Here is a 72,089-nt window from a genome sequence, read left to right as displayed (position 1 = left end):
AATACATATATACACATACATACATATACACATACATATGCACACATACAAATACACGCATACATATGGATACATTTATATGCATACATGCACACATATAAACATATATATACATACATATATACACACATATACATATACATGCATATATACACATACATGCATATATACACGTACATATATATTTATACATATGATTAACATGTAGAGGAACCAACGAGAGAGCAGGCTATTTTAGACTGGGTATTGAGTAATGAGGAAGGGTTAGTTAGCAATCTTGTTGTACGTGCCCCCTTGGGCAAGAGTGACCATAATATGGTTGAGTTCTTCATTAGGATGGTGAGTGACATTGGTAATTCAGAAACATTGGTTCTGAACTTAAAGAAAGGTAACTTTGAGGGTATGAGACGTGAATTGGCCAAGATTGACTGGCAATTAATTCTAAAGGGGTTGACGGTGGATATACAATGGAAGACATTTAAAGACTGCATGGATGAACTACAAAAATTGTTCATCCCAGTTTGGCAAAAGAATAAATCAGGGAAGGTAGTACATCCATGGATAACAAGGGAAATCAGGGATAGTATCGAAGCGAAGGATGATGCGTACAAATTAGCCAGAAAAAGCAGCATACTGGAGGACTGGGAGAAATTCAAAGACCAGCAGAGGAGGACAAAGGGCTTAATTAGGAAAGGAAAAATAGATTATGAAAGAAAACTGGCAGGGAACATAAAAACTGACTGCAAAATTTTTTATAGATATGTGAAAAGAAAGAGATTAGTTAAAACAAATGTAGGTCCCTTGCAGTCAGAAACAGGTGAGTTGATCATAGGGAACAAGGATATGGCGGACCAATTGAATAACTACTTTGGTTCCGTCTTCACTAAGGAAGACATAAATAATTTGCCGGAAATAGCAGGGTACCGCGGGTCAAAGGAGTTGGAGGAATTGAGTGAAATCCAGGTTAGCCGGGAAGTGGTGTTGGGTAAATTGAATGGATTAAATGCCATTAAATCCCCAGGGCCAGATAGGCTGCATCCCAGAGTACTTAAGGAAGTAGCTCCAAAAATAGTGGATGCATTAGTAATAATCTTTCAAAACTCTTTAGATTCTGGAGTAGTTCCTGAAGATTGGCGGGTAGCAAACGTAACCCCACTTTTTAAGAAGGGAGGGAGAGAGAAAATGGGGAATAACAGACCAGTTAGTCTAACATCGGTAGTGGGTAAACTGCTAGAGTCAGTTATTAAAGATGGGATAGCAGCACATTTGGAAAGTGGTGAAATTATTGGACAAAGTCAGCATGGATTTACGAAAGGTAAATCATGTCTGACGAATCTTATAGAATTTTTCGAGGATGTAACTAGTAGCGTGGATAGGGGAGAACCAGTGGATGTGGTGTATCTGGACTTTCAGAAGGCTTTCGACAAGGTCCCACATAAGAGATTAGTATACACACTTAAAGTACACAGCATTGGGGGTTCAGAATTGATGTGGATAGAGAACTGGCTGGATTTATGATTTTACAATGCATTTAAGCCTCTCCCATTTTTATGAGATGCATTCCTGGAATATGTAGGAAGTTTATTGTAACCTAGTGCTACTTGCCTGAACAATGGATGATATATCACTTAAATGCAATTGTTTTCAGTTATGTGGAGAGACCTGTATATTGAAAATGCGTTTTGCCTCTAATATGTCAATTTACCTTAAATGTAGAAGAGCTTATTAAAATCTTCTTACAAAGACCATTAAGTATTTTCTTTCTATCCTCTTTTGGACCCAAGGCATAGCAGAGCTGCCAACTCTCACGAAGAGGTAAGGGAGGGAGAGATGGAAGGGAGGGAGAGAGGGAAGGGAGGGACATCGAGAAGAGAGGGGGTGAGTGAGAGAGAGAGAGATCGAGAGAAGAGAGGGGAGCGAGAGATCGAGAGGAGGGGGAGAGAGAGATCGAGAGAGAAGAGGGGGGGGGGAGAAGGGGGGGAGGGAGAAGGGGGAGAGGGAGAAGGGGAAAACGGGGGGACAGGGAGAAGGGGGGAGGGAGAAGGGGGACAGGGAGGAGGGGGAGAGGGAGAGTGGAACGATAGCACATTATAACGCGCAGCCGTCCCATTCCAACCAAAGATTATAGAGCAGAGCTCCACTAGTATCTTTGATGGTGGCCGCCGCCTCCGAACCCCCCGACCCACCATTGCACCCAAAGATGATAGAGCAGAGTTGTATAATATTTGATTGAACCCTTTTTCACGGCGGGCTTGTGATCTTTGCTTGTGATGTCTTGACAATTCAAGGAATATAATGGGTAACAGCCGCCCATTCTCGGACTTGAATCTGAGCTCGAAAAATCTCCTGGTCACTGGACCTGATGTGTCCGCGGGCCATATTGTGGAGACCAATCCCTTACAAGAACAAAACCAAAAACGTACAGAAGTGTTAAAATTGTCTTTATTATTATGGTAAGTAAAGATCTATTAAAAATAAGTCTAATAACTTTCTAATGTACCGACAAACCCAGTTTCCCAATGGCCGTTGATGGGAGAACAGAAAATAACATTTTCACGACAGAATATCGACTGAAAATAATAAAAATATTTTCTCACCTTTCTTTTTTATTGGGGAACCTAAAGAATGAAAGGTCGGGTCGTTTAGATTTACGATTAGAATACTTGATAGCAGAGCAGTGAGATGAAATTTAGATAAGGACGCCATGACAGTGTGGGGGAAGCCCAATAAATGCCTCAAAAAATGGCGTCGACGATCACACACGTCATACTATGCGTTTTTCGAGGAGTGGTCTAACTTGCTCCTCTATAATCTTTGGTCTTCAGTCTCCGGGAAGTGGGTTTAAAGGCAAAACAGGTCAGTATAAGACAAATAAAAACAATTGCTCGGTTGTACACAAAAAAAAGGACATAAGTGTTGGATTAACACAGCGGGGCAAGCGTGCATCACTGGAGAACATGGATAGGTGAGGTTTCATGTCGGGACCCTTCTTCAGACCAGTGACGCCTATTTTGAAGAAGTTCTTACCAAAGATACTATCTTTGGTTCTTACTCTAGCTCTGTGTGTCTTAGCCCTGTCTCACGGTGGGAGCAGACCCACGAGGTACCCCGAGTGAAAGACTCGTGGTTGTGTACGAGATTCCAAGTGTATGATCAAGATTTTAACCGAGTTCCCACGTGTGTGTATAAGTTTGCCGTTTACTTCTCATTTCCGCGATGTGTCAAGTTCTAGCTGAGTCTCACGTTGCGAGTTGACACAAGAGGTACCCCGAGTTAAAACTCGTGGTAATAACGTACGATTAATGTACGGAACTCGTGGACGCATCTTAGAGACTCGTGGCGCTAACGGCAGGTACTCGTGAAACTGGTCAACTCTTGCAAAAAATCAAACATGTTTAAAATTTTCCACGAGTCAATTTTACTCTTGTGGTTAAGAATTGAAACATTTTAAATCGATGTAAGAACGTAGTGGCGTTTACCTTAGCGTATCGTGAGTCTACCGTGGGAACTCTTTAACTCAGTGGGCAGACAGCAGCAGATTGTCACTCCCTTCAGTTTCCCAGCGACAATCACCTGCCATAACGCGAGAGAGATCATGCACTGTTGTAGGTCTCCTTTGCACGTCGGTGTTTCTGTCTTTCTCCACTCATTGTTGGCCCTATCTGTCACCACCATCCCCTACACCCCTCTGCTTCCTGGCCATGTGTGTGACCCCTTCCCTCCGCTCACCAGCTCCCCGCCCATTGCGGGGGCTTTGCACTGTCTTCACGTCGGCGATGCCAGCAGGTCAGTGCCAGTCGCCCCAGGGCAGTCGCTCCCTTCAGTTTCCCAGGGGGTCGGGACGGGACTGGAGTTGGGAGGTGGGTAGGTGGGTTAGATGAGCAGGGTTGTTTGCAGTTGCAGAGGGATGGGGCAAGGGCGGTACAATTCCCAGTCTCAGCTCCTGTCCATGGGGGTGGCCGGAGACGTCAAGACCAATGGGACACTAACCCCCAGGGCCACCAGGCCCACTGCAAGCACGGAGAACCCAGAGACCCAGAGCCAACAGCAACTCTATCCCAGCCCTGCTCCAACTCCAGAGGAACCCGCTCCCCGATGGGCCGCTACAACGACAAGTGGCAGTTCGCCCACAGCCCGAGCTGTGCCCCCTCATCCGCCACCCGGGTTCCTCTGGAGTTGGAGCGGGGCTGGGCTGGAGTTGCTGCTGGCTGTAGGTCTCTGGGTTCTCCGTGCTTGCAGTGGGCCTGGAGGTCGGTGTCCCATTGGGACAGGGAGATACAGCGGCTTTTGAGACTGGTGGGCAATCACTTCCAAAGTGTCTGCCCACACAGCCAGTACACCTCTCCTACACTTGTCTCCCGCACTAAGATCATCCCGCAGAGAATGATCCCAGCCTAACCTAAGAGCCATGTCACCCCCAGACAGATTAATGACGCCCCCCCAACCTCTCTCCACCTCAACTCACGCCTGGGCACCAAAGCAGCTCAGGAGGCGAACCCTGAGCTCTGTCTCAGAACAATCTGATGTGCACATCCATCCACATTCAAAGATTTAATCTCCCGGCTCCCCGCAGTATGCAGACATGGCAGTAAATTCAATTAAAATATATCAAACCTGTGTGTTTCAAACAAATCATAAGTATAACTGCTCTGGCACTGGATGGTGCGCATTTTCCCTTTGTAGGTCACATCAATAGATGCGGCCGCGCTGAATTCTATCTTTAAAACAAAGCCACAGGATGGAGAGGTCTTCTTTAACACTGTTGCTTATTAAAACATAACACTGTTTCTTATTAATAATAATAATAATAATAATAATAATAATAATAATAATAATACATTTTATTCATGGGCGCCTTTCAAGACTCTCAAGGACACCTTACAAAATTTAGTAAACAGAATACAAAATATGTAAGCGGAATGAAACAAAACAAAACATAACGACAAAAAAATAAAAATAAATAGTAAAGACATCAACAATACACAATTCAAAGACACAATTCAAAGACACAATTCAAAGAGAGAGCAGCGGCAGCTAATCGCGCCAGTGTTCACTCTCCCTTCCGGCAGCCATCTTGGAAATGGAACAATAAGGATCTTTAACATAGAAACATCCCCCCACAATGGTTACCATTATGGGGGAAGGCACAATGTCCAGTCCCCATCCCCAGTTTACCCATAGTCGGGCCAATTGAGGCCTCCTCAGTTGCCTCTATGGAGGCCCGACGTTCCAGGCCGTTCTCGCAGGGAGATGGTGCCCCGGCGCCGGGAGAGTCCTCTCAGCGGCTAAGGACACCTGGAACGGCCGCTTCCTTACCGGAGACCGCGGCTTCCGAAGCCGACAAGGCCGCGACGGTTGGAGCTCCACCACTGGCGATCTCATCGAGAGATCCCAGGCTCCAGATGTTGAAGTCAGCGCCGCCGCCCGCAGCTGCACGTTCCACAGACCCGCAGGTTCGCGATGTTTTTATCGGCGGTCTTCAGCTCACCGGAGCTCCAGTGCAGCGACCCAGGCAAAGCATCGCCTGCTCCGCTCCGCGATAGCGCTCCAGCGCTGTGCCGCCGCCGAAGCCGAGGTGCTGGGCGGTCCCCTCGGGAAAACGCCGCTCCAGGCCCGCTGGTAGGCCGCGAGGACGGGTCGACGGTGCAGCCCGGAGAAAAGCTGCCTTTCCGACCAGGTAGGGACCTAGAAAGTAGTTTCCCCTTCCCCCTCCCCCTCTCCCCACATAAAAAAGTCTAGACCTCCTAAAAACAAACACTGAAACTCACTAAAAATTAAAGAAAAAAGTGAAAAAGACGGACAGCTGCTAACTAGCAGCCGTATCCCTGGCGCCCCCCCAAAGAGCCCTGTCTCACGGTGCGAGCTGACCCACGAGGTACCCCGAGTGAAAGACTCGTGGTTGTGTACGAGATTCCAAGTGTATGATCAAGATTTTAACCGAGTTCCCACATGTGTGTATAAGTTTGCCGTTTACTTCTCATTTCCGCGATGTGTTAAGTTCCACGCCCGAGTTACCAAGTTCCTCTCCCGAGTTACTCTTGTTTCAAATAAGTTCCCACTTCGGACCCAAACTCATCATTTCATACGGCCTTCCTCCCGTATTAGTGGAGTTGTAAAACAAGTATTAATAATTGTATTACGAAATAGGACATACGGGGTGAATTCAGTAGGTCAGGCAGCGTATGGGGAAAGAGGAATAGTCAGGGTTTCGGCTCTTCTGCTTCCTCGTCAAATTGGGAAACTACTGTTGGAAGGAACTGCAGAGGCTGCTCCCAGTTTGCACAGAGCTTGCCTTCCCAGTAACGAGACTGGGGCTGTTCTAGAGATTATAAAAGTACAGTAAGTGACGCCATATATACGAGCGGGTTCTGATGAAGGTTCTATCATGGGGACGCCGGCAACCCCAATAGTATTAATATTTGACTGAGATGCCCATGGAGGGGAGCACAGATTACATAGCGGCCACTTTATAAGCTTGAGCCTGTTCTCGCTCCCCCTTCTTAGGCTACTTTTCACAGTGGGCCAACCAATTTCCCAGAGCCTGCTGATCATCATTTGCTCTCCAATCTCCATTTTCTCCGTGAGGAACTGCAAACCCATCTTTCAGGGTAGCCCATGAGTTTCCATATGCACATTTCAACAGCGTCTGCACATTTCAGCAGCATCTGCACATCCCCGGGAGAGGGTTTTAAATGCTGCACATCTGATTGCTGCACAGCCAATTAAGAAATGCACTTGTTTTCTTCAAGGGATCTGGAACTTCTGCAACCATGGCTCTAGCTTCAGCTGGGGTCCAGGGTTTCAACACGGGGACTTCTCCTATCATAATACGGGTGACTCTATCAGAGACTCGGGCTTGGACTCTTCCTTAACATTCATCACCTGCAGCTTTGTTTGCACATCCTTCTTGATATCTATTTTATTTCTACTCAATCGTGTACCTGGTCCCCTCCCATTGGTAACATCTGCTTCTTCTGGACTAGCCGGAAGAGCTGTGGCTGCTGTTCACCTAGTACTTCAAACTGACAAAGAGTGGTGGAGATGCCATAGTGTGGGAAACGATTGGTGTCTCCCCTTGTTGCATGACAGTTGGGAGCAATCAGTCCAGTGGAGTTGATTTCACGTGAATGTGGCAGTCATAATTTCCTGTGAGGTTTCTACTTTACAGTTAAGATCCTAAATCATGAAATGTCTCACAGGCAGGGAGATGTGGCAGATTCCACTACATTTATGGCTTCAGCTACATGAAGCCTTGGTTGAATGGCTCATCTATGGCTTGATTTGGTGCTCTCGTGAATGTATTGGTCCCTCCCGGTTTCATGTCATTATGCAATATCTATATAGCAACTGAAGAAGTTAAATGTTCCTGCTAATTCTGCTGTGAACATTGCAAATCCTTTATAGGATTTATAAACAGATTTAAAATGATAAATAAATTGTATGTGTTGTGCTTTTATGTAAGATCCAGTGCATAGCTTACACCAGAGGTCAAGAAGACAATTTGACTGCTTAGTCTTAAATATATTCTGTTTGAGTCTCAAAATGTTTGACCTTGTCCTTGTGCTTCAAACCTGAGGGGTTAAAAACATTACAATGAAAGTTATCAGTCTTGTACCCAGGGCTGTGGAATCGACATCCAAAACACCCAACTCTGACTCTTTGATATCTTGTGTATCCGACTCCGACCCCGACCCCTAGGTATAATAATTCTAAATCTGTTATGATGACATTACACAAGATGGCATTTTATTAGAACTACATGGATCATCAGGATACCTTTTAAACCTATGTCCTTAAAGTTTTGAGTCTAATAGTTGTAGCTATGTTATTGTGGCTTTTTATTGTTTATTCTTGGAAAAAAAACCATAATCCATTATGCTAAAATTAAAAAAAATTACATATAGGAAAATATTCAAAAACAGCAGATCTGGTTAGAGTTTTCTTTGCCATTGAGAAAGGGACTTTAGATTTCAAACTTGCTAACGGGAAATTTTGAATTAACTCAATTTTTTTGCTGAAAAAGAAAAGAATGACATTAGTGAGTGAATAGTGCCTGAAATGGAATTATTAACACCTGTTATATCACAAAATACGGGATTAAAGTACAGTAAATGTATGTGAATGTGAATACTCAGGAAATGACAATAAAGATATACAATACAATACAATAAATAACTGACATACTTCACCTGCCTTTCCTAACTCAGGGGGGCGCTAGTGTACAGCGGATGGAGTAAGACGTGTTTTCAAGAACTCCCCTCCGTTCAGTTTAAATTGTTTAAAATTACCGTCTTTTAGTCAAGGTCGCTCTCAGAACTTTTCACAGTCTGTTTATTCAACTCGGCGTGGTGCAGACCTGCATAAAAAAAAACCCTGCAAATGCCAGGCACACGCAAGGGAAGAGCTAAACAAAAACCGCTAGCAACCTTGGATAACAAAGGTGAAGATAGTGATTCTAATGGAGACGCAAGCGGCCACTCCACACCAACAGGTGCAATGCTGAGAGAGATGTCAGATGCGATTTTAAAGGCCATCAACGACCGCTTTGATCAATTTGAAATCAAGTTTACATCTCTTCACAATATGCCTTGACGGTCCGAATGGATTCCATGGATGAGATAGCTGGAGAGTATGACACCCACCTGACGCTAATGGAGAAAAACATAAGCAAAATACAAAGGGAAAACACACTCCTACAAGCAAAAATCAACGACCTAGAGGGCCGCTCACGTCGAAATAACATTAAAATCGTGGGTATTCCAGAAGGAGAAGAGAAAGGGAAACCAACAGAGTTTATCAGCGCCCTCATCCCAAAACTGCTGGGTGAGGCACACTTCCAAAAACCACCTCATTGATCGTGCACACCGCACCCAACAGCCGAAGCCCACGGAGGGAGCCAGGCCTCGCACACTCATCGCCAGGGTCCATTTCTTTCACGAGAAAGATATGATAATAAGACTTGGTAGACAACAGACTCTGGTGACGGCGAGTCTTTATCTTCCCGGATTACACAGCTGAGGTAATGGAGCAGCGACGTGGGTTCCGTGATGTCATGCAGACCCTGCGGGAGATGGAGGTGAAATACAGCCTGCGCTTCCCAGCCAAACTCCAGCTTCAACACAACGGACAACTGAAGGTTTTCACTTCACCTGGAGAAGCAAATAAATTTGTGGAAGGGCACCTGAGAAGCAACGCTGGAAATGAACAGACAGGATGACCCTGTTGGACAGAGGAAATATTCGCTGAGAGCATTAAAGAACAGTTTGCTTCAACACACCTAAAGACGGTATAATTTGACATTTTCAACATTATTTGAATGAGCGGAGGAGGCCCTTGGCTTGCCTTAGCTGGTTTATTTGTTCATAGACTGGTTAGGTAGTGGGCCTGGGGGGCAATTTTACTTGCCATACGCCCGGCGGCCCTCGCTAAACAATGAGGGGGAAGGTAACGCTTTGTTTGGGGAAGTGTTTTTGGGGAGGGGGTCAGGGTTCGTTAATGTTCAATGTTTTCCAGAGCTGCCAGACCTTTTATTTTTTATATTGTTTCATTTCACCATGGTGTGACTTTTTGTTTTTCTTAGCTGAATATGTCAGGACTTAACAATGTAAAGCAGGACGATATGAGTAAGATAACGTTGGTCTCATGGAATGTACGTGGCCTTGGGCATCCAATTAAGCGGGGTAAAGTGTTTGCGCATTTGAAATCTTTATCTTCAGACATAATATTTCTCCAAGAGACCCATATCAAAGCTACAGAGCAGAGGCGATTAAGAGCTAATTGGATCTCTCAAGTTTATCAGTCACCTTTTACATCCAAGGCTAGAGGTGTAGCTATTCTTTTTCGTAAGAATATCCCATTTCAACTTGTTTCAATGGTTACAGACCCAAATGGCAGATATATTATGATTACTGGAAATATTAATTCATTCCCTATCACACTACTGAATATATACGGTCCAAACATTGATGATCCAAATTATTTCCGCAAAATATTTGATTTAATTCCAGACCTCAACACCACCAATTTGATAATGGGCGGAGATTTTAATTGTTACCTTGACCCACATCTTGACAGGCTCTCCACCCGCAACCCACCTGCAATTGCATCTGTTCAAACATTAAACAACCTGATTAAGTCTAGAAACATTGTTGATATCTGGAGGATACAACATCCAACGGACAAAGACTACTCATTTTTTTCTCATGTCCACAAATCATACACAAGAATTGACTATTTCCTGGTGGATGCAAAATTAATATCTAGCATTGAACATACCAAATATCATAATATATTGATATCAGACCACAGTCCAGTATCTCTAGACCTGAAGCTTGCTCTGCGTAAACAAAGCTATTGTTGGCGCTTTGACCCGTATTTGCTCACAGACCAAGTGTTTATTGACTTTTTGACAGAAAGACTTACAGAGTTCCTTGAGACCAACGATACAGGGGATGTATCAGATTCTATACTCTGGGAGACCCTTAAGGTAGTAATGAGAGGTCATATAATATCATTTGAAGTCTCCAAAAAAAGGGAACAGCGTCATCAATTGGTAGAAATTGAAAATGCACTTCCAAATCTTGAACAGACTTACAGGAACTCTCTCTTATAAGAGGATTACAACAAAATCTTGAATTTAAAATACGAATATAATCGTATTCTTAGTGAAAATGTTGGCAAGCTTCTACTCAAGCTCAGACAGAGACACTTTGAGTTGGGCGATAAACCAGAGAGGCTACTGACCAGACAATTAAAAGGGGAACAGGCAAGTCGTGCGATCCATAAAATCAAATCCAAAACGGGTGATTTGCTTACCAACCCCAAAGAAATAAACAACCGCTTCAAAGTATTTTATTCAGAATTATATACTGCTAAAACGCGGGCCACTAATGTAGATTTTGCAGGATTCTTTGACTCCCTCAGTTTGCCAAAACTAGATGAATCAGCCAGGCTAGAACTGGATTCAAATTTCTTAGAAAGCGAGCTAGTTGAGGCTATTAAATCTTTTCCCTCCAGTAAAGCGGCTGGACCGGATGGATTTGGTTGCGAATTCTATAAGGCATTTCATAAGTCGCTTGTCCCACTCCTAATTAGGATGATCAATGATTCGATTAAGAATAACAGGTTTCCGAAGTCCCTGTACGAGGCAAATATATGTATCCTGTTAAAAAAAGACAAGGATAAAACGGAACCTGGTAGCTACAGGCCTATTGCTCTCCTCAACTTTGATCAAAAGGCTATCACAAAAATACTAGCTAATAGACTGGGGAAGCATGTTTCATCAATTATACACCCTGATCAAACAGGGTTTATTCCAGGTAGATTTTCGTTTTGTAATGTGCGTCGACTCCTGAATAATTTATATAGTTCCACCAAGAGGCGGGATTCTAGAGCGGCCATCTTATCCTTAGACGCCGAAAAAGCGTTCGATCAGATAGAGTGGCCCTATATGTTTGAGGCACAAAAGATTTGGGTTTGGGGATTCCTTTATTGCGTGGGTCAAAATGGTGTATCTTTGTCCGACGTCATCCATCCTCACTACTAATGATAAATCTGGACCTTTTGACTTACAACGTGGGGTCAGACAGGGAGATCCTCTGTCCCCCTTACTCTTTGATATTGCTCTGGAGCCCCTCGCAATAGGTATCAGGAGTCACCCAAACATCAGGGGTATAAAGGTGGGGAATGTGGAAAGTCGTGTGGGGCTTTACACCGATGACACATTACTATATCTCTCCGATCCAGAAGCCTCTGTTCTTCCCTTGTTAGATTTTATTAAATCATTTGGCAAGCTTTCTGGATACAGAGTCAACTGGAGTAAGAGCGAGTTCATGCCTTTATCAGACAATATAGATTCAGATTTTCTTGAGGCTCTACCATTTAAGATAGTATATGACCATTTTACATATCTAGGACTCAAAATACCCCTAAACCCCAAACTTATATTCAAACTCAACTACGCTGATATGATTACAAAGTTAAAACTGAACATAGGGAAATGGAGGATTTTACCCTTGTCTATAGTGGGGCATATTAACGCTATCAAGATGGTGTCTCATCCTAGATTCATATATTTATTCCAAAATCTTCCAATTTTTCTTACTTCATAATTAAAAAAAAAAAAATTGGACTCCATTATCCTTCCATTCATTTGGGGCTATAAAGCCCACCGTATATCAAAGGCACATCTTCAAAAGCCAAAAAATGAGGGAGGCATGGGCCTTCCTATATTTAGGCACTACTATTGGGCAGCCAATGCTAGAGCTCTGATTTACTGGCAATGGGGATTCCCAGATGAACCTTTGGATAATAATAATAATACCCCTTCGTGGCTAAACATTGAAAACACAGCAGTGTAAAATTCCTCCCTCTGTACTTTGCTTTTTTCCAAAACAGAATCCCCACATAAGTTGGTTGGTGAGAACTTCATTTTAAGAAATTCTATTCGAATTTTAAATCAGATAAGAAGTTTCAGTACATTGTCAAATGTCTCTATTTACACCCCGATATGTCACAACCACTCCTTTTTGCCATCACAGACGGATGGGGTGTTTGCTGTCTGGAGGGACAAGGGCCTTGCGACCCTCAGAGATCTATATATTGACAAAAAAGTTTGCTTCGTTTAATCAGCTGAAATCAAAATTTAACCTTTCCAACTCTCATTTTTTTCGCTATCTCCAAATTAGGCACTATCTTAAAGATCAAATTGCAAATTTTCAAACCATGCCTGACAGTTGCCCACTCTATGAGCTCCTGCAGCTTCCTCCAGACTCCAAACATCTAATATCTCGCTTTGTGAGTCTATTCACCACCTCTGTATCCACTACCCATCTGAAAGAAGCCTGGTCTACTGAGCTGAATTTCGAGGTGTCTGACGACACTTGGAATGAAGGTCTGACCAGAATCCAAACTTGTTCGATCAATGTCAGGTATAAACTGATTCAGTTTAAAGTCATCCACAGACTCCATTACTCAAAGACCAAATTACATCGAATCTACCCTGCTATTTCTCCATTATGTGACAGATGCAAAAGTGCAGATGGTTCTTTAACACATATTTTCTGGCTCTGTCCACATATACAAAGATACTGGTCTAAAATATTTAAGTGGTTTTCTGGGGTCTATGGAAAAGATATTCTCCCTGATCCAGAACTGGCACTTTTTGGATGCTCAGAGACTGCTTTGTACTTCACGTCTGAAGAACAACAAGCACTGATGCTTGGTATGGTGGCAGCCAAGAAAATGATTCTAACAGACTGGAAATCATCTACACCCCCTGCTTCGAAAAATGGCTCAATGAAATGATAATAATCATACAGATGGAAAGGATACGCTTCTACAACTCCAAGGTACCAAACAACTTTTTAAGTGTTTGGGGACCATTTATCAACCATCTCAAAGCCCAATAATTTCATATTATCTGCAGTGATGTAGTCCTGTGACTTTTACTTCTGCTTTTGCAATGCATGACTGTGTAGCACCATGTGGATTGTACCAATACTGTTATGTCTGGCTTTGTTTTATTTATTTTTTTTGTTAATTATTATTTTTTTTTTCCTTCCTTTTTTTTTCCTGTTGTCTTTTTCAGTTTTTTTTTTTTTTTGTTTGTTTGTTTTGTTCTGTTTTGTTAAAAAATTGTATAAAATAATAAAATAATATTAAACCAAAACTAACTCAGTTGAGGAATTTCTATTCATTGGTAATAATTAAATAATTTGAGGAAACTTGTTTTAAGGGATTAGGGGGGTCAAGGCGATGCAGCCCCCCCAGTAGTTTAGGTTAGGTTAAAGATAGGGGTCAAGGAAATGCAGCCCCCCCCCATTAGTTTAGGTTAGCCAGTGTTTACTATACTTTAACCTAAATGAGCCCTAACGTTTTTTTTCCTTCATTACTCAACCCCTTACTAACCTTTTAACCTAGAATATTGTGTCAAGCATCCCACCGAAAGTAGAAATTATGGTTTGTATTGACGAAGAATTACCAAATTCGTTGACGCTTTGCCAAGACTAGTGTTTACTGCTGTTGAAAAGGAATTAATCATCACTGACGGTTTATTTTGCAGTAAATTGTGAAAATTCTGTATTCATTTATAATATTTTTCCCCCATAAATTTACCTTTTGAATTCAGAAATTATACAGACACGTTCACTCAGTAGCAAGTGGAGGAAAATCAGCTGGTGATGGCATTTGTTTACGTTTCGTTTCTCGTCGTTCTGCCCCCAGATGGCAGCACCGATTTGATTTCTCATTCTCTCGGGTGGAAATAAAGTGTGCGGTATGTTTAAAAAGTGAGATTTTTTTCTGATTTACGTAGTCTCTGAAATTTATGTTGAGGTCGGAGTTGGGATTTTTTTACTGACTCCGACTCCAGCAGCACCAAATTTGCTCCGACTCGTCAACTCCGATTCCACAGCTCTCCAAGTGGTACCCCACCCATCCATCCAGTTTAACATGTGTTATGTTTCAAATGTTCTGAATTAATTTAAGAATGAAAAGCCAAAGTCATACCACAACCCACATGCACACTTACAAGCTCTCCCTAGAGAAGTGCATTGTATATCTAAAGGCGTCGGTACATTTGGGGTTCCACAGCTACTCCAATACTTCGGTTGCAATAAAGACTGCTAATATACGTGGCCCTTTCACAAGCTCTCAATCCTTACCCAAGTTACTGGTTCTCCTATTTGCTAAAATCAATGCTACGGAAGTAATTTGCAGGCATCAACACAGCATTTTTGAATCATAATCATACTTTATTACCCAAGTATGTTTTGCAACATACGAGGAATTAAACCCCTGTCACACGGTGCGAGTCCACCCACGAGTGATCCCGAGTTAAAAACAAATCAAACTTGTGGTAATCACGTAGAATTAACGTAGCGGGAACGTCGGAACTCGTGGACGTAACTTAGCAACTCGTAACGCTAACGGCAGGTACTCGGGAAACTCGTGAACATTTTTCAGCATGTTGAAAGATTTCCACGAGTCAAATTTACTCTTGAAGGAAAATTGTTGTAATACCGTGGTAGCCCGTGAGTTTACCGTAGTGACTCGTGAGTAACTCGTGGGTTTGGCCTGAGTGCCAGAAGTGAAATGTTGAAGATTAGTCAGATCTTAATGGAAAAATGTACATTGATCTAACAATTCATCATCAACAAATGATCAGCCATGATCACAATGAATGGCGGTGCTGGCTCGAAGGGCCGAATGGCCTCATCCTGCACCTATTTTCTAATTCACTGTTAAGGAGCAAAAAGCGCTCACCGGGGATCTGAGAAACAGTGGCAAAAAGAATGAACCAGGCAGTGTGGAGAAAGCCACATTGCGAGAGTTAATTAGTTCCATTCAGAACTTTAACTTTTCACATTGAAACGGTGCCATGAATCCTTATTAGGTTAATGCACTTTTTATGGAGAAGCAGATATATGGGACAGGCGTCCCGTCTCAGGATTTATATCCGACAAATTAACATCAGTTATTGAAGGCTGATGCGTTTATACAGGGGATTTTCTCAGGCATCACTAATTGCAAACATTGTTTCTATATCCTAATATTTATATTCAAATTTATGTAAAAGATATATATGTAAAAATGTAATGATTCATACCTAAATTGGTACATGTGACAATAAAATACCTTTGAAACCTTTGAAATTTTATTAATGTTTGATGATAAACATAAATTGTCTTTTTTGCCAAACATTAAAGTATGCTGAAAACTCAAATGTTTCAAACATGCTCAAACATGCTGAAAACTCAAATGTTTTCTATCTGATAGATGTATTATTTTAATTTTGGGGGGATGAAATAGTTTTAAAATAGTACGAATATGTCCATAAAACATCTGAATTAGGCTACGATAGATTGCCAATTCTAGTGCCCAGACACCAGAGCTGTTTTCTTAAATATATCTGCGTTTCTTTGCAGAAGTCCAGCTGATGCAAGCCTTTACTGGCAGTTGCATCTTATTTCCATGTCATCATAATTCTTTATGACACAGAGAGAGGTTATTTGAGACTATGCTGGATCACAGCACAATCCCATTCTCTCCAGTAATTCCCCCTATAACCTATTCTTCTCACATTCACATCAGCCACAGAACATTTTGGTCAAATTACAGTAACCAATTAATCTACTACCAATCCACATTGGTAGTAGATTAACAGTAGAGTGTAGGGGAGGAGAGTGAGGGGCGCATGACGCGTAAATAATGTTGCGTCGTGGGTCGTGACGCGTAAATTATGTCACGGAAATGACGCGCAAATAACGCCCAAGTGGGGGACAACCTCTCCTACACTACAGCCATCAGACCTGCTGTAGGACTGGAGTCCATTCATTTGAATGGGGACTCCCAGCCTGGAGCTGAAGAAGAAAATTAGTTTAGTCAATTACGACTTGGTGCAGTGTTACAATTTAAAGAAATTGTAGTTCAGATTTTAATAGTCTCTGAAAATCACAATAATTTTAAACAGTTATGAAGACTTGACATCCTTAGTTGGAGGCATATCTCTGTCCCCAACTTTGCTGGCAGGGCTTTCTGGACCTTTCTGTCCTGGACCTCCTCGGGTCTGCACTTGGTCTAGTTTATTATAAAAGTGTTTTCAAGTCGAGCCAAGTTGAGTTCATTGATATATGCACGTAATGAGAGGAACAGATCCAATGAAAAATAGCTGAGGGGAAGGTGACAAGGGGGCATACAATCAGTAAAATTAATCAGAAGCACAGTGAAACTAGTCAGCGAACAAAGATGGGGGAGGGATTGAGAAGGAGGGAAAGCAAGAATTGAAGTTAGAGAAATCAATATTCATACAGCTGGGTTGTAAGCTGCCCAAGAGAAGTATGAGGTGCTGTTCCTCCAATTTGCGTTGGGCCTCACTCTGACAGTAGAGGAGGCTCTCCTACAGTTATGACTGAACTATAATTTCTTTAAATTGTAACGCTGCACCAAGTTGTAATTGTAAACATTAAAATGAACTAAACTAAATGAATCACGTAACATAATTTTCTTCTCCAGCTGCAGGCTGGGAATCCCCATTCAAATGAACGGGGACTCCAGTCCTACAGCAGGTCTGATGGCTGTAGTGTGGGAGAGGGAGATTCCCCAGTGTAACGTAGGGGAATTCCAACAGGACAGTTGTCCTTTGCTGGAGTCTACAGGGAGATCAGCAAAAGAAGCAAAGTGAAAGATGCATTAGTAAGTATGGTTTGGCCCAAAATGACTTTTATGTCAATGGACCATGCTAACTCTAAACACAGCTGTCACTTCTGTTTTACTTCTGATGTTGGGTATTGAACCATGAACATTTTGAACCCCCTTGAGTCAGTGTAGGCAGGCAAGCAGCAAGGCAGGCACTTCCTGCATATCACCGCCTCTGATGTGTGTGGGTAGGTGAAAAGCATTTTTATAACTAGTTCACAGTGCTTGCTCACGAGCCTTAAGGGGAAATATTACAAGTGTCTGAAAAAGCTGATGTTCATGTAAAAAATAAACAAAATGGAGAACTTGTTGAGATCTTGGAGACACAAAGAACTGCAGATGCTGAAATCTTGAGTAAAGCACAAAGTGTTGGAGTAACTCGGTGGATCGGAAACCTTCCCATCCATTCCTCTTTATGCTTTCTGTGAGTCCACTCCCTTCTCAACTCCTTTGTTCACTCATACTTTCCCACCCAAACCGCCCCTCTTCAGGTAATTTTCTTTGCAACCACAGGAGATGTAACAACTGGCTCTTTACATCCTCCATCACCTCCATCCAGGAACCCCACCAGCCCTTCCAGGTGAGACAGAGGTTCACATGCACCGCCTCTAACCTCGTCTATTGCATTTGGTGATCCTGCCATGACTCCCTTTACATCGGCGAATCTAAGCATAGACTAGAAAAGTAATGTCAAATACTTGCACTCGGCCCAACAGTACCTGTTGATCTACCGTTGCCAGCCATTTTGACTACACTTCTCATATTGACCTTTCTTTTCTGGGACTCCTCTATGGCCAGTCACGTCGCAAACAAAATCGAGAAACATCACCTCCTATTCCGTCTTGACAACTTACAATCCAGCGACATGAACACTGAATTCTCCAATTTAAGTAATAACACCTCATCGTCATCATCATCGGCGGTCACTTGAAATGAGTAACACTGTCCTCTCCTCTCCATAGGGTTGTCTACTTGTGGTTCTGCAGGTGTCTGTGGAGGTCAATCCGCGATCCACACACCTTGGTGCAACGTGGGCAGTGGAGTCATCGAGCCCCCTTCTCTCTCACCTTACAGTGCTGTTGCTTTGTCTGTGACACAGCGTAGTTCGATTTTGTGATGTGCAGCTCCTTCCTCCACAGATTTCCTCCAGGAGCGCCTGTCCAGTGCAAGGTGCTCCCAGTTGCTCGATGCAATGTGGAATTTCTGCAGACTGTTCTTGATGTTGTCCTTGAAGATTTTCTTTGGTCCGCCAGGGGCTCGCCGATCTTCCTTTTTTGAGTGTACAGTATTTGTTTAGGTAGATGTGTGTTGGACATGCGGATGATATGGCCAGTCCATCGAAGGTGGTGCTGCATTATTGTGGTGGTGATGCTGGTCATGTTGGCTCCCTCCAAAACGCAGATGTTGGTGCGTTTGTCCTCCCAGCTGATCCTCAGAATCCTTGATGGTATTGTTCCAGGGCTCTCAAGTGCCAGCTGTAGGTGGTCCATGACTCGGCACCATACAACAGGGTGCAGAAGACAACGGCTCTGTAGACCAGCAGTTTTGTTTGAGCCTTTAGGTCTCGCTCTTCAAAGACTCTTTTCCTGAGTTTGGTGTGGGCTCCACTGGCACAACTCAGGCGATGGTTGACCTCAGAGTCGATGTCAGCTTTTGAGGAAAGAATGCATAGGGGAAGTGGTCAATGTTTTCAAATGGTGTCGGCCACTTTTATAGTGGGCTGGGTAGACGGCTGGTTGGGTGGAGGTTGATGTAGAACCTGGGTTTTCTTGATATTTAAGGCTAGGCCCATGGCTCTGTATGCCTTGGCAAAGGCATTCAGGATGCCCTGGAGGTCTTCTGCAGAGTGTGCTGCAATGGCGCAGACGTCCGCTTACTGAAGCTCCATGATGGCGGTGTTACTGACTTTGCTCTTGGCCTTCCACCTATTAAGGTTGAAGAGCCCACCGTCAGTTCCCTAGAGGATTGGGATCCCCTGTGGCAGCTCTTCCAACAATGAGGTGAAGTATGGCAGCAATGAAGATGACAAACAGGGTGGGTGCGATGATGCATCTCTGTTTGACTCCTGTTTCCACAGTGAAGGGCTCGGACTCAGATCCGCAGTTGCTGAGCACTGTAACCGACATGTAGAAACCTTAATATTCTGACAAGTACATCAGAATATCCATGCATCCAAATCATTGATGTATATTGTAAATAGCTGCGGTCCCAGCACCGAACCTTGCGGTACCCCACTAGTCACTGCCAGCCATTCTGAAAGGGACCCGTTAAACACTACTCTTTGTTTCCTGTCTGCCAACCAATTTTCTATCCATGTCAGTACTCTACCCCCAATACCATGTGTCCTGGCAATGTCCTTGTAAACTTCTCTGCACCCTTTCCAGATGGACAATATTTTTCCTATTACATGGTGACCAGAACTGAACACAACATTCTAAATGTGGCCGACCAACGTCTTATATAACTGCAGCATGACCTCCCAACTTCTATACTCAATACTCTGACTGATGAAGGCCAATGTGCCGAAAACCTTTTTGAGCATGTAGGTCCTTCCCATGTTCGACTTCCCAAAATGCAACACCTCACACTTCTCTGTATTAAATTCCATCAACCATTCCTCGGCCCACCTGTCCAGCCGAACAAGATCCTGCTGCAATTTTTGTCAACCATCTCCACTACAATGCCACTCACTTTTGTGTCATCTGCAAACTTGCTAATGTATAACTAAGAAAGGTCCTGGTCCAAAATACCGCCTATCAGATGTTGGCTTACCTGCTGAGTTATTCCAGCGCTTTGTGTTTTGTTGAGATCTTTAACTGATTTAGAACTGGGTGGTGTAAGAACTGACTAACACTGGCATGTTCTTTGGTTTACTGCACAGTGATTACACCTGTGCCACTATTAGGCCCAATGGATTTAATTACAATTTAGGGTTCTGTTTTTTGATGGTACTTGCAATTCTAGTTTTGCTTTGTCGTATCTTGTACAAAATAATGGGAGAAAAAGAATTGAGATCGGAAGTGACATACTGTGTACTTTCAGCGACATTGTCAAAATAGAGTAAGTTACTTTATTCCTCTACGAATGAAATTTGTTTTGAGAAAATGTAATTGTTGCAAAAACGTACAAGTCTTCGGTTTACCTGTCATTGCCAATTGTTGTGATAGTTTCCATTCTTTCCTATCATTCTTTAGATTTCTGCACCTAGTTAGTTGAAGATGCTTGTGTTTATGGTGTTAGGCAATGGCATTCCTTTCAAGGGCATTGCCAATCAGGAGCTGTTTATAATTACAATTCCACAGTAAACCTGGGCGATGGAAATACTAGTTCTGTGCAGTGCTGAGAAATCCAAATGTTTATTTGTTAGGTGCATTTCATTGCCTGCTTGATAACAAGTCAAACAAACAACTGGTCTATTACAATAGACACAAACATACAATCTATAAAAGGAAGGCCATGCTGCCCTTCAAATCTGCTCTACTATTCAACAAAATAGTAAGATTAAACGAGTACTTACCACTACGAAGTTTGATCTGTATTTTATGAGGAGTTACGATGAGGGATTACGTGAAGAACCCACCCAGCGCGCAGGCGCGGCATACTTCCAAGCAGCGGTGTGGAATCACAGATAGACACTAGTTGAAGTAAAGATAGTAAAGACCAACGAGACATTAGTCCGAATTTGATCTATATAATGAGGGTGGGAGCGGAGGGCACGTAATCCCTCATCGTAACTCCTCATAAAATACAGATCAAACTTCGTACTGGTAAGTACTCGTTTAATCTTACTATTTTACTTCGGAGTCACGTGAGTGACTACGTGAAGACTTCAAAGGTCTGTGATTTCAAACCGTGTAACAGTTATATCACTCACTGCCGAAAGATCATCGAGGGAGGAAGTGGTAGCTAAAGACCAACAAGTTTGTTTAGTTATAAAAGAAATGTTTATTAACTATAACAAAAAGTAGCTCCCATGGGCTTTAAATCATAACTTTGCGGTTTCTAAAATGGTATCCGCAAAGACGTCCTGTTCCATCAGCGGTTTTCTGTAAAATCGTTGGAATGTCGATTCCCTTGACCATCCCGCTGCTCTGAGGATGTGGTCTAGGGGAACCTGCATCCTATCCGCCGCTGAGGTGGACGCTGCCCTGGTTGAATGGGATTTAAAAACATTTGTGTTAATCCCTGCCATGCTGAGGACCTGTTTCAACCATCTGGATAATGTCTGGCTGGTAACCCGTCCAAAAGGCTTTCTGTGGCTAACCCATAAGGCTTTCTCTCTCCCTCTAAGCGTTTGGGTTGTGTCTAGATAATGATGAAGGTGGGTCACCACACACAGCCTAGGTTCTGGAGGGTAAGCCCGGAAGATCAACGGGGAGTTTGATGTACCTGGTCTACTTTGTTTTACCAACCCCGGCATGGTGAAAGTAATGGTATCTGGGGTGGTCACCATGTAGTTCAGATTTAGCTGATGGAGCGACTGAACCCTTTGAGCTGAGACAAGCGCCATGAGCATGAGGGTCTTATAAGTGGACTGTTCCAGGCTCAGGGATCCCACCGGAGGCCAACCTCGAAGGTGTGTCAGAACTACACTCACATCCCACATGTGAGTGTATCTAGGTGTAGGGGGTTTGGTATTAAAGATCCCCTTAAGGAGTCTGATGACCAGAGGGTGGGATCCCACACTATGCTGTTCTATCGGCATGAGGTATGCGGACAGTGCGCTCCGAGCCGTATTGATGGCACTGTAGCTCATCTTGAGATCATGGTGCAGGTGGGCCAGGAACTCCAGCACATCCGAGATCGAAGCCGTCTTGTAGGATGTCCCTGCGTCCAGACAGTACTGTTCCCATTTCCTGATGAAGGTCAGGTACTGTTTCTTGGTGGAAACTCGCAGGGATGCCGACATGGTGGTGATTGTTCTGTCTGATAACCCCAATCCCCGGTAAGGCCTGTTCAAAATCTGGAAACCAGGAGTTTCAATTTTTGGTGGCATGGATGGCTAATGCCAGTTACCGGGTGAGTCAATAATTGGGGGTGGTGTTGAAGGACCATTGGTGTCTCTACCACCATGTCGTGGAACATTGGGAACCATGGTTGGGTAGGCCAGTCGGGCACGACCAGAATGCCAGAGGCTGAGTCTGCCTGAATTTTCTGGAGTACCCGACTGATGAGGCAGAAGGGAGGGAAAGCATAGAAAAAGAAATTTCCCCAATCCAGTGTGAAGGCATCTACCGCTGCTGCCTCTGGGTCTGGTTCCCAAGCCACACACATGGGTAGTTGGTGATTTAACCTAGACGCAAACAAATCTATATCTGGCGTACCATATTGCTTGACAATTTTAGCAAATAATTTTGGGTCCAACATCCATTCGATGTTGTCGTTGAATTTTCGTGACCTGGTGTCCGCCACTAAATTTAGCTTGCCTGGTAAATAGGCAGCTGATAGCCAAATATGTCTCTCGACACACCATTGCCAGATTATAGCAGTTAATTTGTCGCATGATACTGATTTAATGCCACCCATGTGCTGGATATAAGACACTGCCGTAGTGTTGTCGATCATGATTCTAACATGCACGTGCCGCATATCAGATGCATATGCTTTTAGCCCATAAAAGGCGGCGAGCATTTCCAAAAAGTTAATGCCCAGTGATTGTAGTAGCGATGCCTCTGAGTTAGTCCATCTGCCACCTGTGCTGTCTATGGAGTTAGTAGCTCCCCAGCCTAAAGCACTGGCATCCGTTGCAATGGTTATGTTAGGATTGGTTACGGCGATAGGACTGTGACTGTGCCAAATATTGTCAACCCACCACTGAAGTTCTGATTTGGCTTCAGCGGGTAAATCCATTTTGCGATCATAATGCCCCCTATGAAGGCGTAATGCATGAGTCCTTGCTCTTTGTAGATTTTGATAATGCAAGGGCCCATGTTGGGCAGCCGGAAATGCTGCTACTATAGAGCCAATAACTCTGGCTACATGCCGTATTCTAGGTTGCGGTGTAGCAATTAAATGGCTACAAGCTTCAATGAGTGAAACTGTTTTGTCTCTGGGCAGAGTGACAGTCATGTGAATCGTGTCAATAGTGAAGCCTAGGTAATCCATGTTAGTAGTAGGCTCCAATATTGATTTATCTGGGTGAAGGATAAAACCCAAAGTTTCAAGGAGTTGTTTAGTGGCTAACACTCCTGCGACAGCTTGTTCCCGTGTTCTTCCTAATATGAGAACATCGTCCAGATAGGCCACAACTAAATGTTTCAGTTCTCTCAATTTCTTCATGGCCACTTTAAGAATTTTCGTAAATAGTCTGGGAGCTGTCGTTAAACCATTGGGCAAAGCTCGGTACTGCCATAGCTGGCCCCTCCAGATAAATTTCAGATATTTAAAGTAATCTTTATGAATGGGTACCAAATAGTAAGCATCTTTGATATCTATGCTTGCCATGTAGTATCCCTTGGAGATCAGTTGTCTGGCAGTGACAAATGTCTCCATTTTGAAATGTTGATACTCAACAGACTGATTAAGTGACGTCAGATCAATAATAATGCGACATCCACCATCTTTTTTGGTTTTGAGAAAAATATTTGATACAAATTCTTGCGGCTCGTGTGTGGTCATTTCTATGATGCCTTTAGCCACGAGCCGATCAAGTTCAGCTTGTCCTTCTACCTTCTCAACTGCCGAGGGAAGGAACACCCTTTGGGGCATGTGCTGAACTGGCGGTTCTACGCCTGGTTTGAACTCAATTTTGTATCCACTAATACTGTTGAGTATAAACTTATTGTTAGTAAGGGAGCACCAAACATGCTTGAAGAACCTCAAACGTCCCCCTGTTAATAATACACCCTTTGTCTGTGTATGTTGACAGGAACCAGACCCACCTACCTCCATGTTCACTTGTGGGGTCGTTTTCGGTGGGTCTGGCCCAAGGTTGTCCGTGTTGGTGCTGCGGTGGGGCGGCGCATCTTCCCACGGCTCCGCCCTGGGCCCCGCTCTAAAAAAGAGCTCTGGGGGTAGTGGGAGGCGGTCACCAGGCTTTCACCAGCTCGGTATCTGCTGGTGGCTGCCGAGGCGTGCGGCCAACTGGGTGTCTTCACCCTGCTCGGTCCTGGCCCTGCCCTCATGAGGCCTACTGGTTTTGCCGCCTCTTCCAACTCCTTCAGCCTTTTGGCCAGATCCGCACCAAATAGCAGCGCCTGTCGTTCGGGCGCTGGAGCTTTACAGAGGCCGGCATATGTTGGGTTGAGGGCAGGCCTGATGTTGTCCCGCCGTAGGTTATTTAGCTCATAGGTGGTGCTGCACATCAGTGCGAGGGCATCCTGCTGGGGTATGGTCAGGTCTTCATCCCCAACGGACCGAGCAAAGGCGGTGACGGCTGCTGAGTGGAGCTTCAGGACTCGCTGCATTTTGACTTCCTGAGCCCTGATCTGCTGCCCCAGGTGGTTCCAGATCTGCCCATTGACCGTTTTGACCCTCAGCGCCTCGCAATTTTCTGGCGCTATGTAATTGTCAAGGGCCTGCTGGACAGCCTTGTCCTGCAGCGGGTTGTTGGACAGCCTGTTTATGGTGGCCGCCATTCTGGGTGGCAACACCATCCCAGTTGTTGGGGGCGCCGCATATCGGCCCACTACACCCAGTAGCTCTTCTTCCGGCACGCCCGGCATGCTGACGGTATCCTCCGCCTGCCCTTGGGATAGGCCAGCCCAGTCCTGGCCTCCCTTACTGCCCTCGAACATAGAGGGTACAGAAGGGTGTGGAGAGGAGGAGGCCAAAGCCCGTCCTCCTGGGAGATGCCGCATCTCCTCGTTTATCATTCGCTCTAGGAGCTGCCTCATGCAGCTGATCCGAGCGTCTCCCCTTTTCGGTGGGGGAGAGTGTTCCCGTTCCTCCGATTCATCAGAGGACACCGGCCGGTCGGTTTTATGTGTCGCCTTCCTCCCTGTGCGGGGCGTTGAAATCTGCAGCACTGGGGGCGGCTCGGTGTCGGGTGAGCGGGAGCGTTGAAAAGGCTCCTCCGCTGCGAGAGGCTGCCGTCCCGCTATGGACCCGTCCTCGGGTGGAGTTGGGCAGGCAGTCCTCCTGGCTGGTCGCTTGCGAGAGGCCATGATTCTCTCTAGAGCGACTCTGTAACAAAAAAGGCACTTACCTGAGGTCTTGTCTTTATGCTGCAGCTGGAGAGCCTGGCTCCAGCTGCTGCCGCTGTTGCACTGCTGACGTAATGCCGCGCCTGCGCGCTGGGTGGGTTCTTCACGTAGTCACTCACGTGACTCCGAAGTAAAATCATGCTCAACTCTGCCTTTCGGTGCATTTCAGGTAATTTTTCTTCTCCTTGCATATCACAAATCTATATCTATTTGTTTTAAATACATTCACGGACACTGCTTCTACTGCCCTTCGGGGGAAAGACAACTAAGACCACTTGAGCAAAGAATTTCTGTCTCACCTGCCTTAAATGGATGACGCCTTATTTTTAAGCAGTGACTTGTAGTTTTAGAATCCCTCCCGACATCCATCCTGTTGATGCAACCCAAAACAAAATAATGACTTGAAGACATTTATTTCCGAGAATGATTCTGAGAAAACAAGTCTTAAGAATATCATGGGTTGTTTAGAAACTAAAACTATTTTTAAACATTCCTATACACTAGTTAGGCAACAAACACATTCCAATCATTGAGAGAGATGTTTGAAAATAAATGAGTTAAATAGAAAGTAGATGAACTGCAAAACAAAAGCATAATCATTCTAACCAAATAATCCCAGGCGTGAGAAATCCTGCCTACATGAAACTCCTAATTGAACAGGTAGGAGCAATCCTCCTCCTGTCTGATGTAGAAACATAGATGCTTAAGTACGTCAAAGCCTCAGACAGGTACTATAAAAACTGCATCCTTCAAATCTATTAGCAGGATGATGGGTGGTCAATATCAGAGCCCTTTCCGGGGCCAAAATCAACCTATCTCGCGACTCTGACGATACCCAACCAGACATCAACCTCCTGAAAGAGATACTCTGTTCCAAGTTCTATCTGGGCAAAGTTGCCAGGAACAGAGAGAATATTCTTCATGAAGATGCCTACATGTAATACACACCCCCATCTTGTGGGAATCCTCACTGCCTTCCAAATTGAGTAATTCCAGCAAAGTATTGAAGACTGTGTAGGAAAGAACTGCAGATGCTGGTTTAAATTGTAGGTAGACACAAAATGCTTGAGTAACTCAGCGGGACAGGCAGTATCTCCGGAGGGAAGGTATGGGAGACGTTTCGGGTCGAGACCCTCCTTCAGTTACTAAAGGTATTGAACACCATGGGTCTCTGATGGGAACAAACACAAGTTCTGTGGAAGGAGCACATCATCACTTCCTTAACTGCACACCCATGTCTGAAGAAGGGTCTCGACTTGAAATATTGCCCATTCCTTCTCTCCAGAGATGCTGCCCATCCCACTGAGTTACTCCAGCATTCTGCATCTATCTTCAGTGTAAACTAGTAACTGCAGTTCCTTCTTACACATCCGTTACCTCCTCACCTCCTCCCCGCCACCACCCCATCCAGCCGCCTATCCCAACCACAACATGGCATTCTATTGGTCTTGCACAGGATGATTGGGCCAGCTGAGAATGGACAGAACTGGACTGGAAGCAAGTTAATCTCACTCTCAAGGATTGCTTAACAATGAAGAGAATTCCGCAAGTTATACAAAAAAGTTTCAACCAACAAACTGAAACTCACTGGCCTAGAGAATCAGTCATGTAGTGTTTTTTATTTAGGCCCACACATTTGTAAATTGATGTTTCCCAAATTGGAATATGATTGTGACACTTCTGTGATCGAATCACACAACTCCAGCAATTCAACTAGGCACTTCTGCTTACAAGTCACCCCTGCTTGTCTGACAAGGTTTCAATGACCACCATCCCCAATGCTAACTCTCCTTGTGGAACATTGAAGGGAAAGTAAATTATGATGTCCCAAGAGCAACCATCACTGGGCATTCTTGGTGCAGCTTTGGTTTCAATCTCAAAGACAAAGCCCATATTTACCTTATATCCTTCAGTCCCACCCTCACTACTCATCATGACATTAAAATCACCCATACAACAATATCACTCTGACCTCTAATCCTTTTCCAATTCCAATCAACTGTGGTCCATGACCTTCTGATCAACAAAGAAAGAAGCTACAAACATTAGCACAACTAGACTCAGGAACAGCTTCTTCCCCTCGATATTAAATTTCTGATCAAAAATGGAATGGATTTGACAGGTCACAATCACATTCACAGGCAAAGGGGGCAAAAGTCTACCCAACGTTGTCCTCATCCTGATGGCCACCTTTGTGTGTGGTTGTGCTAGGCTTGGCATGAAGCCAAAGCATGTGGGCACCGTGTCATTGCCTGCTGAGATTCTAACTCTTCATGTGTTGCGAAGGATGGGACGAACGCTGTTACTGCATAATATGCTAGTTAGCTGGATATTGCAGCATCACCTGTACTTTGTGGAAAAGTTCTTCCACACAAACACCTTTGACCACAAATCCATTGGACAGTGGTCAACACAGAATATCTACAGCAGGAGGACACAATAGATCCTGTGGTTTGGTTCCCTGAGCATACTGCCCAGTTCGTCTGGCAAAATGCCTCATCGCCAGAACTCACCAACAAACACCAGGACCTCGCTAGGCTGATGGTGAGATGGACTCTCCCAGTCAAATGCTTCCTGTACCATTGGTGTCTTCCTACCGACGCACACTGTGCTCGAGGCAACTGTTATGGAGAGGAGACGGTTGCCCATACCTTCACAGAGTGTGGATTTGTGAAGAGGATCTGGAGAATGATGCAAGGGTCTTTGTCATGGTTCATCCCAAACAGCTCCATAACAAAGGGCTCTCTGATTTACAGGGATTTCCCATGGACACCTTTGGGGATGGGCATCAAGTCCTGCTGGAAGATCATCAACTAGATTAAAGGTGTTCTTTCGTCTGCCCAAAACTTGTTGGTTTACCAGTACAGCGAGATGTTCATCAGGGAATGTTGCCAACTGGCCCATTCCAGACTGCAGGAGTACATGCTGAGAGATGCACTGAAGGTTGGTGCAGTCAACGTCAACGCTCTTAGGGGGAGCACCACAGTCTAGGGTCCTTCTGCTGCTGGACATTGAGCGGCAGAGTCCAGTGGCGACACCCCCCAAACAAGGGAAGGGATTTCACCCCAGGGTGCCACATAAGTGGCAAGGATGTTTTGTTTAGAGATAGGTCTGAACACTACAGATTATGCAGTTTTATGGGTTTTATATACTTATTATTCTGAACAAAGTTAATTTATTAAAGTTTAGCACCCATCTAAATCTGGCTGCACCAGCCCCACACAAGGTTCTTCAAAACATCAATCAGAGTCAATTTAAAAAGTATGTGTATTTCCATTTGTGGGGTGGTTTTGTGGAATGGTCTTGACGAAACGATTAAACAAAGTATGAATATAATGCAATTTTAAAAAATGTACAAAAGATATATCTTTGTAAAGTACACTAATGAGGAAGGAGAATGTAAATCTCACAGTTAATGGTGCTTGTTCTTTTTGTTTTCTTTTTTTGTTCTTTTTTTCTTAATAGCTTGATTGGAGTAGTTTTATTTGAATTGTCTGTTTAGTTTATTTTATTGAATTTTGCATTTGTTAATGGTGAAGAATGGGGGAGGACTTGACAAGCATAGGCTTCTTCCTATCCCTTTTTGAACGAGTCTAATGTGTATTATGTTGAAATTGGCTTTTGATTTTTAAAATTTATGTATGTACATATATGTTATGTATATGTGTATATGTATGTATGTATATATGTATATATGTATATGTATGTGTGTATGTATTTATGAATATATATAATTTTCATCTTTTCTTTTCTTCTTTTTTTTAATTGTTCGAAATAAAAGATATCGTTCATTCAAAAATGCTGAAATGCAATGCCAGCGCTGTCACGGTTGATGCTCTATACTCCCAGTGCCTGTCCTCTCTTAACCACACACACAAACACAACACTCCTCATTTGTGCTCTTGTAAGACAATCATGCAAAAACTTGAAGTTATCTCGGCTGATCTTTGCTACTGTTGTTCAGTCTCCCTCACCCTTTAACCCAGAATGGTCAATGAGTGCTGCAAAGGACACATCCTATCAACCCCACCCTCAGATGTTGCACCAAGTGCCACAGCCCCATTACTCATCTACCAATAATCTTGGTCAATAGGACTTTATGCTTGCATGACATGCTTCATCCCATCCTCACAAGCTGAGCACATTTGTATCTCAGCAACACTGCCCAGCAACCATGGCAACCACATCACACAATAGAATGCAGTTCCCTCTTGCAGAGGAAGATGGCGCATCCACATACACTGGCTGGCAGCCTGCAAGATCTAGTGACTGCTCTGCACTCTCATCTGCATTCACAGACCACCCCAGCCTTGACACGCACCAGTGACAGCAGGGGGTATTCCCACACAGCGACCCAGGACGCGCGGGCACTTGAGTCTGGGTTTTACAGGATTAATGGACACAGATCACACATCAGTGTAATGTGTCCATAAATGATGTTAAGTCATGTATGTTTTTGTACTTGTATTATGTTTGAAGTTTGAAGTTTAAAGTTCTCCTTGGGGTATGGGAGTACCCCAAGATTTATTATAGATCATTTCAATTTTATTGTGATTATAATATTTTAAAGACCCTCCTTGGGGTATGGGAGTACAATTTTACGTGATTATAATATCTTTATTTTTGTATGCACAGTTGTATATATTTTATAATCTAATAATAAATCAAACTTTCTTTGTTGTTAAAGTTATGATTCTTCCTAGATTTATTATAGATCATTTCAATTTTATTGTGATTATAATATTTTTGTGTGGACTGTTTGTTGTATGTTCTTATCAACCTTTTTTTGTTGTTAAAACTTTTGTTTATTTCAAAATCAATAAAGGAAATGATTGACATTTTGACGACAAATTGATGTATGAAGATATTATATTTCAGATTAGTGTCTCGTGGCATTACTTACAAATATTTAAATCTCATATTTTTTGATCAATAAAACAAACACAAGCATTGTACTGCATTGAAAATTATCGGAAAACTGTGATTCCATTGTTTTAGAGGCTTCAGTTGTCGCTGATAGGACTTTAGCTTGTTGTAGCTTGTTGCGGGAGGACGTAGGTTGACCAGTTGCCGTACGTTGTTGTCTGTGTTGTCGTATGTTGTCATAGATGTCGTTGAAGGTTGTCGTAGGTGTGGTCATAGGTGAACATCCTAGTTCCGAAGGTTATGGTCGCCGGTTGTTGGTAGCTTGCCGCAGCTTGACGTCAACTAGGTGGAATGTTGGTGTAGCTTGTCATAGACATTGTCGTAAGGGAGGTCCAGTCTCGACCTGCTACGATTATGACAGTCACCGGCAGTCGCTAAAAATCGCCTAAGCGGGACAGGCCTATAAGTAAAGAAAATAAGGTTGAAGGGAGGTATAGATTAATCTTGGATGGGGGCAAGGAAGGAAGTGTAGTTACATGTATTGCATTTCCTCATAGTTGCAGGGGAAATTGCAAGGAGAGGAGGAGGGATGGCAACAGAGAGAAGAGTAAACCAGGGATTGACTGAGAGAGTGCACAAAGCAGAAAGGGGTGGGGAGGTGTGGCTGGTGAAAGGATCGCAGGAATAAATGTTGAAGAATGATGTGCTGCATACAGAGGCAAAGGTAAAAACTAAATTCTACCCTTGTTTTATCTAGGTGGGGTGAGGGCAGAAGTATGGGACACAGAGGAGATGCCAATAAAGGCCATTCAACCACAGCGGGGGATGGGGATTAAAGCTGCATTTCTTGAAAAAGTAATACAAATGTCCTGGAGTGGAAAGCTTATCTCGAAAACAGATGCGGAGGAGACTGGGAAACTGATAGAATTGGTAGACGCCTTTACTAGAGACAGGTTGGGAGGAGGTGTCGTCTGGGTAGCCAGTGGTTTTGTAGTAGATATCAGTGGATAGCTTGTCTCCTGAGATGGAAATGGGGAGGTCAAGAAAGAGGAGAGAGGTGTCAGAAATGGCCCGTGCAGGCTGGAAGATAGTGGTGATGTTGGTGAAATTGATGAGTTCTACATGAACGAAGGAGGCAGCACCAATGCAGTGAAGAAATAATTGGGAAATAATGCCAGTCAGCTTGGAATAAAGTGCTCCACTTAGTTCTGGCCCACGCGAGTGCCCTTGAATACACCTATAATTAGTAGGCAGTGGGAGAAATCAAAAGGGAAATTGTTAAAGGTGAGAATAAGTTCCAACAGGCAAAAGAGAATGTCAGTAGAGGAAAATTAGTTGGGTCTACATTTTAGAAAAGAAGAGGGGTTCAAGGGGGTAGAAGTGTGTAGAGATAGGACATCCATGGTAAAAGTGAGGCTGTGTAGGCCAGGGAACTGTTTTTAAAATGGTGGCGAGGATGCGGTCTTAGTCATACAGCACAGAAACAGGCCTTATGACCCACTCATCCAAGCAGGCCAAGATGCTGCATATAAGCTAGAATCATTTGCCTGTGCCTTGTCAAAGTCCCTCGATACCTTTCCTTTTCATGTATCTATCTAAATGTCTTTTAATATATTGGTATTACACCTGCCATAACTGCCTCATCTGGCAGATTGTTCCATATACCCACCACCCTCGCAGTCAAAGCTGCTTGTCATGTTCCTATTAAAACTTTCCCCTCTCACTTAAAGCTGTGTTCTCTCATCCTTCATTCCCCCGCCCTGTGAAAGTCTGTGTGCATTCACCCTATCTATTCCCCTCGTTAATTTATATACCTCTATATGATCACCTCTCAGTATCCTGCACTCCAAGAAATAAAGTCCTAGAATGTTCAACCTCTTCCTATATCTCATGATCCCAAATTCTGACATCCTCATAAATCTTCTCCATAGTCTTTTCAGCTTAATGGCATAGTTCATATAGCAAGGTGATCAAAACTGAACATAATACTCTCTGCGGGCTCACCCACGTCTCATATAACTATGACATAATGTCCCAACTTCCATACTTAATTTGTTGACTGATGATAGCCAGCATGCGAAATACTTTCTTTGCCACTCTATCTACCTATGACGCCACTTTCAGGGGACTATTTACCTGTACTCCTTGATCCCTCTGCCCTACAACACTCCACAGGGCTCTACCGTCCACGGTGAAGGTCCTTGTGTGGTTTAACTTCCCAAAAGGCAACACCTCACGCCGATCAGAATTAAACTGCAATTGCCATTCCTTGGCACACTTATCCAACTGATCAGGATCTCTGGTCATTCTTGATAACCACCTATGTTACCATCTATTTATCATAGATTTATCATATGTGGTACCATGTCTATGATACCACCTATTTTAGTATCATCTGCAAACTTACTAAACATGCTTTGTGCATTCTCATCCAAAATATTGATGTAGATGACATACAGTATTGGGCCCAGTACCGATTTCTGAAGCATACCACTAGTCAAAGGCCTCCAATTTGAAAAAGAACCTTCCGCCACCACCCTACGTTTTCTGCCATATCTAAGTTTTCCACCACCTTCTGCCATTCCGCCTCCCTTGGCTCTGTCCAGGGACCCCGACAGTCCTTTCAGGTTAGGCAGAGGTTCTCTTGCACCTCCTCCAACTTCATCTACTGTATCCGTTGTTCAAGATGTGGACTCTTATACATTGGCAAGACCAAACACAGACTGGGTTTCACGGAACACCTTCGCTCAACCCGCCTGAACCTACCTGATCTCCCAGACCTTTCAGTCCTCAGTCTCCTCCATTGTCAGAGTGAGGCTAAACGCAAATTGGAGGAATAGCATCTCATATTTTGCTTGGGCAGCTTACAGCCCAGTGGTATGAATATTGATTTATCTCACTTCAGGTAGCCCCGGCATTCCCTCTTTCTCTATCCCACCTCTAGTTTAAATTCCATTTGGAATATTTTGGAGGACCAAGAAACCAAGAACCCCACCCAAGTCACACTAGCTTCTCATTTTCACACTACAACAGTTTATAATGGCCTGTTTCCTTTATCATCGTTACTTTTTTGCATATCTTGCATTCATTGTTCTTAGCCTCTCCACATCACCGTCTATTTCTCTCGTTTCCCTTATCCCGAACCAGTCTGACGAAGGGTCACAAGTGCGCATGACAACTAATAATTTTATCCTCCCACTCTTCCCCCCTTCCCCCTGAGGGCTCCGGTCGCACAGTCTGTGGACTTATCATCACGCAGCTGGCTGACTTCGGAGGCTGTGATGGTGTTGTGGCTGCGACTCGACTTCAGTGGCTTCGGCTGTGGGCCCTGTGGAGGGTATAACGTGGATGAATGAGGGACCATGCCTGCACGCCAGGAAGCCCATGCTTGCCGTCCGGGGCCCTTAATGATCGTCCGATACCCGTTTAAATCTTTCAAAAGCTACATCGTGATAAATAACACTAAATAAAATGGAAGCAAATAAAGGCAAACAGAAGAACTAACCTTGGAGGAGAGAGAGAGAGAGAGAGGGAAAAATGAGAGAGAGCGAGAGAAAACAACACACATAAACTTTTCACAAGCTAACAAAAACATACATAAAGAAACTTTTGGTAAACTAACAAAAATAAACATACTTAAATTTTTTAATTTCATATATCCCTAAATGATGGGTAAAAATTACTAAATAACGAGGGTGAATGAGGGACTGTACCTGCATGCAAGGAAGCCCGTGGTCGCAGTCCTGAGCCCTTAATGACCGTCCGATACTCGTTTAACTCTTTCCCATGACTCCACCAATACGCCCAAAGTTCAAATGGCAATTGTACCCGCATCAGACAGTTTTAAGAAATTCTCCCGTGCATTTTATTCATAAGAACGCGGCATCAGTAATACTTGAAGGTCAAAACACAATTATTTTTACAGGGGAATGCATATCGATGTATTGGTGACACATTGTATAACATATACGATGTTAACTACTGGCAGTTAACAAGCACTGACAGTGGCAGTTAACAAATCGTCTTCGTCTCAGAGGAATCAAGTGATAATTGACTCCAATCGTTCTGCAGTACTCATTAAACCCGAGAGCTTTTTAAAAATGTAAAATTCCAAGGCGGTTTTGCTGCTACAAGTTTCTCAAAACAAGAGGGGAATTGTCCCCCACCTCTCAAAACATGGGGGTGGGGGGAGACAGCCCCCCCCCGGATTTCTGCCCATTCCAGAGAAGACACCCAGCAACTGGTGATGTCCATGAATTACATACTTCAAGCATTCATTGCATGCAAATGATATGCAACAAAATACTAAACATGACTACTTTCATTAACATTACATTGCTACGTCCCAAACATTACGGTGCCCTGAAATGGGGGGAACTATGTATAAACACAGCTGTAATTTCTACATGGTGAAACCAAAATGTATAAAATTGGCATTTATTAAAATCTGACAATGTGCACTTTAACCAACTGTGATTATTTTGCTAATACAAATCTCAAATTGTGAAGTACTGGGGCAAATAAATAAATGATGGGTCTTTGTCCCAAACATTATGGCGGGCACTGTAGACCACATGAAGCCAGAGATTAGTTTAATTTGTCATGAGGGTCGGCACCTACATTGTGGGCTGAACGGCCTGTTCCTATGTTGTACAGTTCTGTGTTCCATATTCTTGCGATTTGGGGGCAGATCAGGTACTAAGCTCGACTGAGGTGATGAGACAGCAAGATTTGGGTGGGCTGTTACGACATGGTGCGTCCGCTGTTGGTTCCTACAATATCTGTACTCATTGTCAAATCCCGAGACCTCGCATCCAACTGCCGAACAGTGGCCCCGGCCATTCTAACACAAGCAGCCTCTCCACACCGAGCCGTGGAGGATTCGTCGACGGAGGGGGGGTACACGGCAGCGTGCAGGTGCGCAGGCCAAAGCAGCTCCTCTTGCTGCAGTGAGTGGGGGGCTTCGAGTGTTCGGACTGGCAGACCAGGAGCACCGCAACAGATGGGTGCTCTGGGGGTGGAGTACCGGTGTACTTCCCAATTACGCTGTTGTAATTTCTATGAAATTCCGCGCCAGCCACTAAGGCGCCGTATTTCCCCCCAAGCACATGCTCTGCACAAAACCCGGGAAATCAAATCTCGCACCTTTGTGAAGAAGGGCCCCGACCCGAAACGTCTTCTGTGCCCATTTCCCCCCACTTCCCTGGGTTCCTCCATCATTTTGATTTTGTATAAAACCTTTCTGGTCTTCAGCACGTGCGGTGTCCGCTTACTTTGCCACTCTGCTTTATATCCATAAAATGTGAATGCCTCTTATAGCCAGCTGGATCGATAAGTAACATGCTTTATTAAATTGATTACAAAGCTATTATGAATGTGACTGGATAGAGTGAATGTGAAGAGGATGATTCCACTAGTGGGAGAGTCGAGGACCAGAGGGCACAGCCTCAGAATAAAAGGACGTACCTTGGACTTGATGGGCCGAATGGCCTAGTTCTGCATCTATAACGTGGCTGGATGTAAAATGCCACGTTTTCTTGGTGGAGAAAACGTAGAACATTAACTTTGACAATGTGAAAAGGTGAGGGCTGTAGAACTGTAGTTGCTAATTAATACACAAAGGACCAGATTTATTCACTCCTCCCCCCCCCCCCCCCCCCCCCCAATCAGTCTGAAGTAGGGTCTCAACTCGGAACGATGTGTTATATCTTGACTTTCAGGAACCTTTCGACAAGGTCCCACATAAGAGATTGGTATACAAACTTAAAGCACACGGTATTGGGGGTTCAGTATTGATGTGGATAGAGAACTGGCTGGCAGACAGGAAGCAAAGAGTAGGAGTAAACGGGTCATTTTCACAATGGCAGGCAGTGACTAGTGGGGTACCGCAAGGCTCAGTGCTGGGACCCCAGCTATTTACAATATATATTAATGATTTGGACGAGGGAATTGAATGCAACATCTCCAAGTTTGCGGATGACACGAAGCTGGGGGGCAGTGTTAGCTGTGTGGAGGATGCTAGGAGGCTGCAAGGTGACTTGGATAGGCTGGGTGAGTGGGCAAATGCATGACAGATGCAGTATAATGTGGATAAATGTGAGGTTATCCACTTTGGTGGCAAAAACAGGAAAGTAGACTATTATCTGAATGGTGGCCGATTAGGAAAGGGGGAGATGCAACGAGACCTGGGTGTCATGGTACACCAGTCATTAAAAGTAGTCATGCAGGTGCAGCAGGCAGTGAAGAAGGCGAATGGTATGTTAGCATTCATAGCAAAAGGATTTGAGTATAGGAGCAGGGAGGTTCTACTGCAGTTGACAGGGTCTTGGCGAGACCACACCTGGAGTATTACGTACAGTTTTGGTCTCCTAATCTGAGGAAAGACATTCTTGCCATAGAGGCAGTACAGAGAAGGTTCACCAGACTGATTCCTGGGATGTCAGGACTTTCACATGAAGAAAGACTGGATAGACTCAGTTTGTACTCGCTAGAATTTAGAAGACTGCGGGGGGATCTTATAGAAACTTACACAATTCTTAAGGGGTTGGACAGGCTAGATGCAGGAAGATTGTTCCCGATGTTGGGGAAGTCCAGAACAAGGGGTTTATTTATTTATTTATTCATCTATTTAGGACCGAGATGAGGAAAACATTTTTCACACAGAGAGTGGTGAATCTCTGGAATTCTCTGCCACAGAAGGTAGTTGAGGCCAGTTGATTGGCTATATTTAAGAGGCAGTTAGGTGTGGCCCTTGTGGCTAAAGGGATCAGGGGGTATGGAGAGAATGCAGGTACATGATACTGAGTTGGATGATCAGCCATGATCATATTGAATGGCGGTGCAGGCTCGAAGGGTCGAATGGCCTACTCCTGCACCTATTTTCTATGTTTCTATGTCATCTGTCCATGTTCTCCAGAAATGCTGCCGGACCTGCTGGAGTTACTCCAGCACTTTATGTCCTTCTGAGGGTGGTATCGCTCATTTCCACCCCCCGCCCCACTATAACCATATAACAATTTCAGCACGGAAACAGACCTTCTCGACCCTTCTAGTCCGTGCCGAACAGGTATTCTCCCCTAGTCCCATATACCTGCGCTCAGACCATAACTATCATACATGGATAGATCAGTGACCTCAGTCACTTATTCGATGACCATAATGTCAGCAATAAGAATGGAAGGGTTCGCGGAGCATTTTAAGTGTTCATAAATAAACAATTACTCGCATTGTGTTGCAGCTGACTTGGACAAACTGTAGCCGAGTGAAATGAGTGGCGTTATTAAGAACAGATTCCTTTCCGTCGCTGGCAGCTGTCAGAAAAATACTACAATGACACCACTGTCGAACGACTGGGAATTTCCAAGACGTCAGACCTCGCGGCTCGGAAACACAGTGGAGGTTTTTTTTTTCTCTCTCTAAATAGTTGTCTGACCTAACGTGCGAATTCCTCGTCAATCGTTGCCGGGGACTCCGAGGACACGCACAAGGTAGAACACACATTCATTGTTCGCGTCAATCAGTGCTAGGGTCGAACTGTCGTGGACAGCAACGAAGAGGCAATGACTGGAAATTGCAGGTAACTCGAGGCAGTCGGAGTCCGCGTTCTCTGCCTTTTGCACAAGGTTAAGCAGGGTTTTTTTTTTGTATCATGATCGTCGCTTAGACAATTCAGGAAACAGCCGCGGAATGAAAGACTGGTTGATTATTTATTTCAGTGTATGATTATTATTCAATTTGAGCAGATGAACCACCAGCGGGTTGGATCCGATGGTTACTGTCTGCTTAATTTTGATGGTTTAACAATAAACTACTTACTAGTCCTGATAGTTATGTGTATACACATTCGATCTGTCAGTTATATTCTCATGTAAATACTGGTTTACAAGTTGTTCCTATCCAATATTAAGTGTTTAAAATGTTCTGCGGATATAGAGCCCCTTGGCCATGCTTCCGCGGGCTATGGTCAATCAGCGGTCAGAATGGTGTAATCGCAGCGAAAATAAAATCCAATGTAAATACTGGACATTCGAAATGAAGAACAAAGTGGTAAAACGCTTATAGAGATGAATAGCATCGCCGGGACTGCTTGCGCTGCTGGGCACTTCTAGCATCCCCAGCCACTGTAGAAACCGTGCCGTCCGCGTGTGGGGGAAAATGTGAATAATTTGCCAGTAGGTCAACAGATAGCGATGTAATAGCGGAAATTTAAGAGTCGGGAGATTCCCTGTTTCCCCGTCATGGACAATATCGGGTTCAGGAACTCCGAAACGAAAATATAGATGGAATCTAAAGATTGGGTCCTTACACATAACATGACTGCTATGCATGGGTTTCAGTAGGAAACATAACTGAACATGACTAAAAAGGTCAGCGCTGAAGGATGTGTGAATCTGTTGAGAAATGTCATCTCCGTAAGTGGCAAACTCTTTGATCACAATTTGAGATTTGTAATTTGAGATCTCTTCTCTGGTGATGCTCTGCCAGGCCTGTATTGCAGCCATCTTTAGCTTATGCTTGTTTTGGGGTCTAGTCCCCTTCAGTTTTCTCTTCAGCATATAAAAGGCATGCTCAATTGGGTTCAGATCTTCACTCAAGAATTGACAATTTTTTTAGCTTTGAAAAGCTCCTTTGTTGCTTTAGCAGTATGTTTGGGATCATTGTCTTGCTGTGGAATGAACGGACGGCCAATGCGTTTTGAGGCATTTGTTTGAACTTGAGCAGATAGGATGTGTCTATACACTTCAGAATTCATTATGCTACTACCATCAGCAGTTTTTTATCATCAATGAAGATTTGTGAGCCAGTACCTTCAGCAGCCATACATGCCCAGGCCATAACACCCCCACCACCGTGTTTCACAGATGAGGTGGTATGCTTAGGATCTTGGGCAGTTCCTTCTCTCCTCCATACTTTGCTCTTGCCATCAATCTGATATAAGTTAATCTTCGTCTCATCTGTCCACAAGACCTTTTACCAGAACTGTGGTTGCTCTTTTAAGTACTTCTTGGCAAACTGTAACCTGGCCATCCTATTTTTGCGGCTAACCAGTGGTTTGTTTTTGCAGTGTAGCCTCTGGATTTCTGTTCATGAAGTTGTCATTGACAAATCCACACCTGACTCCTGAAGAGTGTTTCTGATCTGTTGGACAGGTGTTTGGGAATTTTTCCTTATATTATAGAGATAATTCTTCTGTCCTCAGCTGTGGAGGTCTTCCTTGGCCTGCCCTTGTGATTAGTAAGCTCACCAGTGCTCTCTTTCTTCTTAATGATGTTCCAAACAGTTGATTTTGGTAAGCCTAAGGTTTGGCTGATGTCTCGAACAGTTTTATCCTTGTTTCTCAGTCTCATAATGTTTTCTTTGATTTTTATTGGCAAAACTTTGGTCGTCATGTTGATAAACACCAATAAAAGTTTCCAAAGATGATGGAAAGACTGGAGGGAAGACTAGGTGCTGAGAGCTCTCTTATACCTGCATTAAGCCGACATTTAAACACACCTGAGCAATTACAAAAACCTGTGAAGCCATGTGTCCCAAACATCATGCTGCCCTGAAATGGGGGGACTATGTATAAACACAGCTGTAATTTCTACATGAAGCCAAAATATATAAAAATGGCCTTTATTAAAATCTGACAATGTGCACCTTAACCACATGTGATTTTTTTCTATTACAAATCTAAAATTGTGAAGTACAGAGGCAAATAAATAAATGAGTGTTTGCCCCAAACATTAAGGAGAGCACTGTAACTAAAAAATACCCAGCAGTTTTAGATTTGCACAGAAATATTAACTTAAAAGATGTCTGTTTTTTACATCTTACAGTGAGGGTTACTACTAGGGGTGTTTTGGGTCTCTAAAGAAGTTGAACATGAATGTAGATGGGTTTGTTGATAAGTTTACAGACAACGTCAACATTTATGGAGTTACAGATAATGAGGAAGGTAGTCAAATGATACAGATTGAGAACAGTTACAGATATGATTGGAGAACTAGTTAAAATCGCAGTTGGAGGTTAATCCGAGCAAGTGTGATATGTTACACTTTGGGAGGTCTACTGCAAGGGGGAAGTATACAATTAATGGCAAGATCCTCAACAGCATTGATGTGCAGACGAATCTTGGGGTTTCAAGTCCATAGCTCCCTGAAAGTGGCAATACAAGTAGATAGTAGTAGAGAAGGCATATGGAATACCGCAAGCCCTAGTCTACTCAACAGCCGAGTTTTGCTCAACAGCTTTGGCTAATATCTGCCACACCAAACGAGATGACACTGTCCTTAATTCTGCAATGCGGGTCATCACAGGGACGCTTAAGTCAACACCTTTGCAGTGGCTCCCTGTCCTCTCTCATATCGCCCCTCCCAGCTTACGCAGAAGGGAGAGGATGTTGAAAGATTGGTGCACCATCGAGGCTAACCCTGACCTTCCATCCATGTTGACTTGAACAATCTGCCCAACATGTGCCTGAAGTCCCGCATACCCTCCTTGTCTTCCGTTAAATCCCTGGAAGACATTGACTGCAAGACTGAGTAGCGCAGAGCCAGGAAAGATGCCAACACCAACAACAGAGAGGTCATCACAGTGAAACCACCGGGTTTTGACCTCCATCACAAGCAATGGCTAATCCTAAACAGAATCCGCACCCTCCATGCAAGAACAGCCCATCACCTGTATAAGTGAGGGATGACAGACAGCCCTGCTTGCAACTGAGGACATCCAGATTAGACCATCCCACACATCGTGAATGATTGGCCACTGAGGCTTTTCCCTGGGGACATCAAAGCCATCCACCAAGTAACTGATGCTGTCCCGGCCTGGATGTCTACCCTTGATCTACAATTTTAGGCTGTGCACACCATATGCAAGATGAAAATTGAATTCTTGCCTTCATTGATCAAGGCATTGAGTAAGAGAGTCGGGAAGTCATGGTGTAGCTTTATAGGACTGTGGTTAGGTCTTTTTTGGAGTATTGGGTGCAGTTTTGGTTGCCCCATTATAGAAATGATGTGGAGGAATTGGAGAGGGTGCAGTAAAGATTACTAGAATAATACAAGAAGTAAAAGGTATTACCTACAAGGAGAGGTTAGACATGTTTGCCTTGTTTTCTCTGGAACGTAGAAGCTTGAGGAGAAACCAAATTGAAATATATAAGATTGTGAGGCATAAATAGGGTAGACCTAGGGTTCTGAGAGGTGGCTTTAGAGATTGTGGAGGCATTGATAGTGATATTTCAGGAATCACTAGTCAGGTGTGGTCCCAGATGATTGGAAAATTGCCAATATTATCCCGCTGCACAAAAAGGGAGCAAGGCAGAATAGTGGGAACTATATAGGCAGGTTAGTTTGACTTTGGTGGTTGGTAAAATTTTAGAGTCCATTATAAAGGATGAGGTTACGGAGTACTTGGAAGTTCACGATAAAATAGGCCAAAGTCAGCATGGCTTTGTGAAAGGGAGGTCTTGCTTGACATATTTGCTGGAATTCTTTGAAGAAATAAATAACAGAACAAAGGACAGTCAGTAGATATTGTTTACTTAGATATTCAGAAAGCCTTTGCAAAGGTGCCACACGTAAGGGTGCTCATGAAGATAACAGCACACGGTATCAAAGGGACTCGGCAGAGGACTTGGACAGGTTGGAAGAGTGGGCAGATAAGTGGTAGATGGAGTATAGTGCAGCAAAGCGTGGAGTCATGCATTTTGGTAGTAGGAATAAAAGCATGGACTATTTTCTAAATGGGGTGAAAATCCAGAAAAGGGACTTGGGAGTGATGGTGCAGGATTCCCAAAAAGTTAATCTGCAAGTCGAATCGGTAGTAAAGAAAGCAAACTCAATGCCAGCATTTATTTCAAGAGGGCTTATATACAAAAACAGGGATGTAACGTTGAGGCTCCATAAGGCACTGGTAAGGCCACATTTGGAATATTGTGAGTAATTCTGGGCACCATATCTGAGGAAGGATGTGCTGGCTCTTGAAAGGATCCAGAGGAGGTTTACAAGAATGATCCCAGGAATGAGTAGGTTAAAGTATGATGAACATTTGTCGGCACTGGGTCTGTACTCGCTGGAGTTTAGAAGAATGAGGGGAGACCTCATTGAAACATACAGAGTAGTGAAAGGTTTAGATAAAATAGATGCGGAGAGGGTGTTTTCATTAGTGGGAGTCTAAGACTAGAGGTCATCGCTTCAGAATTAAAGGACGTTCTTTTAGTAAGGAGATGAGGGAGAAATTATTTTTGTCAGATAGTGGTGAATCTATGTTCTTTGCCACAGATGGCTGTCGAGGCCAGGCCAGTGGATATTTTGAAGGCAGAGATAGATAGGTTCTTGATTAGTACAGGTGTCAGAGATTATTTGGGGGGGAAGGCAGGAAAATGGGGTTAGGAGGGACAGATAGATCAGCCATGATTGAAAGGCGCAGTAGATTTGATAAGGCAAATAGCCTAATTCTACTATTTCTTATGACATTTATTGCAGGGTGGAAATATCAAGGACTAGAGGGCATAGGTTTAAGGTGAGAATGGTAAAGATTTAAAAGAATTGTGCGGGGCACATTTTTGTTTTACACAGAGAATGGTAGGTGCCTGGGACACTCTGCAAGGGATGGTGGTGGAGGCAGATACGATAGTGGCATTTAAGAGACTTTTAGATAGGCACATGGATATGCTGGGAATGAAGGGATATGGATCATGTGCCGGGGAAATTATGTGTGGCGCCAACATTACGGGCTGAAGAGCCTGTACCTGTGCTGTACTTATTCTATGTTTTCTCTGGAGCTTCCGACGTATAGGGATGACCTGACAGTAGAACAAAAATAATGAGAGGCATAGACTACATGGACAATCAAAACTTTTTTTCTGAGGGCAGACTAGAGGGCAAAACTTAAGGTCAGGGGGATTAGTTTAAAGGGGATGCAGGAGTAAGTTTTATTTTACACAGAGAATGGTGCCTGGAATGTGCTGACATGAGTGGTGGTGAAAGCAAATATTTTAGTGGCATTTAATAGGCTTTTAGATAGGCAAAAAGATAGGCAGGGAATGGAGCGATATGGATCACGTGCAGGCAGAGGAGATTAGTTTAACTTTGCATTATGTTTGGTCTAGTCATTGTGAGCCGAAGGGCCCGTTCCTGCGCTGTACTGTTCTATTTTCTACGTTCTAGGGATACAGAGTGAGAGGCAATGATACCTAGAAATTCTAGTACTTCTTCACGAATGAAAGTGTCACGAGTAAAATACCATTAACTACACCCATATCCTACAGGCCTCGGGTAGAAATAACCAGACAGTGCACATTTTTGGCATGGAATATGGGCCATTATGGAGGGCAGATCAGATAACATAATCTCTGGGCCAATTAAGCATATGTCATGGTTGGTGGGATGTGTGTAACATGGGCAAGAGATCCCAGCAAGCTGGTTGCTGGTAGGCATGTGGGAAAAACACCCAGCAATTTGGATGGAAGTTGGGGAGGGGGATATTAGCTATTTCAATGGAGATGTGCTGTGTGAAAGGTATGTATTGCAGGATGGCTAGGTGATGAGTAGATTCAGCATTTGGGCTCTGTAAATAGAGCATTGAGAGGGTAGGAGGAGTGTGCTGGAGATAATAGTGTCTGAAGGTCAAAGCCATTCAGCTACCTTGAAGCAATCGCAGTCAATCTCATTACCCTGAGAGTATCCAACAGTAGTCCCGCCAGGACAACAAGGCCCAAGTTCTTTTGCAATGTGCCCATTGGCGTCTCCAATGTGTTGGAGTGTTGCAAAATGGCCAGGCCATCAGTATTATATTTCTCTTTGGGGTAAAAAGTTTGTTTTCAGTTGTATAATTAATGAGCTGTGAGAGGTTGAGCAGGCTAGGACTTTATTCCTTGCAACACAGGAGGATGAGGGGTGGTCTTATAGAGGTGTACAAAATAATGAGAGAAATAGAAAGGGCAAATGCCCAGAGACTCTTACCCAGAGTAGGGGTATTGAGAACCAGAGGAGATAGATTTACGGTGAGAGGGGGAAGATGTAATAAGAACCAGAGGGCCAACTTTTTTTTTTACACAAAGGATTGGATGTGCATGGAATGAGCTAACAGAGGAAGTAGTTGAGGTAATTACCATCACAGCGTTTAAGAAACATTTAAGGGTCGACATTTAAGATATGTGGGTTCCTATGTAGGTTAGTCTGAAAACTACAAGCTGCAAACACAAGATCATGAGTATGCATACAATAAATAATTTAGGAGAAACTTATATGGAATATCAAAATCAATACAAAAATGTCTTCCTCAATACTTGGAGAAACAGGATGATTAGAAGCAAGGAGATGCTATTACTATAGATGATGTATATTGATGTATTCAAGAGAGAGTTAGATATAACTTAGGAATCAATGGATATGGGGAGAAAGCAGGAATGGGGTACTGATTTTGGATGATCAGCCATAATCATATTGAATGACAGCGCTGGCTCGAAGGGCCGAATGGCCTACTGCTGCACCTATTTTCTATGTTTCTATAGATAATAATAAAGAAATGGCAGATATTAGGAATTAATATTTGTTTTGGAGAAGGAGCATGACATGCCAAACACGTAAGGAAACTAAAGTTACACAAGCCCAGGAACTTAGCGAAGACTAAATATCAGCAAAGAAGAAATTAATAGTACTAAAGAGTGATAAACGACAATGATGGTTCCTATATCAGAATTGTAAAGAAAGTAATTGAAAGCATAAAAGAATTGTAGTGAACGAATTGTAAACTACACATTTGGTTCCTATTGAGTCAAACGTCCTCAAACATTGGAACCAAACGATCAATTTTTCCAATCGGTTCAGTACAACTTCGGAATTTAAAATTATGAAGATCGTCATGGAGATAGATAGATTGAGCACTTGAAAGACAGACCAAAAGAGCCCTTTATCTAAGTTTGCGCAATTACAGAGACCATGCAAATGATAGAATAACTCAACACCTGGTGGAGAGATAACCACCGTGGACTTATGCCAGGTTAAGTAAAAATGTTTGTTTGGTCTGGTGAACCTGAATATGTTAATAGACAACTAAAGTGCTATTTATGTGATAGATAACTCAACACCTGGTGGAGAGATAACCACCGTGGACTTATGCCAGGTTAAGTAAAAATGTTTGTTTGGTCTGGTGAACCTGAATATGTTAATAGACAACTAAAGTGCTATTTATGTGAATTTCCAGGGGTCATTTGAAACATATTATGTAAGAAACTGTTGGCTACAGTAAAAACTTATGGAATTGAAATCAAATTATTGACCAGTTACTGATTGAGCAGCAAATGACACAGCAGAGATAATGGGCAGACCCTCAAATTAGCAGGATGTAATCAGAGAGGCACAATTATTAGAAATGTCAGCTGAATTTTAGAAAGCCACCCCATCATGTCTGCTGTTTGACTTAAAGATATGCAACAAATGGTATAATTAAAAAATAAATTGGATAGGCATATGGATGAGAAGGGAATGGAGGGTTATGGCATGAGTGCAGGCAGGTGGGACTAAGGGAAAAAAAGTTGTTCGGCACAGACTTGTAGGGCCGAGATGGCCTGTTTCCGTGCTGTAATTGTTATATGGTTATATGGTTAACTGTAAAATAAATAAAGAGACGTATCTAGAACACTTACAACACAAAATAGTATCAATGCAATACAATGTCTGGAAGTTTTAGCAATAATAATAGAAAATTACAGCTACTTGTATATCCATTAATAAAATCTCAAGGACATATACAGAAATATTGAAAAAAGGCAAAATAAATGAATACAGATAACGTGGGAAATATTTAGTAGGTCAGGCAAGAACTTTGGAGAGAAAAAAAAGTATCCATGTTTCAAAATCAATAACCTTTCATCAACGTGGTTAAGAATCCTGGGCTATAGACCAACAACACTAAAATCCGGTAATACGACATTCTGGCAAGTCCACACCCAGAGTACTGTGAGTAGTTTTGTTCACTGCATTTGCAAGGATGATTTAACATTGGAGCATGAAATCTATCTGAACTCCAAGAGCTAAATTACAAGGAAATATCACATAAATTACGTAGAACCTGCTTTCAAAGCTCAACAGGCTTGACAGCAGCTGTGGAAAGAGAATCGGAGCAACTGTTTCCGGTGGTCTCAAAAATAACTTGGATGGAGCATCTTTGTCATCATGCATGAATTGTAATGAAGGGCCCGTTTCCATACTGTATCATTTCATGACTCTATGACTTTGTCAGAACTGAGTATGATGAAACAATTTTTGCCATGGGTATGGATTCTTAGGTTCCCGTGTGTAGTGATGGTTAGTACCAACACTGACCTCAATCATTTGATTCGGGTGTAGTGCCAGAAGACTGGAGGATTTCAATTGAAATAGCCCTGTTGAAAAACTGGAGCGAGGTGAAAAAAAATGGAGAGAGATAAATCACAAATCCACAGGCCAAATAATCTAATATAAGAGGTAGGAAATTACTACAGACTTTCAGCAAAGTCAACATAATTCTAACTTGAACAAGTTTGAGCCAATAAAGGAGAAGTAAATAATATCTGACTAAACTGATTGAAGGACTTTGGTGAAAAAAGAGTACAGTTTATAGATGTTGTTTTTATGGATTTGATTAATTCAGAAGGTAAATGGAAATATAGGTATTGAGGTTAATATAAAGTGAGAGAATTATTTCATCCAAAGAGTCGAAATGGTGTATCATTCAATAGATAAATCAATTATCAGGATTATTGCTTTACTCAAGTAACTTCTCAAGTCAGGCAGTCTCTTTGGAGAACATGGAAAGGAGACTTTTTGGGTCAGGACCCTTCTTCACACTCAATGTATCTGAAGAAAGGTCCTGCCCTGAAACATCATTTATTCATGTTCTCCCAAAATGAGAAATGTTCAGCCTGACATGCTGAATTATTGAGTGCAGCTGTCAGCAGTTAGTGAAGGGAAGTCAGAACTCAGAATTGGAGAGATGCTACTTGAAGGGCAATAAGACTATAAGAGGTAATGGATATAGGATAGACGAAGCAAATTGAGTGATTTAATCCAAAGGATGAGAATTTTATTCAAATGCTGGTGGACTGGAATCCAATGTAGATCAGAGAATACAAAGGGAAATATGAGTGGGAGATGGTGAGAGTTGGAACATGAGCTGCTGAGTTTAGAAAGGGAGAGGGGAGTCTGAACTGGAGAACATTGGAAAGGTTCAGTATAGAAAGTGGAATATGGGTGAGATTTTAGCAACATATAGGCTGAGGTAGAGGTAAAGATAGGGGATGCTATCAATATTCACTGTGACAGAGGACATTGAGTTGGAACTTCAGGGCTAAATAAGCCACAGGTTGTGAACAGAAGGTTTCAGCATGACAGTGACTTGGGACAGGAATAGACATGGCAGGGGTAGGGTGATTGGAGGCAGTGAAAGAACTGGACAATGAAATGAGGAGAATCCTCACTCAGTTGGAATACTTGCAATGTGATGAATTTTGATTTATTCCATTTGATCAATGATGAAATAATGATTAAAAGAAAATAAACGCACATTAGATAAGTGAAATGGGAACAAAAACTGCTGGAAATATACAGCAAGTTAGAACCCTGAAAGAAATGCCTTGGGTCTGTAGATGGACACAAAATGCTGGAGTAACTCAGCAGGACAGGCAACATCTCTGGAGAAAAGGAAAGATGATGTTTCACATCAAGACCCTTCTACTGTCCCGTCGAACCCTGTAGTCTGAAGAAGGATCTCGGCCAGAAACATCACATATTCCTTTTCTCCAGAGATGCTGCCTGACCCACTGAGCTACTCCAGCATTTTGTGTCTTCAGTGTAAACCAGCATCTGCAGTTCTTCGTACAAATCTTGTGTCTGTATCTGTTTTGTGTTAAAATTAGAACTAGCAAAAGACAATAGACAATAGGTGCAGGAGTAGGCCATTCGACCTTCGAGCCAGTACCACCATTCAATGTGATCATGGCTGATCATTCACAATCAGTACCCCTTTCCTGCATTCTCCACAATGGTTGAAGGATACCTCAATGGTTGATATACCCTCCTCCCCTAATACCTTATTTCAACTATTCCAACACACTCCTGACTGATCTCCCTCTCCCTGCTTTTCTTTATATTTATTTTTAAAAAGCTACTGCCCGTGTCATAATATACACCAGAACAGTCTGCGATATCCTCCAATATTTACCATCCATGATAACTCCCTCTTCTCGGGCAATGCCTCACAATCAATTATGACTTGTTTCCACTCCAATTCTGACAGGTGGAAGATACCTGCATATTAATTTTATAATGTTAGATGGGCATCAGCTGGCACAAGGCCTCTACAGAGCAAAGTCTTGGTCCAGTGGCATGGAGACCAGACTTCTACCACATAGTGTATCACACAGCAGTGCACTTCTGACCACGAACAGAGATCGGCGTTGACCATAATGATTCAGATTTAATGCTCAGTTGGCATTCGCATCCCTTCAACCTCCATCAACCCGTCCATTCAGTCCCAACCTATTCTCGTCCAAGGCTGACCCCTGCTCATTTTTAAAAAAAATTTTCTCAGAGATTGGGGTCAATGCTTTCTATTCCAAAGGCTCTAGTCTGAACCGGTGATCGATGTGCGGCGTGGACACGCGTGATCCGAAAGGCCTGTTTCTGGAATTGCCAACCTACATGTTCCAATTCTGACAGGTCAAGTAGATTGGCAAGGAAATGCCCTGCGCCTATCCCATGCAACTGCCCGTTTCACCCTCAGAGTGAAAATAAATATATATCAAATCCCTTTGAGTGATTAAAAGATGCGGCAGTGAAACAGGCCTTTCGGATCACGCGTGTCCACGCCGAACATCGATCACCGGTTCAGACTAGTTCTAGTTATCCTACTTTCTCAACACCTCCATCGCACGATTGGAGCAAATTACAGAGGGCAATTAACCAACAAACCTGCACCGTCACTGGGACGTGGGAGGAAAAGCCCCACCCGACAGAGGGAGGGCGCAGCACTACCAGCGACGCCATCCACCTAATCGTTGCCTTAAAGGCTTAAATAGATTTAAAAATGCTGTAATAACTCAGCGGGTCAGGTTGCATCACTGGATAAGTGACATTCCGGGTCGAGAAACACGCACTCTGGTTATAAATCTTCTTTTGGGGGAGGGAGAGTTAGATGGAGCTCTAGGGGATAGTGGAATCAAGGGATATGGGGAGAAGGCAGGCACGGGTTATTGATAGGGGACGATCAGCCATGATCACAACGAATGGCGGTGCTGGCTCGAAGGGCCGAATGGCCTCTTGCACCTATTTTCTAAGTTTCTATCCCCATCATTATCCATGTCACATAATTTTAAGTATCACCGCTTATTTTTTTTGAGACTCCTTTCTGAATCCTTTTTTTGTTGGGTGGGGTCGAGCACTTGCTCACGTGCCCAAACTTCGCGTTATTCGGAAGCAACCAAAGATCATAGAGCGAAGCAACTATGACTTTATGTTGTGTTTAAGAAGGAACTGCTCTTTATGTTCTTTGTTTGTTCCTTCCCTGCGTCATCGCCAATCGCCCTTCGAGAGGGACAACCTTGTAGTCTTGGCAATGGGACCTGGGACTACTCCTCCCCTTCCCATATCATCATTGCCAGTAATGAAGGTTGTTCTTGCACTTACCGTAATTCCTGCCCCTTCATAGGATCCTCCCCGTCAGACGGGACGAATAGGAGATGAAGGGAGGACATAATAAGACTGCCTCCCGGAAGGCGCCGCAGAAAAACAGTTGTGTCGGAGGGTGGGTTGTGCATTAGCTGCGAACAAGAGGAAGCTCTGCAGATCTAGGTGACCTCCCGTAGCTGCTTGGAACACGTCCCCACCTCCGCATTCCGCCTTTCCTTTCTCCGCCCGAAGGATGATCCTCGACCGAGGGAGCGAGAACTCGAACGACGGCGAGAACTGGCTGATGTCGAGCCCCATCAACCTGGGCTCCTTCTACCAGAGCTCCCCCGCGGCCAGCGAGCCGCCATCGCCCGCCTCGCCGCTGTCCGAGACGTCCAGCTGCGGCGTCCCGTCGCCAGGTATGAGAGCGACACCTCCTGCCACAGTTAGCGTCACGTCCCCTCACTCAGCCCTTACAGGTTCGGCCGCCTATCCTCTTAATTTCCCTCTGCCCACGAATCTTAACGCCCCAATCCCCCTTTTCCAGTCCGGTAGACCTGCCGCCCTTCCCCCTTCCATTTCTAGCAGTTTCTCCCGCCCAGATTATAGGCGCTCCCGCTGGTCAAGGCACGATGGCCCCATTCCCCCTCCCTTTCCCCCTCCTCTCTCTCCCCCCCCTCCCTTCCCCCCTCCTCTTTCCCCCCCCTTTTCTACCCCCCCAGATTATCTCTCCCTCCCCCTCTCCTCTTCCCCCTCTCCTCTCCCCTCCCTCTTCCCCCCTCCCTCTTCCCCCCCCCCCCCTCCCCCTCCCCCTCCCTCCTCTCTCCCCTCACCTCCTCCCCCCTCTCCACTTCCCCCCCTTCACCTCCCCCCCCCCCCCCCTTTCCCCCCCCCCTCCTCTTTCCCCCCCCCTCTCTCTCTTCCCCCCCCCCCCCTCTCTCTCCTCCCCCCCCCTCTCCTCTTTCCCCCCCCTCTCCTCTCTCCCCCCCCCTCTTTTTCCCCCCCCCTCCCTCTCTCTCCCCCCCCCTCTCCTCTTTTCCCCCCCTCTCTCTCTTTTCCCCCCCCCCCCCCTCTCCTCTTCTTCCCCCCCCTCTCTCTCTTCCCCCCCCCCTCTCCTCTCTTCCCCCCCCCCTCTCCTCTTTTCCCCCCCCCCCCTCTCTCTTTCCCCCCCCCTCTCCTCCCCCCCCCCCTCTCCTCTTTCCCCCCCCCCCTCTCCCTCTTCCCCCCCCCCCTCTCCCCCCCTCTCTCCCCCCCCCTCCCTTCCCCTCCCCCCCCCCCCCCCCCCCCCCTCCCCCCCCCTCCCCCCCCCCCCCCTCCCCTCCCCCCCCCTCTCCTCTCCCCCCCCCTCTCTCTCTCGCTCTCTCTCTCTCTCTCTCTCTCTCTCCCTCTTTCCCCCCCCCTCTCTCCCCCCCCCCCTCCCTCTCCTCCCCCTCTCCCTCTCTCCCCCCCCCCCCTCTCTCTCTCTCCCCCCCCCCCCTCTCTCCCCCCCCCCCCCCTCCTCTCTCCTCCCCCCCCCCCCCCTCTCTTCTCTTCCCCCCCCCCCCTCCTCTTTCCCCCCCCCCCCTCTCCTCTTCCCCCCCCCCCCCTCTCTTCTTTCCCCCCCCCCCTCTCCTCTTTCCCCCCCCCCCCCTCTCTCTTCTCCCCCCCCCCCCCTCTCTTCCCCCCCCCCCCTCTTCCCTCCCTCCCCCCCCCCTCCCCCTTCCCTCTCTTCTCTCCCCTCCCCTCTCCTCCCCCCCCCCCTCCCCCTCTCCTCCCCCTCTCTCCCCCCCCCCCTCCCCACCCTCTCTAACTCCCCCCCCCACCTCCCACTTTTCTAACTCCCCACCCCCCCACTTCTACCCCCCCCCCCCCTCCGTGCCAGCTGCCAACACTTCCATTTGCAGTAACATTTTTTGTTCCCGTACTTCCTCTAGCCTGGTACTGACCATTTTGTTTCTGTCTCGTCAACTTCTCTGCTACTCAATTATTGGGTAAATAATTGAACAGTTAGGGAAGTTTGCGTTGATCGATGAGTAGGGCGGGGCTGCGTCGGACAACAGTGAACGGGATTATTTTGCGAACAAAAAAATTAAAGCGCTATTTTGCTACTTTAATAGAACAAGATTGGGAGATAATAATCCTTTTCCGTGACTGCATCTGATTTAATAGTCTTCAAAATAAAACTGGCGAATTTAATCTGACATACCAAGTGGTCTGGAACAAGAATTTGATTTCATTTTTCGAGTTGTACGAAGGAATCGCGTTTACTGATCCAGTCTGATTGGTGTAAAATGATGACTAAGAATTGTTCGAACTGGATCAAAGTTCTTAGATTTCTAGTAGATTATTAATTTGGAATGGTGGCTCCTGATGTTTAGTTCAGCTGTGGTTTAGGTTAGTTTGGACAACATGTATTCTTGCCTGTTTCAGGCACATGAGGCGAGTCATCAAAGGAGGATGACTGAGCTTTGGTGCCTTCCCTCACAGTGGGAAACTTTGATTCCGCTGTGTGGGGATGTCTATGTTAAAGACTATCGTGTTCTGTGCTTTTTATTCGTATGGCTGTATGGTGGCCACACATTTCACACCAATTGGTACATGTGCAAATAAATGTCTCGTGTCTTGTCTTGATCTGCAGCCCTAGAATTTCCTCTGCCTTGACACTGTTATTCCAACTTCTCGCCTTGCCCTAGACTCAGTTGGTTCCAGGATCAAGTCCAATTTGAGAGATTTGAACATGGACATCTTGGCTGATTCTTTGCAGCTGGACTATAACTTCCAGATAAGAAGTGAAACTAAAGTCCACCCACTCCCTCGGGGTCAATGCACAAAGCAGAGTATCTGGTCTTTACTGCAGTGCTGTTTGTCGGAGATGGCTGACTTTAATATGGCTGCTGTGTTTCCTTGGGTGTAAAAGACATTACTGCCGCTGTTTAAAATGCTCATCCTTGCATTTCCTTTTCTAGTGGCCTGCTTGGGAACAGCAAGGGCTCTGAAACAACCCTTCCAGGGAGTTAGAGTGAAACATCCTGTCAAGGACCTCCTCAATTACTTGAGGAGCACTCACTCAGACACCAAGCTGGAAAGTCACCTGGTAAGTCTCTCTGATTTTTCTTTTTCAGTTTTTTTGTTAAATTGCAATAAATCTGTTTAAATAGTCAAACATTTGAAAATTCACCACTTGCTTAAATGCTAAAATTTGCTTTTTAACATTAAGCAATTCAATCTCCTGTTATCTTTGACTAAACAGCAATTGGATTTAGATCAAATGGAAAGTTATTTGGGAAAATTATCTATATCTATATTTTTTTCTTCTTCCATGTAGACTCATTCAAATTCATCAGAAGAGCCATTTTCTCGTAAGTAATTATCTTGCAAATTTGTAGATGTTATTTTTAAAACAAATTGGAACATGTGCTGTACAGTATTTTGGGTAGTTATACATGAGCAGGATATACATTGAATGGCAGGGGCATGGGCAGTATTGTTGAACAGGGAGATCTCAGGAACTGTTATATAGTACCTTGAAAGCAGCAACACAAGTTGACAGGGTGTGAAAGAATGAATCAGTAATGCTTGCCTTCATCTGCCAATGAATCGAGTTGGGATGTCATGGTGCTGATGCACAAAACATTGGTGGGACTACACCTGACGTTTTGTTGCTGTGCAAGCGGAAGGATGTGATTAAGCTAGAGAGGACATGGCAAAGATTCACAATGATGTTGCCTGGATTGGAAAGCTTGAGTTAAAATGATGGAATGAGCCTGGTTTTCCCAGAGTGAAGAAGGCTGAAATGACATGATGGAGCTATATAAAATCATGGGAGTCATAGATAGGACTGATAGCCAGTGCCTGTTTCTATTCTTGGGGTGTTTAAAACTAGGTTTAGCTGGAATGAACTACCAAAGCAAGTGGAGGTAGGAGAACTAGCAGCATGGAAGAGACATCTAGGCAGGGACTTGAATGAGCAAGCCAGAGGGATTTGGGCCAAATGCAGGTAAATGGAGTTAGTTCAGAAAGGCACTTGGTTAGCTCAGAAGGATTGGGGAGGAGGGTCTGTTTCTAAGATGAATAATACTATGAATCTAAGTGTGATTAGTGTAGATGGGCTTAAGGATGAATGAAAGCGGTAGACCTAAGGGCCTGTTTCTATGCTGTACAAATCCATGACATAATTTACTTATTGATCTGAACAGAAATAAGAACTGTCCTGAGTGGCCAAAAAAGATCAGCTTTGGAAAACCTAACGGATGCACCTCCATATAAGCAATCTGCAACGCCTGCGTCATCCTACCCACTGGTAAGAATGGTTGAACAATGTTTGTTCAAAATATAGTCTTGCTTTTGTTGTTTCTTTGGTGTAGTCTCTAGATTTGCACATGACAGTAATATTAATGCTTGTGGGAATCCAGAGTACAACAATGGTCATTTTATTACAAGGCAGTGAAACTATGACGCACTTGCTACGGCAGTTGTCAAATAGGGTGTAATTTTTAAATAAGATCATTTATTTGACTAATTGAATTGTCTAATTTGTTTTTCAATGTAGACTCCGCCCCAGACTCCAAGCTCCGAGAATTCAGATGGAGCCCACAAAACTGAATCACGAAATGATGTGACTCCAGATGTTCTTGAGGCCATAATTAAAATGTTGCAGAATGACACCCATGAGATTTCTCTGAATACTGTCCAGGTCAACTGGGCCAATGTTGCCAAGAATGATCAAACTTTCCATAAGGAAGGAAAATTCCGCAACAACAGTTGTATGCAGCAACTCAATGAATGCCATCTAGCCTCTGAACTGTGCCAGGACTTTAAGCAATTCCCAGTACGTAGTCCACCGCAAATTTCTGGACAACAGGAGGACCTGAAGCCATATCAAGCTGTCCACCAATCTCCAACTTTCCAGCAAGTTCTCCCCTGTGGACAGGTCCTAGGTTTTCACCAGATGTCAAATGATTTTCCAGATTGTACATTTGCTTTTCCAATGCACCCAAATCCATCCATGCCCGAGGAGTTATCATTTCCTCAAATTGGTGACCAGCTTGTGGGCAGTCAACAATCGTCTGAATTTTATATGCCAAGTTGTGGCTCCCTGCAGCCTAACCCCCAGGGTGATGTGTCGCAGCATGCCTCTTTGTACTATCCATCACAAACTCAAGGCAAGTCCTTTTTTCAATGGCAACTTGAACAAGAGGAGAAGAAATTGTCCCATCTTACTCAAGCGCAACTTCTTTCCAAAGACTCTGATGGTGACACGTAAGTGTCTCTAAATCTTTGTTCTTGATGTGTTTTTATTGTGCCCAGTTTTCAATGTGTACCTCATTGTAAGACTTGTTTCTTAGATTTGTTCCCTAGACATTCTGGAAAATATAATTGTATTTTCATAGTGAAATTCAATGTTTCTTAATCTGAAATTGCAGCACTGAAAGCAATATTATTTATGAAGGCATGCTGGTAAAAATGTTGTTTAATTTTCAAAAATTAAAAAATTGAGCAGTGGTGAGTTCTTGTGTAGGAAAGAGACTGATATTATAAGCTGCTTTTAGTTTATAATCTATTTTTTGTTTATGTTCCAGTCTTTTACACATTACTGCTGCACAGGGCAGACGGGCTCTTGCATATGTTCTTGGAAAGAAGATGGCTGCTGTTAACATGATAGATGTTAAGGAACACAATGGTCAGGTAAGCATACATTGACACATCAGCCATGCAAAAAACCATTGTCAGGATTTAAAGGCCATTGTGGAAATATTGATTTTTAAACAGAAATTCTCTCTCCCCCCCCCCCCCCCCCAATTTTTTTTTTGTTACAATCTATTTTTTCAATCGATTTATGTAGTTTGTTTAGGTTTGGTTTTAAGGATATAGCAAGAAAACAGGCCCTTTGACCGACGGAGTCTACACTGACCATTGATCACCCATTCACAATAATTTTGTATACTGTTTCCTCATCTACTCCATGCACACTCATGCCAAATTACAGTGGTCAATTAGCCTAAAAAACCTGCACATCTTTGGTATGTGGGAGAAAACCAAAGCATCTGAATTAAATCCATGCAGGCACAGGAAGAATGTGCACATACAGTGCCCTCCGTAATGTTTGGGACAAAGACCCATCATTTATTTATTTGTCTCTGTACTCCACAATTTGAGATTTGTAATGAGAAAAAAAATCACATGTGGTTAAAGTGCACATTGTCAGATTTTATTAAAGGGTATTTTTTATACATATTGGTTTCACCATGTAGAAATTACAACTATGTTTATACCCCCCCCCCCCCCCCCCCCCCCCCCCCCCCCAATTTCATTACAGAGGCAAATAAATAAATGTTGGGTCTTTGTCCCAAACATTATGGAGGGCACTGTACTTCACAGACAGCACCCATGGTCAATATTGATCCCTGGTTACTGACACTGTTGCAGCAGCTCTGCCATCTGTGTCTCTTGTGTCACTTTGTTTTACAGCTTCATTTGTGTTGCAAGCAATAATCTCTCAATATACACTTTCTTGCTAATGTTTAAATGAAATGGATTTGTTTTTCAATAACTGCATGACTTGCATTGTGCAATAGCTACACTGTTTGCTTATTACACTAGTTTCTTATCTGTTTGGCATTTGTTTTTTTTCCATCCATTTCCTTGTATGAGTTGGTCAAACATTCCTTTCTCTTTTAAAGAGTGCTTTACAAGTGGCTGTTGCTGCCAACCAGCACCTGATTGTCCAGGACCTGGTCACCCTTGGAGCACAAGTTAATACTTCGGATCGCTGGGGTAGAACACCACTGCATGTCATTGCTGAAAAGGGACACTTTCATGTGCTTATGGTGGGTGTTTTTTTTTTGTTTCCTCAACTTGTGATTCCATAGAAGCTTCATCTTCAGGAGGCCGCTGATGCATGTAAAAACCGACACGTTTTGTAAATGTTTTTTCCATTAAATTCCCAAACATAAAATATTATGGGTAGAAATGTATTTTTCAAAGATTTCATGTAATTTGGATTATATTGGAAATATTCATTATTTTGGAACCTAAAGGACAAAAAAAAGATACGTTTGCCTCACTATTTCCAATATTTTTAGTCTTTCCACCATTTAATCCACACTCTGTCAAATCTCATAATATGCTCTTAATTATGCCAGTGAGGTGCTGGAGGTGATTAAAACAGCTTTCCTAATGTTCTTTTGTCAACCCAGGAAATCCGATCTTTTTCTTGCAAATATATCTTAACTCTTCTATTTGGTTGCCCTTTTTATGTTGGCATCTGGGCAATTTTGTATCTTGGCCATTATGTGAATACATATCATTTTTTACATAATCGTAATGTGCATTTACTCAATAAACAAATTGTGCCTCATTTGTTGTAATATTTGAATTAAGTAACAATATGCACCATACTTTAAGTTGAATACTATTTACAGATTATCTTTGTTCCTTTGCAGGCCATTGAAAAGGGTTTATCGCTAAGTTGTCAGCATTTCAATCTGGAAGTTACTAACTTTGATGGTAAGATCTATTAAAATTTCTAGTGCAAGCAATAGCCAGATTAAACATTGTCAAAATAAATTTAGTGGACACCACTTTTCAACAGTCAGATAATGCTATATTGTTTTGTTGAACCAGACAGCAATTTCTCAAATAATATTCACTAAAGGTAAAAAGGGAACAAAATGGAACTTTGGAATATTTTTTGACCAAAATAATTTGGATTGTTTTATAGAAATTGTTTTGCTTTTACTAGCAGCTGTAAATTGTGATGCGAACTTTGAATGTTTCTCTTATCTTAGGTATGACTCCTCTACATTGTGCAGTCTTGGCCCAGAATCACATGGCTCATGAGCTTCAGAGTAAACTTCATCAGCAACCTCTATCTGTTGAGACACAAGAACTGGTCATGACAAGCAAGAGCTTGTTGGATACGATTAAAGCCTTATTACAGATGGGAGCTTCTATTGAAACTCGGGTAAGTTTGGATTAGGCTCTAATCAAACAATAGAGATTGCAGGTGCAATTAAAATGGCTCTGGGCAGTCAGTGTTGTCAGTTAGTCAACTAAATGATAATTATTTTGTCACTGAACAAATCTATGATTTGCCTTTTTAAATAGCTCAAATCTATGTCTTATTTTCCCCCAGGATCGGAAGAGTGGTCGCACTCCTCTGCATATGGCTGCAGAAGAAACGAATGTCGAACTTCTGCGTTGCTTTCTTGAGCAACCCACCAGTCTCAATGTGGTAAATGCCAAGGTAAGATTACAACCCAGGCAACCAGCAACCACTTAGTCAATAAAGGGAGTTTGTTGAAAAGAGTAAAACATTTGATGCCTTTCAATGTCTAGTTGGCTCTGATGAATTTTCAGGCAGCACTACATCTAACTGGTGATAGCCACTACACTAAACATACGAGTGTTCAGAATGAGTGTTTTTATGTTGATGTGAAGGATGATTAAAACCTATTGTTGGCTTAAGTGTGTTTTTGTTATTTGCAGGCATATAATGGGAACACCGCACTTCACATTGCAGCTGGCATGCAAGACCGGCTCAGTCAGGTAGATGCAGTTCGGCTTCTGATGAGAAAGGGAGCTGATCCCAGTGCCAGAAACCTGGAGAATGAACAGCCAGTACATCTTGTACCAGATGGTTTAAGAGGAGAAGAGGTGAGTGAGCAGTTGTGGTGAAATCTCCCCATTCTTCAAAAAGTTGTACCTGGAGCCTTGACTGCATTAGCAACCCAAAATATAGCTTAATAAAAGCTAATTAATAGTGGGGGGGGGGGGGGGGGGGGGGGGAAGTAGCTTCCTTCAAAAAACAATTTTAACTGAAGTGAAACAATATTGAAAGTCTAATTGCTTACTCTCGCTTCTCATTTGCAGGTTAAACGGATCTTGAAGGGTAAAGCTGCCCAATCAAGAATGTCCCTCTTCTGACTTCCTATTTTGGGATGTTTCTCGCCACCCTCGCTGTCAGTTAGGCAGTCTTGTTAGTTTTGTACAGAGAAATTTGCTAGTTATGAGCAAATGTGTGTTGTTTCTTTTAAAGAAACTTTAATTGTTGACTACTGTGTAGTACTTAGTAAACAAAAGCATTCTAATGGTAGTATTAACCTTTTTTATGTTTTTAGAATTGTGCACCTTTTCCTTCTTTAGAGTTAACAGAAGGGATTGAGTTAACTTTGGATCTGTCCGTCTGGATTTTGTTGTCAGAAGTAAAGTGATGCTTCCTAATGTCTATCTCCCTATAAGTTGGGTCCCCCTTATCATACCTTGTTTTGGGTTTCTGGCAGCAGTGATATTGAGCAAAGCGGTCAATCAGATTCCAAACTTTTGATTGACCAAAAACTAGAGATAAAATATATTTTTAAACTGGTTGTCACCACTTTATAGAGCACAAAATAAAAATTGTAACATACGTGAAATTTAAGCAAAAGCAGAAATGCATTTTTGACAAAAAATCTTTTTTATTGCTGCATAATATTTGAAATATTGTTTAATTATAATCCGCAGATGTAAGCGCGTGAGTTTGCTGATTAGTAATTATATCTGAAAATTCCATTTTAATGGTTCTCTTGAGCAGTGGATCATTTTCAGGGTTTTATCAGTGAGGACAGTATATATATATATACTTGGCACTTTCATCCAGTCATTGCTTTTACTTGGATTAGACTTAAGGGCAAAGTAACATAATTGTAGAAGAGTATTAATGACTGGCAGCCACTTCACTTTATTGACATGCATCCTAGTGTTGCAGTGGCTGGCAGTTTTGTTCTCAATGTAAATAACAAAATCCAGGTCATGACGATTTAAAATTATTACAGATGATCAGTGCAACATATAGTAATGTTCTGATGCATATCTTGTCATAAATACAATATTCAGAGTATTTAGTTATTCGAAACTAGGAATACATCTGTGGGGGATGTTTAGATATATCCAAATTCAATGTTTCCCATAGGTTGGTAAAACATTAAAACAGCTGTATTGAAGCCATGATCAGGTAAATCAGAAGATATGGTTTTAATACGAATATGGCTTGAAATAAGTTGCTTTGTTTTTCAGCACTGATGTGGATATTTGCCTTTGTTTGTCCATTTATGTGAATATAGATCTTTTTGGATCAATTCTAATTTACCATTGATGCAGCAAAAGGAGTTTACTTCTGTAAAGTGCACAGTTCTATTTGGGAAATATCGTCATTTGTTTGGTAAGGTGGTCTTCCCTTCTAACAGGAAGGATTTGTTGGATTTATTCTAGGTATTTGCACAGGAGATTCTGTGATAGAGGGATTATACTAATTAATACATTTGAAGTTTTAAAAAAAAAAAAACCAATGAAGATCATTACAAGAAGGAAAGAGGTTTAATGAAAAAGGGTAGTAGTGTGGCAAATATTAAAGTCACTGCTGACTAGGACATTTTTGGTTGATGGATGAATTACTGGTTACAATTTGGAAGGTGAAAGTAATGGCATTTGCTGCACTCGTGCTGAAAGAAAGTGACAAAATAGAGAGAATTTTGGATGACTACAAAATTGTATGTGCAAATATCTGAGATCACTTTGGATATAAACACATTTGTGTTTAGTATGTTTGTTTCAACCGATATATAGTTGTACTTCTCATTTAGGAAGATTTTGTATTTCCCAATCTCAGTATGCCTGTTTTTTGTTTTTTTGTTTTCCTTGTGATTATATAGTGATTTTTAAACTAAATTTGTTTATACTTTATATCATTACATGTAGATGGATTAAATTTAGCTTTAAAGTGCCAATAATGAATTTTTGGGGATATTTTGTTAAATCATTCAATGAAGTATGTCTTGTGGACAAATTCTGTTATTTGATGAAACATTATATTAAAGATTTGAAACATTGATTATCTTGGTGTCGGTATATTTCCTTATTTTGGCTCTTCCTGGCTGGGAATAAGGAGAAATTAAACTCGGTCATACAGCATGGAAACATGCCCTCTGACCCAATGTCTGCCAGCTATCAGGTATCTAGCTACACTGCACCCACTTCCCAGCACTTGGCCTGTAGCCTTCTACCCTGTGACATTTCAAATGTTCATATAAATTGTTCTTAAATGTTGTAACGCCACCTCCTCCACCACCCCCTCCAAATTTTGGAGGCAAAAGTCCACAAAGATAGCCCTGGATGTTTTTCTCAGAACTTCTGCATGTACTGCAAAAAAAAAACATGGCACCATTACAGTTACTGAAATCCTTATCTTCTTCTTGCGTATGGTGTGCACAACCTAAAGTTGTAGGACAACTTGTTCTATTTGATCTTATTTAATTGCGCAAGCCGAGTTGATTGCATTAGTCGAAACAGTGAAGGTTGCAATCTTCCACCCCTGAAATCTTTGATAGTAAGTATCTAAAATAGAAACATTATTTGATTTATGAAATCAAATAATGCTCTGAAATGTTATTTTGCCACTCATTGCAGTTAAATTCATAGTTTCATTCTATATTTGTGGCCATGTTTATTAGTGTGCCAGCCACTGAAACATATATAAATGCAAACGTAGATCAGTGGATTGAGCAGCCTAGAGCTTCAGATTCTTTCATTTAAAATATATATATTTTATGGTTGATTTCTGACAGCAGGTTTTTAATATTTTCAACTTTGAGTTAATCTATTTGCACTGAGGCATAGAGATTGTTTAAAGGTTAATCAATGCTTGCACAAACTATATTGCAAAACAAGAATTTCATTGTCCTATCAGGGACATGACAATAAACTCACGGGTTGCTACGTTGCACTGTGATGTAGTAAAACATAATGATGTCTAATAGTGTGCTAATTCTGACAAAGGCTCCTTTAAAAATAAGGGAACGGTTTGAATCCAGAAAGAAAGGAGTGCCTAATCTCTTACATATTTAATCTGTACTATAACACACAATCCCAAGGACTGGTTCACACCTACATACGAACAGGGAAGTACAGAGCAGGTGCTTTCCCACAAGTGTGAAATAAAAAAAAACATTGGGTGTTTCCTATTAACTGGAACGACCAGTGGCAGAACACCTAGGTGATTCATGGCTTGTGCCTGGCATTTGGGAAACAAATGCAAAAGAGCCTCACAGGTATGTACAGACGAAAATGTTAAGAAGTACCAGCATTTATATCAAACTTTTTCCTTTTTTAGCATGTATCGGAGCCAGAGGTACTTTAAAAGGAAGGCACTGGTAAATTCTAATGCAATATGATAGCCAATCTAGGCGCAATAAGAAAGCCATAAATGGCAATAGAGTATAGGGCATAATAATTTGCTTTAGACAAACAAAGAAAAATGTGTTTGTCTAAAGAAAAGAACTGCAGATGCTAGTTAAATCGAAGATAGACACAAAATGCTGGAGTAGCTCAGCGAGACGGCAAGAAATTAAAGCTGCATTTGGTCCTTGAAGCATCTATCTCACTGATTCCTTCCCAAACCACGTATATGCTTTGATTTAAAAAAAAGTTTCAACTTTTCTTTTAAATATATGCAACTTCCACAGGTACACCACTCACTTTACTGTAGGTTTGCCTTCTTAAACTGCTCGCTAAACCTACGTGTGACAACATCATCTCTTTATTCATATGTACTTTCCAATCTAAAGCCGCTTTAAATAATATGCCACTTTTCAGTTCTTTTTAATAGAAACGGGTACCCACATTAAGCTATGTCATACAATGTTTGCCATGATTTTGCCCATTCATTCATTTGATGATCAGAATGAGAGAGTGGGAAGAGAGACCAATAAAGTGCACTTTAACTTTTCGGCGGCATGGTGGCGCAGCGGTAGAGTTGCACCCTTACAGTGCCAGAGATCTGGGTTTGATCCTCATTACAGGTGCTGTCTGCATGGAGTTTGTACATTCTCCCGGTGACCATGTGGGTTTTCTCTGGGTGCTCCATATTTTTACATGCATTTTGTCTACATGAGAATCTTGGAGGTTAGTAGCTGCCTTGTGCAATCTGCTAGTGAGAGCTGAGCAGCTGTAGATTAACCCTTACTAATCCATGCCATTTATAATCTCCACTGCACATATGTGCATGCCAACCTTTACATGGTATTATGGTATTACACAGCTTTACACTATGAAGGTCAGCCCGCTCTCCACCGACTGGATGAGAATGGCTGGCAGTTTAAATGTTCCTGTTTGCTTACGGAATAAAGTGATCTTTCACTCTGTGTGGGTTGTTGTGGATCAATGATAAACATGGTGTCAGAAGTGGGATTCGAACCTACGCCTCCAAAGGACCCCTCAATAACCCCTTCTCCTGGGTCTCCATCATGTTTGCAGCAGTCAAGAAGAACAAAGACGAAATAAGGATTTGCATCAACCCTGAAGATTTAAACACTGCCGGCAAACGACCACACCATCCGATGTGGACGGTGGAAGGGGTCGTAGAAAGACTGGGTAAAGCCAGAGTCTTCTCTGTCCTAGATGCAAATAACGCATTTTGGCAAATGACCATGCATCACATTCGCAATGCCCTTCGGATGCTACTGATACTTACGAGTGCCATTTGGCATCAATTCAGCCAGTGAAGTTTTCCAATGTACTATGGAACAACTCTTTACTAGCTACCCATGCGACATAATGATGGACGACACCCTGATCGCCGGGCGCAATGCACAAGAACATGACTCAAACTTGAAGTAGTTCCTGGATCGTGCCAGAGAAAGAAATCTCAAACTCAACCCCCTCAATTGCAGGTTTTGGGTCGACGAAGTGACTTATGTGGGCCACGTGTTCACCAACAACGGACTCAGGCCAGACCCGTCTAAAACCATTGCCATCAACAAAATGCCATAATCTACGGACGTGACCAATCTCCAACGATTTCTAGGCATGGTAAACTACCTGGGAAAATTCATCCCAAACTTCAGCGAACTGTCAGTCCCGCTGTGACAACTAATCCACAAGGATACACACTGGTCCTGGCACCAACACCAGCATAGGGCTTTTGAAACCCTCAAACAACTAATGTCTTGTGCTCCAACCCTCACATACTTCAATGCCGAATTACCCATCACCAGTGGTGGACTGGCCTGGCCAGGGTGTCAGCTTGCCCGATCACAGTTGAAACCGATCACCAGCCCCAGGTCAGTATTCTCAGTAAACCAATCCACACGGCACCAGCGTGTTTACAATGCATGATGATGGAACTACAGAGATATGACATCAGACTAACCTACAAACGCGGTAAGGGCATGCACTTCGCTGACATCCTCTCATGGGCACCTTGCCCAACCTGCGCAAAACACCTTTCTGATGGTGAGCACGAGGGGTACACGGTTATGATGGTCTCCGGCCTTCCATCCTAGTGGCACAAACAGCTGCAGAAAAAAGGCTACAATTGCTGGCCACTATCATCCGCCGCGGCTGGCCAGACAAACAGCACCACCTGCCGCAGGCTGTCCGCCCATTCCACTCTGACCACGATGTCCGTCATTCAAGATGGCATTATAATGAAAGGACACAAGGCAGTTATCCCGATGTCTCTTCACAGCAAGTACTTTGAAATTGTCCATGGGAGCCATCCTGCCGCAGAAATAAAGGGCCTGTCCCACTGTCACAAGGTTGTAGGAGGCCATGATGCTAGTCGTAGGTACTCGTGGCATCAGGTAGGTCGGGGCGTTTTTTCTAGCATGATGAAAAATGTCCACGAGTAAAAAAGGTTGTGAATTAGGTTGTGAAAGTGGGACAGCCCCTTAACCCTCCAACATGCAAAAGGTATGCTTTTCCGGCATTCTCGAGAAAGTTGCCGCCTGCCTGATTTGCAATAGCGTGACCCCCCACCCCCTCACCACAGAAACAACCACTTCTCCCGCACCCCACACCGGACTTACCCTGGTCCATAGTAGCAGCCAACATCTTCGAGTGGCACGGCAAACAATACCTGGATTTAGTCGATTCCTACTCAGGCTGGTTCAAAATCGACCTGTTCAGCAGCCCGACCTCAGCCATGGTCATTCAAAAACTCACTCGCCACTTCTCCGTCTACAGCTACTCTCAGACAAACATCATTCAATTCTCCAGTCAGCTCTTCAGGGATTTCACGAAACCCTGGGACTTTCACCACACCACCAGCAGCCCCGAGTACCCGCAGTCCAATGGCCTGGCCGAGCGCGCAGTTTAAGAAACTGTTAGACAGGTACATGGATAGGACAGATTTGGAGGGATATGGACCAAACTCGGGCAGGTGGGACTAGTGTAGCTGGGACATGTTGATTGGTGTGGGCAAGTTGGGCCGAAGATCCTGTTAACTAGATAAAACTAAGGCAATACCACCACTCTCCACATACATTACATCTACTTAACTCCTTTGGGGTCAGTCTGAAGGGTCCCAACGGAAAACGTTACCCATCCATGTTCTCAGTAGAAGCTGCGTGACACACTGAGTTACTTCAGTAACTTTGTGTCTTTTTGCAAACACATTCATAATGTGTCTGTGCCTTTACTTTGAACAAAGCATTTAATTAGTAATATATTCCTATTCTTTCCCAGTTTATTTTCAAGTATGTACATAATGTCCCTTTTATAATTTCTTAAAAAATCCCCATCTTGCGCTGGTCCAGCTCAGGGTTACAAATATATTGAAAGTCTGATGAAGGCTCTCGACCTGAGATGCCACTCATTCCTTTTCCCCAGAGATGCAGCCTGACCAGCTGAGTTACTCCAGCATTTTGTGTCTGTCTTTGGTGTAAACCAGCATCTGCAGTTCCTTCTTACACAAGATATTTAATGTTTTAACATTTTCTGTGGTCAGCAAAATTCTGCAAAGCTAAAATTGTTTTAGTTTTGCTCTGCAATATGATACCAAATGACCAAATGCGAGTGGTTATGAATGAAATTTCAAATCTCCCTATGTTGCAATGACACACTGCTCAAGCCATATAATGTAATGGATAAATGAAGAAGTAAAATCAACATTGGGCAACATTTTGAATTTGACTTTCACTTTCCGAGGGCTCAGTTTCAATGATGTTGTAATTTTCTGGCTATTTGTAGCTACAAAACCAAAACTCGGCCCTGACTCTTTGATTGTGAAATTTTTACTGAATAAAGTGAAGTGGTAAGAAGAAGGCAGAACAAAGTGACTTTGGTTGGTTTCTCAACTAAAATATTCTGAATATCAGTAGAAAATTTCCGTTGACATCGATAATATTTAAATGCAGAACTAAGCATAACCACAGGTGTTCATTTATAATGGTGAGCAAATGGCTGCTAAGTAATAGGTAAATAACTGGAACTGATTAACTGAAGTCAACTGACTCGGATTATCTTGAAAAATATGTGAGTTTGGATAGTCTATATATTATTCTGGGTAACAAATGTAAAAGTTACTAGTTTTGATGATAATCATTTTAAATGAATTAAATTTTTGAGGACTAACGTGATTCATATAAAATCATTTGAAATACCAATAAATTATTAATTATTAATCTGTTTTTTGTTCTATTTTATTTAATTCCTTGTTAACAGAAAATATTTTTAGCTTGGTATTTATCTGATCAAAAAGTCCGATGTCCACGATCTGTCACCTAGTGTTCATACTGGGGAAAGCCTGTGAGAACTTGGTTCTTTTTTAAAAAAAGACTAACCTTTTGAGAAACCCTGCGTGATTTCAACATCTGAGTCAAGCGATGTTGGGGGAACTCTTATTGCTAAATGCATGAGGAAACCCCAATTTGTTACTAAGATAGTTAATCAACGGTAACAAATGATGAGCCACAATGACAAGAAAGTTATTTTTAGAATTTGTATTCAGCTTCTCAATATTAGTCAATTTAGAAACTGCCACACGTGTTTCCTTATGGGGCAAGCACCCTTTGATGCGTTTGCTTGAGCTTCTGCTTTTCGAATCAAATTTCCATTTTTACAGTTTCTGTAAAGATTGACTACAGATCTACCCTGACATCAATGGCAATATTGTGGCACATTTTTTGTTTGAGACTGACCTGGAGTATTCCTGTGACATGGGCATCTCCTCTGTCCGGTCCATCTTGCTCCATCTATGCCAGAGTCTGTAGATCATATCAGGAAAAATGATACTTTGTCATTTGCTAAAGATCCTTAGCCGGGATCTCTTCATGGCATGTGGTATTCAATCACCAGCACATTGCAAACAGGTGTCCTTTATAAACTTGGGAAGTGAGCAAACACAAGTGCCCACATTGTTAAAGTCAATGTAATCTTGATTTCATGGTCCCCCAGTCCTCTTTCTAAAACATAAGACAAAGAGGAGAATCTGCACCAGCTATGTGTTACTAAACATGGTGTATCTGTTACTTTTAAGACAAATACAACTGCTGGAAGTTCTTATTTTCTGGCTGAATTGTACATGGTTCTCTGAGACTGGATTGGCCCAGAGCAACTGGGAGCAGGGTAGACAGTCAGAAAATTTCTCACAGGTTGGAAATACCAAATACTAGTGGGCATACCTTTAAGGAGAAATGAGCAAAGATTAAAGGAGATGTGTGGGGTAAGTCTTTTACACAGAGGGTGGTGGGTGGTGCCTGGAATCCGCTGCCGTGGGTGAAGTTAGACACAACAGTGGATTTTAAGAGGCTTTTAGATGGGTAAATGGATGTGCAGGGAATGGAGGGGCATGGATCATGTGCAGCCAGTTGAGATAAGTTTAGCTTGGCATGGACATTGTGGGCTGAAGGGCCTGTTGCTGTGCTGTACTTTTAGATGTTTTATGTTCTATGTTAAAATCCTTGAGAAAGGGCATCATCTCGCTATATAGAAAGTGAGTGGGAAGAGATCAAATTTGGTGACATCTCATTGTAATATATCTTACAAGATTCTGTCCATGGTCATTGCCAGTCAAGTTTGCTCTGGGGAAGGTTGTTTACATGCACTGTACTTGACAAGAGAAGATCTGTGACAGTCTTGTGCTACTCAGAGGTATAATTGCCAACAAGCGGGATTGGATTGGACAATTGCCACGTTAGAGTTGGCTCGCAGAATATTGCATTATTTCATGATGAATACTTCATGCTTCATACTTGCATGCTCTCCAAAATAGGATTTGGGTATGGGATCTATAATTTGATGCAACTGTTTTTATTAGGCGATGCTGCTGAATCAAAAAAAAACTTGTTTCTACTCTGGTTGAGTGGATTCTGGGGTGGGGGATTGCAACCTTCACGTGGTCCACCCTGTTTCGACTAATGCAATCAACCCGACATGCACAAACATAAGATCAAATAGAACAAGTTGTCCTGCAACTTTAGGCTGTGCACGCCATACGCACAAATAAAAATAAGTGGACTCTGAGACAGTGAATAAAGTCTATGTGAGATCTGCAGTTTCTCCCACAAGGACAAGGGTTTCAAGATACAACAGATAAGAGGGTAATTTGAGAGTGGTGCATTCCTTCTGCCACTCACACAGGGTTTTTTGTGTGCTCCCAATGCATGGACTTGAAGTTCTCTATACCATCCTACATTTTCAGAGTCATGGGGATACAGTACAGTCCACAGAGGCCAAAACAACCATCAACCAGCCACCTACACTAATCCTACATTAATCCAATTATTTTCTTCTCTCGTCATTCTCATTCTTACTAGCCCCAAATTCTACCACTGACTTTCACACTAAGGGCCAATTAACTTACCGACCACTTACAGTGGCCAATTAACTTACCGACCTGCACACCTTTGGGAAGACGCTGTAGCACCTGGAGGAAACTCACATGGTCACAGGTGGGACTCCAAACTCTCGACAGACATCATCCAGGATTAGGATTGCACCTGGGTCTCTGGCATGTGAGGCCACAGCTCTACCAGCTGCACCATTGTGCTTTTCCTCCTCCAGTTTGAGCCCGTCATGGGCAGACATTCCCGGTCGTCAATGGGAGCCTCTGCACTTCTTTAAATTAATCTTTAAGGGCATCCTTGAAACTCTTCCTCTGTTGGTAACTCCTTCTCAGTTCAGAACTTCTACAAAGTGTCTCTGTTTCAGAGACTTGGGGTCAGACTTGCGAATGACATGGAAATACAAAAAAAATGCCGATCCTGAAATCTGGAGCAAGTAACCTGGACAGAGTTGCGATTTTTTCCCGTATTGTATCTCCATCTGCACTGCGGCCTAACATTGAGGAGTTGGCGGCCTTTGCTGGAGACCGACTTCGAGAGCTACACCGCAGGTTCCTACGGATTTACCATCGCAGAGCCCGCAATCCCTTCGCCAGGGATCGACCTCTGAGCTCCAACCGCGAGTGCCTGCAGACTTTAATATCATGAAGCTCGAGGTCTCTGGTTAGAGACCGACTTCAAGAGTTCAAGAGAGTTTTATTGTCATGTGTCCCTGATAGGACAATGAAATTCTTGCTTTGCTTTAGCACAGCAGAACATAGTAGGCACAAATACTAAACAGATCAGTGTGTTCATATACCATTGCATAAAAGTATAGATACATGATAAGGGAATAATGTTTAATGCAAGTTAAAGCCAGCAAAGTCCCATCGGGGATAGTCCGAGGGTCTTCAAACAGGTATAGAGAGTATTCAAGAAGGAACTTCTTGTTGCCTGGGTTTCAACAACTAAGTTACAGAGATAGGTTGAATAAGTTAGGTCTTTATTCTCTGGAGCGCAGAAGGTTAAGGGGGGACCTGATAGAGGTCTTTAAAATGATGAGAGGGATAGACAGCGTTGATGTGGACAAGCTTTTCCCTTTGAGAATAGGGAAGATTCAAACAAGAAGACATGACTTCAGAATTAAGGGACAGAAGTTTAGGGATAATATGAGGGGGAACTTCTTTACTCAGAGAGTGGTAGCGGTGTGGAATGAGCTTCCAGGGGAAGTGGTGGAGGCAGGTTCATTGGTATCATTTAAAAATAAATTGGATAGGCATATGGATGAGAAGGGAATGGAGGGTTATGGTATGAGTGCAGGCAGGTGGGACTAAGGGAAAAAAAAAAAAAAATTGTTCGGCACGGACTTGTAGGGCCGAGATGGCCTGTTTCCGTGCTGTAATTGTTATATGGTTATATGGTTATATGAACTGCAGATGCTGGAAGATCGAAGGTACACAAAATTGCTGGAGAAACTCAGCAGGTGCAGCAGCATCTATGGAGCGAAGGAAATAGGCGATGTTTCGGGCCGAAACCCTTCTTCAGACCTTCTTCAGGTAGAGAGAGTAGTTCAGCACTGCTCTCTGGTTGTGGTACGATGACTCAGTTGTCTGATTACAGCTGGAAAGAAACTGTCCCTGAATTTTGAGGTGTGCGTTGTCACATTCCTATACTTTTTGCCTGATGGAAGAGGGGAGAAGAGGGAACGGCCAGTCTGTGACTCGTTCTTGATTATGCTATTTCCATGCTGTACAGTTCTATGTTGGTGTTGGCTTAATATTGTTATGTGCACTGTGAGGCAGTGAAAAACGTAGTCTTGTCTTCTATCGAGGTGAATCATTCATACAATCAAACCATGCAGTAGATAGTATTACAGCTGCAGAGAATGTGTAGATAAAAGAAAGAATGCAAGGGCCACATCGAGGGAGAAGGCAGGCACGGGTTATTGATTGGCCATGATCACGATGAATAGATAGTGCTGGCAAATGGCCTCCTCCTGCACATATTTTCTATGTTTTTCTATGTTATACATCCTCAACTCTATGACTATCTTTTTTGATTCATTTTAATACTCGACAAAAGGAGCAAATGTGGAAATGCCAAATGTCAGAAAGTAGTCCTTAGTCACTCACAAATGCTTCCAGATAAGAAACAATATAATTAGATGCTTGTTAAGAAATGATCAGCCTGAACTGAGGTGCTGTTTGTGTGGAAGCTTGCTCTATGCAAATCAACTTGTTTCCTGCATTTCAAATTTGATCAAATGTACATTATTGGCCGTAAAGAAACCTGGGGTTGTGATAGCTGATGTATTAAATACATCTTGATTCTTCTGGATTTCATTTTTTGCTTTTGTCAGGTGACATGTTGTCTGAAATGGATTAAAAAAAACTTGTTTAAACAACCAAAAACCAATTGCACTTCAAATTGGAGAGAAATGCTTTCACGTTTCATCAATGTTTTATGAACCTAGAATTGTTTTAAAGATATAGATGGAAACTCCACTGCAACCCACAGTAGTTCAAACTGAAAAGCAGATTGCCAGGTTGACATTTAACAAAGGTATTTTTTCAAATATTCACAAAGTTATAGTTAGTCATTCAAAGTAATTGTTCATAGGAAGCAATGCCTATGAAAGTAACCAATTATTTTCCTAGACCAAGTGTTTTCTCTTTAAGTATCAGAGTGATTAATAACAGACACACAATCTAGGAGCAGAGGTGGGCCATTGGTTCCACAAGCCAGCTCCTTACAATAAGGCCATGGCTGACCTGATTAATCCCATCTACATTCCCACCTATCCCTGGTTACTTTTCACCCTCTTGTGAATTAAGAATTATGGCTCATGGTCTAAAGGGCTTGAAGTGCTCACTCCAAGTTACCAATCTCAGACCTGTGCTTGCAGCTTCTGTATTTCTAGCTGGTCCAGTGAAGTTTCAGGTTAACAGTAACCACTGGGATATTAATGGTGGGAGACTTGGCAACGGAAATTACATTTTGAGGGTAGTTGGTCTGTGTTCTTGCAATTGGTTCCATTCTTATCTATCTAATCCTAATCCGGGGATTTCCAGTTATACCTTTTCCACCTACCTCCCACAAATTTGGTGCTGGAGCATTCAAACTATCATCTGCAATCCTGCGGTCCAGGATGAAAACGATCAGGTCCTAGTGCCTGTGGAGTCTGCCAACGATCCGGTATGTTTGCTACGGAAGTTTGCTGAAATTTGTGACTTGCCCTCTAACCGTATTTTAGAGCGAGCCAGATTCTTTACGCGGAAACAACAGCCAGATGAGCCAGCTGAGTGTTTTATTGCTGATCTGCGTTATCTTGCCCAGAGGTGCAGATTTGAAAATATGACTGACCAGCTTACCAGGGACATTTTAGTAATGGGGATGCTGGATCAGAAGTTGCGTTCGGAGCTACTGAGAAAGCCTGACCTCACTCTGACCGAGGCCATGCACGCATGCAGGTTGGCCGAAGTTGTCGACCCGCAGTTTGGACAGCGGGAGTCCGATAGCCGAGCTATCAATCTAACGTTTCTCAACAGACCGCGTCCCAAAATAGACTACAATAAACCCGTTCCGCGAACGAGCAACCCCCCTGGTGCTCACATTGTTAAAGAGTGCCCCAATTGCAATTTGTGCATTCTATGCAGTCGCAGTGCCCGGCGTACGGTAAATCCTGCAATTTC

At 43.2% G+C, this 72,089-nt stretch overlaps 1 protein-coding gene and 1 long non-coding RNA gene across 2 annotated transcripts; one reads left to right on the top strand and one right to left on the bottom strand.

Moving 5' to 3' along the window:
* Positions 1–30,195: 30,195 nt before the first annotated feature.
* LOC129702887 (uncharacterized) lies at positions 30,196–49,998 on the bottom strand. Its single transcript, XR_008724468.1, has 2 exons — positions 49,862–49,998; positions 30,196–30,666 (listed from the first exon to the last, which is right to left on the bottom strand). It is a non-coding gene; the product is annotated as an uncharacterized LOC129702887 (long non-coding RNA).
* Positions 49,999–50,096: 98 nt separating this feature from the next.
* Positions 50,097–60,690, top strand: nfkbiz (nuclear factor of kappa light polypeptide gene enhancer in B-cells inhibitor, zeta). The gene is made up of 12 exons (XM_055644958.1): positions 50,097–50,262; positions 52,789–52,916; positions 53,148–53,181; positions 54,019–54,122; positions 54,372–55,081; positions 55,402–55,507; positions 56,503–56,649; positions 57,265–57,328; positions 57,610–57,785; positions 57,957–58,067; positions 58,310–58,477; positions 58,694–60,690. The coding sequence occupies exons 1-12, from the start codon at positions 50,097–50,099 to the stop codon at positions 58,745–58,747; spliced, it is 1,968 nt and encodes a 655-aa protein (XP_055500933.1). The 3' UTR covers positions 58,748–60,690.
* Positions 60,691–72,089: the final 11,399 nt, after the last annotated feature.

Source organism: Leucoraja erinacea, chromosome 13, assembly GCF_028641065.1.
Source record: "Leucoraja erinacea ecotype New England chromosome 13, Leri_hhj_1, whole genome shotgun sequence".
Taxonomy (NCBI): domain Eukaryota; kingdom Metazoa; phylum Chordata; class Chondrichthyes; order Rajiformes; family Rajidae; genus Leucoraja; species Leucoraja erinaceus.
The sequence above is the reverse complement of the archived record's forward strand: the minus strand, read 5'-3'. Positions and strand labels throughout refer to the sequence as shown.

Bases quoted from the DNA above. Each gene is read 5' to 3' on its own strand.
- nfkbiz (XM_055644958.1), top strand. From the start codon at position 50,097: ATGATCCTCGACCGAGGGAGCGAGAACTCGAACGACGGCGAGAACTGG. The intron at 52,917-53,147 runs GTAAGTCTCTCT...TCTTCCATGTAG, and splicing joins CCAAGCTGGAAAGTCACCTG to ACTCATTCAAATTCATCAGA. The intron at 53,182-54,018 runs GTAAGTAATTAT...TGATCTGAACAG, and splicing joins ATCAGAAGAGCCATTTTCTC to AAATAAGAACTGTCCTGAGT.